General features: G+C 39.1%; 2 protein-coding genes and 1 long non-coding RNA gene across 4 annotated transcripts; 1 reads left to right on the forward strand and 2 right to left on the reverse strand.

Moving 5' to 3' along the window:
- Positions 1–495: 495 nt before the first annotated feature.
- On the reverse strand, positions 496–3,633 carry LOC113422655 (ubiquitin-conjugating enzyme E2-18 kDa-like). Its single transcript, XM_026683776.2, has 4 exons — positions 3,196–3,633; positions 2,131–2,226; positions 1,639–1,825; positions 496–1,523 (listed from the first exon to the last, which is right to left on the reverse strand). The coding sequence occupies exons 1-4, from the start codon at positions 3,223–3,225 to the stop codon at positions 1,369–1,371; spliced, it is 468 nt and encodes a 155-aa protein (XP_026539561.1). The 5' UTR covers positions 3,226–3,633; the 3' UTR covers positions 496–1,368.
- Positions 3,634–17,038: 13,405 nt separating this feature from the next.
- On the forward strand, positions 17,039–34,058 carry SERPING1 (serpin family G member 1). Of its 2 annotated transcripts, XM_026683744.2 has the most exons (9): positions 17,039–17,277; positions 20,084–20,194; positions 20,401–20,562; positions 21,321–21,690; positions 23,023–23,160; positions 25,284–25,487; positions 29,450–29,592; positions 31,881–32,100; positions 33,454–34,058. In XM_026683744.2, the coding sequence occupies exons 1-9, from the start codon at positions 17,218–17,220 to the stop codon at positions 33,702–33,704; spliced, it is 1,659 nt and encodes a 552-aa protein (XP_026539529.1). In that variant the 5' UTR covers positions 17,039–17,217; the 3' UTR covers positions 33,705–34,058. The 2 variants fall into 2 exon arrangements, with proteins under 2 accessions (XP_026539529.1, XP_026539530.1); XM_026683745.2 differs by lacking the exon at positions 20,084–20,194.
- LOC148133239 (uncharacterized) lies at positions 21,603–22,061 on the reverse strand. The gene is made up of 2 exons (XR_015746603.1): positions 21,972–22,061; positions 21,603–21,725 (listed from the first exon to the last, which is right to left on the reverse strand). It is a non-coding gene; the product is annotated as an uncharacterized LOC148133239 (long non-coding RNA).
- Positions 34,059–72,089: the final 38,031 nt, after the last annotated feature.

Raw genomic sequence — 72,089 nt, forward strand, 5'->3', positions numbered from 1 at the left:
CAGGAAATTTCTCCTTAGTTTTAGGTTGATTCTCTCTTTGATAAATTTCCATCCACTGCTTCTTGTCTTCCCTTCAGGTGCTTTGAGAACAGGTTGACCCCATCTTCTTTGTGACAGCCCTTCAAATGTTGGAAGATATTTCCAGTCCTTCCTTTCATTAAACTAGACACGCCACTATTAGCAAAATTCTGTTATACTTCACAGAACTGCTTCTTAGCTGGGCATATGATTCATTGTAGCAAGAAAAAAAATAAGATAGGCAAAAACAATGCCTGAAATAATGATCTCTTTCTAGGGGTACTTATGTGCTTTGTCTACACGTTTTGCCTACTGATACAAAACTGATGTCATACCAATAGTTACACAATGTTGTATTGTTGACAATAGGTGTTTGTGAAGCCACTTGTATAGTGAGCAGTTGTTAGAACTCTGCAAAGGTGTAAAATCAAATTCACATTGAGAAAATGAAAACAATAAAACATCAGGAATCTTTGATGTAGTAATGCATCATTATTTGTAATATATTATAGCCTGCATTTATTACAGAACAGAAAGTCAGTTCAACGTATAATTTCATGATGACAGGAGGAAAGTTAAAAAGCAACACAGCCTATGCAATTACTAAGGTTTAAGAAAAAAGGGAAACACTACAATACATTAAATAAAGTAAACTTGGAACTGAAAAGGAAAGATTTTGAAACAATCCTAAAATACTACAGGAATGACTATGAAAATGGAAACTTATATGAAGAAGAATAAATTAAAAAGAATTAAGAACATGTTTATTTTCTTCATCCAATGTAAGATATACTGTACTAGCAACAGAATGGCATGCAACAAAGCATCAAATGCAATATTCTTTTTTCCAGAAGTATTCCTATTGTTCCTGATAAATTATTCTTTGCTTAGAAAGTATTTGGAAAACAGAAAGCTTAGTACTTTTTCTCTGTGGAATTCTAACTCTATAATGTACTCCTGTAACTTTGCAAATGTCCTAATTTGTTCTGCTCTTTTGAGGTAAAATATCATTCTGTTTTAGAAAACTATGTCATCTCTTCAGTTCAATTTGAAATTTATTGAAATTCAATACTGACTTTAAAGCCAGAACTATCCTTTCAGGCAATAGATTTTAGCTTCAGGATGAGGAAAGTAATACAGGTTTTCATCCGTACCACGAAGAGGCATAGATTTTTAACTTAATTAATTAATCTTAACTTTGAACCTATGCTTATTCAAGCATATAAATGGTCCCCAAATGAGTAGTTCTGGCTTTAAACTCAGAAAAGTACAAATTTTCACCATGCACATTTTTTGTCTGGTCCCTCTTCTCTACCATCCCATTGGTAGACAAAGACTTGTGGGCACAGGTCACTTGCATGGCCGCTTCTCACTGAAATTGCAGGTGTGATCTTCTGCCCGTGACAGAAATTTCTCACGGTCTTCTACGAACTCCTTGACCACGCCTGGGCGCAGAGGGGGTTCTGTTTTAGGATTATTTACCAGCTCTATCAAAGCCAGAATTACTGCAGAAAAGATTAAAAATGACACTTCCCTAAATAGAGAAAAACATACACAAAATGACAATTGAATGAAAGCCATCCAGCAGCCCCAGCTCTATCCATCCTGCGCATATCATACCTTGCTCTATCGTCGTATCCAGTTTCCAGTTCTGTGCGCTGATGATTGGCAGGCAGCATTTACCCATCTCATCCACATTGGGGTGGTAGATCTTGGTTTTGAACCTTATTGTAGGAGGCTTGAATGGATACTCACATGGAAAACTTATCTCAATCCGGAAGGCCCCTTTATTGTATGGAGGATTATCCTGGATAGAAGGACAGGAACGAAGCATGATTCATAGGAGGCTAAGGAATGCAGTTTTCCTTGCAGACCAAATTAAAATTAAAGATGGCAGTCCCTTCCCAAATGGTGAATATGTAAGACCTTTTAATACTCCACATTGAAAATGTAATCCACTCCCACTTAAAGACTCTGATACTTTGTGGTGTTTACATGATCACCCAAATCACTGTTTGAAGTGACCACATGCTAGGTTATTCCAACGAATACATTACAATCTCCTGCAAGCTGTCACTCCCAGTTGTTCTTAGCCAGCACCCTTGAGCTCACCGGCACTAAAAGTCCTTTCCAAAGGAGAATATTGGTCACATCTGCTTGAATATCCTGAAAGCATTTCCACCCTAATTTCTTAATAGCAGCAAGTTCCTGAAAAGACAAGAATGAACGAATAAATACAACAAAAAAGCAAACAAACACCATAAAGTAGTTCCAAGATCAATGCTGACAGCAGCCGGACACATTTCAAGCAACGCTGGCATGTTTCTATGCCAGCCTCCCCCCAAACCTAAGTGCTCTCATCTTGGATTTAAGGAGGAATGACGTGAGTTGAAATCCAATGAATCTTCTTTTCGTTTTCAAGTCATTGTAAAACGCAATGGCTGATATCCAGCAGCGGACAGATCTGCTTTATGGCTTTTCTGAGTCGCAGATCGCTTCGCATTCTCTCAACAGCTTTTCAGTTTGATTCCATTTCCTCCTCCCTCCTTCCACGGAAAGCTTTCTAGCTAGCAGTAAACGAAACCGAAAGCACCTAAGAGCTCCTTTTCTCTGGCGGCTTTCGTCTCAAGCATTTTCCTTCAAAGTAGGGCCACCCGCTCAAAACTATCCCTCTCCGGCTCTAAAGGAGGCATTCCGGGCACCCAATTATGAAAAGATGCTAGGACAGGACAGACAGATGCTTCTCCAGCCCACGTGTCGGTGAGCATCCCGTTTAAGCTACCCTCTCCCTACCCAAAACTGAAGTTAAATATTTCAAAACTGATGCTAAAATCATTTCTGCCGAAGGCTCTCTAAAAATAAAAGGCGCGCAGTAAACCCAGTCAAAGGGGCGGCTTGCCGGAGACTGCTACTGCCTGCCCACCCATCCCGGTTAAGCCTTCAGAACTGTCTGGTTGCTTAGCAAGTATCTCTACTCCTTCCTGCTGGAGAGGCTTCCCCCAACACCTGGGGGTTCGAGACCCCGCCGTCGCCTCCTCAAAAGAGGCGCGTCTTATCAACTTCAATGGCTTGCGACCTTCTTCTGCAGCACAACCTTCCTTGCCCGCCTCTTTCGCCTTCCTCGAGATTCCTCCGAAGCCCTAAAAGGGTCTCCCAACCTCCGCGTCATCAGCTTACCTTCGCCACCCTCTTGATGGCTGACGCCATTTTCCTTCGATCCGATCCCGAACGCGCACCAGGCAGAGAAAAAGGAATAGCGCCGCGAAAGGATCCCTTCCTGCTGCTGCGCTGCGCTATCTTGGGCGGAAACCGCTGTTTCCCCTCAGCGATCTACTCTTCCACACCGAAGGAAATTGTCGGTCGCCCACGTTTTTCAAGAGGCAACTGGACGTTCTTGTTTTTCTTTAAAGACGTTTTGCTCCTCATACAAATTCTTCCATTCCCTGCCATTCAGAGCTGAAGAAGTTTCTTGGATGAGAAGCGAAACGTCTTCAAAGAAAAACAAGAAAGTCCAGTTGTCTCCTGAAAAACCACCTGCAGGTCTTTCTCTTTTCCTTGCAAGACCAGATTCAGTTAAAGCCTGGCTAGAATCCTATATTAAGTCTCGGCTGGGGGTGGGGGGGCAAGTGCAACACAATAAAACTTTAAACGAAGGCATAAAATGAAAGACCCGAGAAACATTCTACAGGTGAAACTTGAAAAATTAGAATACCGTGCAAAAGTTCATTTATTTCAGTAATGCAACTTAAAAGGTGAACCTAATATAATGATAGACTCATTACATGCAAAGCAAGATAGTTCAAGCCGTGATTTGTCATATATGAGATGATTATGGCTTACAGCTCATGAAATCCACAAATCCACAATCTCAGAAAATTAGAATATTGTTCTAAGGTTCAATATTCCAGGCTCAAAGTGTCCCACTCTATTAGCTAATTAAGCCATAACACCTGCAAAGGGTTCCTGAGCCTTTAAATAGTCTCTCAGTCTGGTTCAGTAGGAATCACAATCATGGGAAAGACTGCTGACCTGACGGTTGTGCAGAAAACCGTCATTGACACCCTCCACAAGGAGGGAAAGCCTCAAAAGGTTATTGAAAATGAAGTTGGATGTTCCCAAAGTGCTGTATCAAAGCACATTAATAGAGTTATGTGGAAGGGAAAAGTGTGGAAGAAAAAGATGCACAAGCAGCAGGGATGACCGCAACCTGGAGAGGATTGTCGGGAAAAGGCCATTCAAAAGTGCTGGGGACTTTCACAAGGAGTGGACTGAGGCTGGAGTCAGTGCATCAAGAGCCACCACACACAGACGGATCCTGGACATGGGCTTCAAATGTTGTATTCCTCTTGTCAAGCCGCTCCTGAACAACAAACAATGTCAGAAGCGTCTTACCTGGGCTAAAGAAAAACAGAACTGGTCTGTTACTCAGTGGTCCAAAGTCCTCTTTCCTGATGAGAGCAACTTTTGCATCTCATTTGGAAACCAAGGACCCAGAGTCTGGAGGAAGAATGGAGAGGCACACACTGCAAGATGCTTGAAGTCCAGTGTGAAGTTTCCACAGTCTGTGTTGATTTGAGGAGCCATGTCATCTGGTGTTGGTCCACTGTGCTTCATTAAGTCCAGGGTCAATGCAGCCGTCTACCAGGAGATTTTGGAGCACTTCATGTTTCCTTCCGCAGACGAGCTTTATGGGGATGCTGGCTTCATTTTCCAGCAGGACTTGGCACCTGCCCACACTGCCAAAAGCACCAAAACCAGGTTCAATGACCGTGGGATTACTGTGCTTGATTGGCCAGCAAACTTGCCTGACCTGAACCCCATAGAGAATCTATGGGGCTTTGCCAAGAGAAAGATGAGAGACATGAGACCGAACAATGCAGAAGAGCTGAAGGCTGCTATTGAAGCATCCTGGTCTTCCAGAACACCTCAGCAGTGCCACAGGCTGATAGCTTCCATGCCACGCCGCATTGAGGCAGTAATTGCTGCAAAAGGGGCCCAAACCAAGTACTGAGTACATATGCATGCTTATACTTTTCAGAGGTCTGATATTGTTCTATGTACAATCCTTGTTTTATTGATTGCATGTAATATTCTAATTTTCTGAGATTGTGGATTTGGGGTTTTCATGAGCTGTAAGCCATAATCATCACAATTATGACAAATCATGGCTTGAACTATCTTGCTTTGCATGTAATGAGTCTATCTCACATATTAGGTTCACCTTTTAAGTTGCATTACTGAAATAAATGAACTTTTGCACGATATTCTAATTTTTTGAGTTTCACCTGTAGTGTAAATAGGCAAGAATATGTCCCTGGCAGTTCCTAACTGTTTCTTCTGTACTGAGCTGTTATGAGGAGCGTGTGGAAAAGATATGGGCCCTTTTCTTTTCCCTTTTTTTTTTTACTCTTCAGGGAGCAAAACTAACCTCTTATGGTAAAAAGTGAGATATAGGTGACTCAAAAATATTTTCCGTTCTTGCATTTGAATTGCTTCTCTGGGTTTTGTTTTCATAAACGTCTTCGAAGAATGTCATTCGATCGCTTTTGTGTAGGAGCAGGAGCAGGGTCCCTATGTCAGCCTTCCATCAACTTGGTTGAGGACGATGGGAACTGTGGTTTAATATATGAAGGTGCCCAATGGTTACAGCTGGCATTTCTGAACTGCAAATCCAAAACTCCAGATAACCACTAGATGGTAGTAAGAAGTAAAAATAAAAAAAGCCTTAGTGTTTCGCTACCATCTAGTCAGTGACAGGATTCAAAATTTTTTACTACTGGTTCTATGGGCGTGGCGTGGCATGGTGTGGTCTGGTGGACGTGGCAGGGGAAGGTTCCTGCAAAATCCCCATTCCCTCCCCATCCCACTAACCTGCTTTCCAGCTCCCATTGTCCTGTGCAGAGCAACAAAAGAATATCCAGACGGGGAACTTCCGATTTGTCGGCTTCGGTAGTGGCAGGGATTCGCAATACTGCGCGATCCCTGCAGCGCTAGCCATCTTGGTGCCTCTGATCCGGATGGGTTTGGAGGCTGGGGCTGCCCCGTAGAGGCAGCCGAAGACAGGGGGGATCCGGAGAGGGGTTTGGGGGTGTTGCAGACCCCCTCCCCAGCCGGGAAAACCCCCTTTTCTCAAGACGGTGGAGCGGCGGTCTGTAATGGCCGCCACAAAGAAGACGACAGCTGGGTAAGACTGTTCAGGAGGAAGAGGGAGAAAGTTTGTGAAGAGAAAGTTTTTCTTGGCTGACCCAGGACTTTAAGACGCACCTAACATCCTGAAAGCTATGACTTTTTGAATGATATTTTGTTTCCAGAGGATAATTTTAAGCGGCAAATTTGAGGTGCTGAAAAGGAAAGTTTACTCTCCTTCCCTATGGAATCAACAAATGGATATTGAGAAACCTGTCTTTTGATAGAAGGTAAAAATTTGGCTTCTTGTGATAAGTGGGAAGGGAGAGGACAAAAATAAATAAATAAATATTGAGATCTTGTTGGAGGAGATGCCTTGGAGATTTTGAGACTAGAAATCAATTGCAACAAGGCTTTAAAATACAGATTGGGCTTTTCTTTTCTTTTTATTGATATTACCCCAGGAAGAGAAAGTGAGAACTTTGTGCTTTGTTTGGACTGATTGATGACTCTGGGACTTTGGGACTGTTCTAACTTTTGAAACATCTTGGTTGTTTTAAGAAGAAGAAGAAAAAAGAAAAGATTTACAATGGCTTTACCTGTTGATGAACTTAGAAAGGAATATGGAAAAATAAAGAAAGAAGGCAAGGATGCTGTGAAAAAAGTCTTTCGTTTTTTAGAAATGGCGCTTGCTATTTATCAGCAAACACAACAACAGATGGAGAAAGAAGAAGAAGAAGAAGAAGAAGAAGAAGAAGAAGAAGAAGAAGAAGAAGAAGAAGAAGAAGAAGCCATCTTTAATGAATCCAAAAATTTAATTAAGAAAGAAAGGAGAAAGGAAGGAAAATGAAGGACTTAAGACTTAAAAAAACACCCAAGAAAGAGAAAAATAAGATGCAAAATCAACACAATGTTGGAAAGCATAAGAAAAAGGAATACAACAGAGAGGGGAAGCTAAAGGCAGAGGTTAGGAGGGGGGTGTAAAAAGGTTAGGTGGGATAAGAAAAGGAAGGAAAAGGGGGGAAAGCCACAAAGGTTTGAACAAGATGGGAAAAAAGGAAATTTTTTTAGGGACAAAGGGTAATGTATAATTTCTATAAAAAGAAGATTCTGCAAGGTACATAAGATGGTATTGTAGTATTTGTAATAGAAATAGAAAACTAGAATGTTATAAGAATTAATAAAAGATTAAAATATTGAAATGTTTAGTAATGATAGACTTTAAAATTTAATAAAATATTAAAGGGAATGTTTAGAATATTGAGTTTAATTAAAGAGTTTAATTGACTATTGTGTTGATGTTATTATAAACTTATTACTGTAGCATTTGTTTTTGAAATAGATAATTGGAATGTTACAAGATTCAATATTTAGATTTATTATTTAATTATGTATTTAATTATTTTGGATTTATTATTATTTTTTCTTTTAAAAATTAGTAGGTAGAGTGTACTAAGCAGAATCATATTGGGTAGTAGGCGTTATTTTAAATGTTAATTTAGGGGACGATAGAAAGGCATCATACTCTGATTAGTGATTCCAGGAGAAATTCTTTTTTTTTTACTATAGGGAATGAGATAAATGGATAATTTGGGAATGGACAAAAGATACAAGCACAATGACTTAAATTAAAATGAATTAAATAAAATAGAATTAAGAAGAGTGAAAAGCGGGAGAAGCTATATAGAAGATATAGAATGGTAAATAAGATAGGTAATGGTATATAAGATGAGCATGAATTTAATTGAAGTCCATATAGAGAGAGTAATCTAAGGCCAAGTTACTTTCTTAAAAGAAGTTTTATGTTTTTGTGTTCTGTGTGTTTATGTCTGTGAGAATTAATAAAACCTTGGAGGAATGTTGGATGAGAACAACGGTAACCAAGTCAGAGAGAAATGAAGACGATAACTATAAATTGGATAAATATAGGAAAAATAATAATAATAATGAAATTGAATAAGAGTAAAGAGAAATAATGAGAAATTTGCTAAGAGATATTTATATGTTCATATGGAAATGGTAAAATAGAATTATGTTGTATAAAATAATGTTTTATTCGGACTTGTAAAGTTTATAATGGAAAGAGGTTTTATGTATTCAATGGTTAATGATGGTTTGTTTGTCTTTAAAATTAATAAAATTTGTTTCAAAAAAAAAAAGAATACCCAGACGATTGGCTGGGACTCGAGGCAGAGAATAGATGGGGGCAGGGCCAGTCAGAGGTGGCATTTGCTGGTTCTCCAAACTATTCCAAATTTCCGCTACCGGTTCTCCAGAACTGGTCAGAACCTGCTGAATACCACCTCTACATCTAGTGAATTTTAGGATTTCTACAAATCTGATAGGATAGCCAGAGCACGGGGAAAGCAAGTAGATGTGCCCTGGAGTCAACAATTTTGGGTCATTAAAAATATTATTTATGAATTTTACAAGTCAAATAAAACCTTATTTTATACAATATAATTCTATTTTAAACCATTTCCATATGAGCATACAAATACCTCTTATCCAGTTTCTCTTTACTTCTCTTTACTCTTATTCAATTTCACTATTATTATTTCATCTATTTCTTTCTGACTTGGTTACCATTATTCTCATTCTATATTTCTGCAAGGTTTTATTAATTCTCCCAGAAACATAAACACACAACACACAAACATATAAAAATCTTTTAGGAAAGTAACTTGGCCCCAGGTACCTCTCTACATGGACTTCAATTATATTCATGCTCATCTTACATGTCATTACCTATTTTATTTACCATTCTATGTCTTCTATATTAGCTTCTCCACACATTTCACTCTTCTTAATTCTATCTTATTTAATCCATCTTAATTTGAGTCATTATATTTGTATCTTTTGTCCATTCTTTATTATCCCTTTGTCTCATTCCTTATAATAAAAAAAGAATTTCTCCTGAAATCACTAATCAGAGTATGATGCCTTTCTATCTTCCCCTAAATTAATTAGATTAACATTTAAAAATAACACCTAATACCCAATCTGATTCTGCTTGGTACATTCTATCTACTATTTTTTTTTTTAATAAAAGAAAAATAATAAATCCAAAATGATTAAATACATAGTTAAATAATAGATCTAAATATTGAATCTTATAACATTCCCATTGCCTTTTCCAAAGACAAATGCTACAATAATAATTTTATAATAACATCAATACCATAGTCATATTAAACTCTTTAATTAAAACTCAATATTCTAAACATTCCCTTTAATATTTTATTAAATTTTAAAATCAATCATTACTAAACATTTCAACATTTTAATCTCTTATTAACTCTTAAACCATTCTAATTTTCTATTTCTAATACAAATGCTACAATACCATCTTATGTACCTTGCAAAATCTTTTTTAAAGAAATTATACTTTACCCTTTGTCCCTAAAAAGATTCCTCTTTTCCCATCTGATTTCAAAACTTTGTGGCTTTTCTCCACCTTTTCCCTTTCTTTCTTCCCCCACCAGACCTTTCTACCCCCTTCTCCTAGCCTCTGCCTTACTGGCTTCCCTTCTCTGTTGTGTTCCTTTTTTCTTTTGTTTACTATCATTATATTGAATTTGCACCTTATTTTTCTCTTTCTTGAGTGTTTTTTGAATCTTAAGTCCTTCATTTTCCTTCCTTTCTTTCTTCCTTCTTTCTTAGTTAAATTTTGAAATTCATTAAAGATGGCTTCTTCTTCTTCTTCTTCTTCTGCTGCTGCTGCTGCTGCCTCCATCTGTTGTAGTGTTTGTTGATAGGTAACAAGCGCCATTTCTAAAAAAAAGGAAGGCTTTTTTTCACACCATCTTTGCCATCTTTTTTGTTTGCTCATATTCTTTTCTCAGTTCCTCATCAGAAAAAGCCATTATAAATCTTTTCTTTTCTTTTTTTTCCCCCTCTTTCTTCTTGCAACAACCAAGATATTTCAAAAAAATAGAACAATCCCAAAGTCATCAATCAATCCAAGCCAAGACAAAGTTCTCACTCAATTTATAATGGAAAAAGGTTTAAGTATGTAATGGTTAATGATGATTTGTTTGTCTTTAAAATTAATAAAATTTGTTTTTTAAAAAAATATTATTTATGGATATATGGGTGAGCAGTTTCCATTAGCTTGAGAAGTTCATGAGGCATTGCATTGCATGCTTTATTTTATTTCCTATTAGACTCTGGATGGTTTATAGTACATACGTATGTATGTAATATTGCTAATATTAAAAAAGTAATAGCTCATAAGGTTACACTACAAATAACATTAAAAGCATGTCTCCATTCACACTATTTTCTGGGGGAGTGGAGGGAAAAGTACCATTAATTAGGAAAACTCCAAATTCAGCAAATATACAATTGTCAGCAACTATGAGCAGAAAGAATTTTCAACACCTGAGTCTTGTGAATTGGACTTTGAAGATGCAGGACAGAAAAAGTATTAACACTTTTGAAATTGGGTATCTGAGAAAGTTCTTTTGAGAATACCATGGACAGCCAAGAAAACAGACAAATCATCAGACAAAGCCAGAAATTCTCACTCAGGGGGCAATGATTAGACTCAAATCATCCCACTTCAGACACACTTGTAAGCTTATTTTCTGAAGAAGGTTTGGATGTTGGAAAAGGTGAAAAGAAAGAGAAGAGGATGAGCAGCAGCAAAGTAGGTAGTTACAATGGAGATGGGTGCACCGTGGGAGATTGAAAGGCCAGGTTGAGGACAGATAATCATGAAGAAAATCTATAGATGTGGTCAGAGAAGTTAAAAGCAGCTTAACGGCACACAATCAGGTAAAGAACTGCACGTATTCATAAAAGCCTATCCACCAAGTTCTCACTAGTTAAAATAAATGGTACGGTATGCCTAACACTCGGTATAATTCCTGGTCATAAAAACATAGCAGAATGGTTTAATTAGAGTAATGCAGTAAAGCCAAGACCTTCACTGAGGCGCTTCAAGGCCAAACATTTTAGGTGGCATCTAGCTTTTGTGTAAAGAAGACTTTTGTCTGCTCAAGCTGGTATTGTCCTAAGCTGAAAAGAAGGAGTTCCTATCTGATACTATCAAGCTGAGGGATGATTTTTTTGAGGAAAGGCCCACCTCCTTCAGTGCAGACAGGACCACTCTCCTCACACAGACATGAATTTATCCCTACCTGAACTGAACTACATGTCACCTCCCAGAAGAAAGTAGAACCAAACTACACGTTATCCTATTGCATATGTTAGATCTAGATGACTTCCTTATTAATATTTCATGCTGTTCACTGCTGGGATTAATTCTAGTCTTTCTGCTGTAAAATAAAAAAAATGGAATATGCACTACTTTATTGTTCTGTAACTTGTTTGATTTTGTCAAAATCATATTCAGGAAAACATTTTTAACTCTTTAAAATGAACTGTGTGGTAAATATATCTGACAGCTATCAAACTAAATAGAGAATTACAGTCTAGTTTTTTTCTACATAGGATCTTCTAAATCTATAATCCTAAATATTTAATCATAATTTCCTACAAATGGAGCTAGAATAAACAAAGTTAGAGTACAAATTGAACACCAATATTTCTGCATTTAATCCATTTGTAAAATAAAGTTGCTCCCAATCGTCTATCCAAATGAAGGCAATGTCATCTGCAAAACAACATCAAAATAAAATACATGATGGAAAACAATTGAATTCCTTTTAAGGGGTCCTTGGTGCTTTCTGAGCTTGACTGATTGGTGCTTTCTGAGCATGCGCAGTGGGGCTCTTCCAGGGGACCTCTCACACGCCAGCAGAAGTGGCTTTGCGTGCCACTTTCGGCACGCTTGCCATAGGTTCGCCATCATGGTTCTAGAACCATGCAGCCATCATTGTGTTAAAATACCAGTGTAATAAAATATCCCTTCAATATAACTGATATAAATAAATCACTAGTGTAGAAATAAAGTGACTCAAAATCTGGTTGCAAAGTCTAGTTAAAATATCTCTTTTGGAGCTTGCATAATGTTTGAGATGTCATAATAGTAATACACAGGGACAAAGGGTAGGTTGCATGTTTGACATATTTTTGCAAGAACAGAAGATGAGTCAGACCATGTTTGCAGAAGATTCTGAATGGAAACAATCTCTCTGGTTTGGCAGAGACAAACCCCAGTCACAAACTATGAGAAGCTTGATGCTGTTTTTCCAGTCATGGTGGTAAAATAATATAAAAGCTTTGTTAAATTTTGGGCCCTTGTGAAAAAGAAGCAGTATATTTTAGCACAGTCAAGATCAGAAGAAGAAAAACTGAAATTAAGCTGTAGATAACTCTTGATGAGGTTTATGAAAGCATGCATCCAGGGGTGGGATTCTACTAGTTTGCACCTATTCACTAGAACCGGTTGTTAACATTCTAAGCAGTTCGGAGAACCGGCTGTTAGAAGAAATTACTGGCCAAATCCTGTAAGGAAGGCAGGAAGGAAACATTCTGGTGTTACGGAAACTGCCTCTCCGTTAACCCTTATTACATTCTTGGCAGGACTAGACTTTCTGTCTCAGGAACTTCTCTGGAGGTTTTTTCCCCTCCTTTGCTGGTACTTTGCTTGTGTGGAGTGACCATTCAAAGTTACAATGGCACTGGAAAAAGTGACTTATGACCATTTTTCACACTTACGACTGTTGCAGCAGCATCACAGTCATGAGAGGCCAGGCGAGGAGATGCGTGCCTCGATGTGAGTGATATTGAGTTGGCCACGCCCAGTCACATGACCACCAAGCCATGTCCACCCAGTCACATGACCACCAAGCCACACCCACCAACTAAGCCACGCCCACAGAACCAGTTGTTAAAAATGTGAATCCCACCTCTGCATGCATCCCTGAATCTATGGACATACTGCACATGCTTTGTTGGTTTTGCTGAAATGAACTGGGTGCAGGGTCAGAAATGGAAAAAATTTAACACACTGAAGTGTAAAGTTGCTAAAGAATGTGCTTCTGCGGTTAAACTAAAATTTGTAGTTTTAGAAGCAAAAGCCTTTGTAGATCTCCATGCTATTTCAAAAACAACCCACGACAGAAGGCTACTTGCAAGGGATACCCTAACAATTCTGGAAATTGAAGTCCACATATCTTAAAGATGCCATGATTGAGAAACACTGTCCCATATAATGAGGGGATCATCCAAAAGGATTGTGTTTCTGCACTTAACCCAAAGTCATGTGCAGTGACAGATAGAAATGACAGAAAGAAGCAGTGATAGGGTTGAAAACTGCCATGGAAATACCTTTTAGTCACATTTCATTTCAAAAGAAGCAAGTTTTCAAAAATGAGGAAATTAGCAGAAAGGAAGTAAGAAACATTAAGTCAACATAATATGAACTAAGAAAGTGTAGTGCAAATCAGGAAAGTCTAGGGAATCAGCAACATGTTTAATAAGCAACATGGATAAAACTATTAGACACATGGAAGCACTCAAAGACTATATTAGAAAATGGAAGTTTGGTCAAATGCAGATACCAAAAAAACAGTATATAGGTATGAAAAAAGAAAGGCAAATAAGCAATAATGATTTTTAAAATGATTTTGATTTCACATATTCATGAATCATAATGACTTCATTGCTTCATTAAATAACTCAGATGGCATTCAAAGGTTTTTACTACCGGTTCTGTGGGCGTGGCTTGGTGGGCGTGGCAGGGGAAGGATACTGTAAAAACTCCAGTCAGAGGTGGTATTTGTTGGTTCTCCGAACTACTCAAAATTTCCGCTACCGGTTCTCCAGAACTGGTCAGAACCTGCTGAATACAACCTCTGACTCGGAGGCAGAAACATTTGGACTGGTGGTTATCAATGGCTTACTAAGGGGGAGATACTGTGGAACCTCAGGCTGCGAATGCTCTGTTTGTGACCAAATTGGGTGATGAACAAAAAAGCCACCCCATTTTTGAATTGGGTCACAATTCAAAAATCGGGTGGTGAACAAAATCAGTGCAGAAAGATTTTCTTTCCATACCGATTTCCCCTTCAGTGGCATATTTTTTTGATTATGCGCATACGCAATTGGCCATGCTTCCGGACACAACCAAATCGGGTTGCAACCGGAGTCTGGGAATGGATTACGGTCACAACATGAGGCTCTACTGTAACTGAATTTATTCATTATAGAAACTATAGGATAGATATTTGTGGGAGTCTGAGAACCTAAGGCTGGAATTATAAATCACCTTAAACTGAATCCTGTCTGGATTAGCAGAAATACTAAACCATAAACCATGTGTTAAACCAGAATGCCAGGTTCATACCATGTATTTGGCAAAAACAAAACAAACCATGCATCCATGCATAAATGAATTACTAAGACAAATATTAGTGACAAAGGTAAAAATAACTTTATTAATACATTTAAAAACAAGCAAATAATGACATCTATATCTGAGTTCACACTACATTCAAATGGGAAATTGCTAATTTTCTAATTATTATCTTTTACAGACCTTAGGATTTAACTTGTCGCTTGCTAGCTGTCTTTGTTTTTTAAAGTCTTTTTTCCCCAAAGTGATATAAGAAGAATGAGAAGTAGCATAAAAGTGGAAACTTCATTCATTTATGACTTTGCAGTTAATAATAAATTGTACAACCATACCTGGAATATTATGTGGAGATCTGTTTAAATCTACATAGTACTCAGCTGCTGAAATTCTAATTTAAGATTTTCCCATGAATGATCATGGTAGGAGCAGAATGTTGGGCCATTTTATCCTGTTCTAAATGACTTGTATCAAAACTGATTTCCAGAAAATGCTAATGAAACTCAACAGCCATTTGTCTAAAGTGGTATAGCAGCAGGTTGGACTAAAAGACCCCCAAGATGCCATCCAATTCTTTTATTCTAGTTTTATTTTTTTACTTTGGAAGCCATGTGATGGGGGGATAATTGTCTGGTCTAGTTTTATCCTCAGATATAACTGTGTAATAGTTCACTGGTAACTGTATCACTCTTATGCCCAACTGACCTGCACAACCTCTTCCCCCTATTCAGCTACTATGGTTTGTAAACCATGGTTTATGGATGACCATGGGATGATATAATATGCAAGAGTAGCAGCAGCAGTTACCTTCTAAAGCTAATTGGCTTAATGGATGAAGATTCCCAGAAGCTCATAACTTCACAAGGACATTCAAGAGTATTGCCCGTCTAGGTGTAGAGCTGCCCTGGCATGCGGAAAAATCAAGAATATTTGCAGTAAAAGCAAAAGTATTTCCTACAGCATTATGAAGACAGATACATTCACTTTTATAAGCTTTTATGGACCACACAGCCATTTTGTTTAATGCAGTTGAGAAAGTGATCCTTTCATAATTTTGAGTGGAAATTTTGAGTAGTTCAGAGAACCGGCAAATACCACCTCTGACTGGCTCCGCCTCCATCTATTCTCTGCCTCCCAAATCCCAGCTGATTGGTTGGGTCTGCTTTTGTTGCCTTGCACAGGAGAACAGAGCTGGAAAGCAGGTTAGTGGGGTGCGGAGGGAATGGAGATTTTGCAGTATCCTTCCCCTGCCACGTCCACCAAGCCACACCCACCAAGTCATGACACACCCACCAAGTCATGCCCATAGAACTGGTAGTAAAAAAAATTGAATCCCACCACTGGTCTAATCCATAATTGATTGGGTTTACATAACATGCTCAAGCCAAATCAAACCAATCACTTTATGACGTGTCCTTGAATGCACCAAGATAGCCTGCTAGTCGCTTCTAGAGGAAAAGTTCTCCTAAATTTTCATCTTCATCTCATCCCTCACCCACTCCTTAGCCATTCCAGTTTTAAAGTAGTTTATTCTGTCTTCTCTCGGCACAAGACTGCCAAAGAAATAATTTCTGACACATATCGGTGCTGGCAACTATCAGGAATATTTTAAGTGCAAGTAGAATAAAGAGACTTCAAACTTACATGAACACTCAGATCAAGGACAAGTGAACATGCTTGTGCAATGAAATAAGAAAAGGAGGAACTGGTGCTGGATTTGCTACATGAGGAGATATTTAATATATATAACTGAATAGGAATAAAAATCACATATGCATCGTAGCATTTTGCTACATGTTTGCAACTAAGGATCATAAAGTGCAAACTCGATATACACAGTTGAATTATTATGAGACATGGAGGGTTGTTTTTTTTTACCATGCTGTTATTTCTGTTCATAGAAATGGTTTCTGTATAAAAACCTGTAGCCTATAGGTTGCATTTTCAGATCAAGTTTACAGTTGCAAAATGTCATTTACTGAATTATCTTCCAAGTTCACAGAGCCCTCTCAAAGCAAACTGAACAATAATAATTTTTTAACACTATGCAAAGCATTTATTTGATTTAAGCCATCTTTTAAAAATAGGTTGTGAGAACACAATAAGCAGTTCGCAGTCACAGTTTGTTATTGTTTACCTGTGTTATCTTTCTTTTTTGTGCATAGTAGACTATTCTACAGGCTGACCCATGACTATTTTTTTATCCCCACCCTCTTGATTTACGGGAATTCTCATTGAGAGGGGAATCAATCATCTTTAATTTTTAACTGATTATATTTAAAGCCAACCAATGGACTGTTCATAGTTCTCCAATTTCACTCCCTTTTGTGCCATACTCTCAAGGTAAGGTAATATATGTCACAGCTGTTTGGTTCTATTATCTATAGAAGTTTGCACAAAGAAAGTTGTTTCTTGTTCTCTTGTTTTTCTTCCATTCAGAGAACTTCCTGTTTCCCCTCCTTGTTTGAAAAAAAAATCTCTTTATTTCATCATATTTTTCTAATTGTTTCTTTTCAGTAAGATCTGCTGGAGTAGTGGAATTCCCCCAAAGAGAGTGAAACTAAGTTGGGCTTAATCACATGATCAGAGATTGCGAAAAATGGGAGAGAGGAACTTGCCAACAGCCAGAGAAGAACAACAAGGAGTTGTTTGAGACAGGGAGAAAATAAGTGGCTGCTCTTCAGAATTCCTCCAGCAAGAAACTGTTTTAATACTTTTTAAGGAAGAAGATCTGAGAAGTAGGAGAGAGGCCTCCATCTTTGGTTGGGATTAAAAACAAGAGTCATTTACTTGGTAGGCTTTCTGCCATCATGAAGACCTGGCTGATCCTTCTGTGTTTGGCCATTATGACCATATCAAGTCTTCAGCAGGTGAGTGCCAGTTATTTACCTTATTAAGAGCAATGGAGAAGATTTTAACTTTTATTATATTTCTAAGAGTAGGCAGCATCCTAATATTGGCTGTTGGGATAAAATTAGATAGATCACAATCACAGGGGAAAGCCAAGATCATGGGGGCAAACATTGGGGAACAAAGTACTGCTGATGTGGTTGATCATGCAGCTAGAGGCTGGGATCTGCCCTGCTTTTTGGGCCCCTTTAAGCTGGTATATGAAACCCCCTTCAGGGCACCACCATCCATTCCCATTTTTGAGCAGGAAGAGAACAGACAATGAGAATCTGATTCTGTTATTAGCATCTGCCTGTGTGATGCCTTACCAATGCTTTTATGATACTTGTATGATACTTGTTGGGTTTTATATATGCTCTTCTTATGTACAGCTTTAGTGATGAAAGTTCTAGCCTTGTAGTGCTGAGAAGATAGTTTGAAACAGGGGAGAAAACTGCATTCTGGCAGCTTATGTGTTGCTGATTCTGTCACCAATAAATGCTTTGCAGGGGTGGGATGGAGGGTTATTCTTCTGACTGAGGATTTCTTATGACCATTTTCTGGTTATTAGTTCTTGGGGTGTGTGAAGGTTCTTTGCTTTCCAAGGACTGGATACGCCACATCATAGCAAATCTATACATGGTGCTTTACTGCACCACACACTTTCCCCAACAACAGGCTATTTATTGTTCTGGGTCAACTCTACCCTTCTAGGACTTGCGAGTTGCTGCTGCCACTCAGTCCTTTATGCTCAGTCTTTCAATACTCAATCCTATAATGTTCAGTTCAAACAAAAGTCTTAAAATGTATAACATAGCAAACAATCGTTCTCTTTTTCCGAAAGGTTGTGCAGTGATTGGGAGAGGTGCTGTTCCAGTGTGGTTGCTCCTTTTCTGGTTGCTACTCAGCTCCCAGCAAAGTTCCAAACTCCAGGCAGGAGTCTTATCAGGATATGCTGCCCCAACATAGCGACTCAACACAGTGACTCTGGCAATTGAACCCTCTTGCCTGCTTGTCATAGCTACCAGTTTCCAGATGTCACCTCTGCTTCCCTGTTTGTATGCCATTCGGTTAATACCCCCCCTCCCTGCCTTAGCATTTGCTTTTGTAAGGTAAGCTCAGGTGAAGCTGCCCTTAGATATCGACACACCCTTAAAACACCAAAGTGTGGCTCCATTGTCACAGGCAGCTGGACACACTGGCTTGAATGCTTGTGAGTAAAGTTGGGAATGAATGTATGGTTGCATAATAAGGGAAATGGTGGTGGGAAGCATTTTTGTCTGGCTGCAGCTCTTTTCCAGAGCACCCCAACTTCACTCCCTGATGGGGCAAGGGATTAGGCAGCTCATTTTGCCTATTCTGTTATTGGTCACTGTCAACATTGAATTTCCTTTGCAGCACTTGCTCCTGCAAAAATAGTTATTGACCTGAACGTCCCTGCCTTCCATCCCAGAGTCTTCCTCTGTGCCTAGACTCACAAACATAGGCAAAAATCGTGGGGTGTGGGAAAGAGCATCCCGATGGTTCTCATGAGCCCACCTCCATGCCTGTCACCTCTTCCAAACAGAGGTCTAATTACCTTTGAAAGTGCACTAAACTCATGTCCAAAACTAGCCTGGATGATAGATTAAAAATGAGAAGGAAAGGCACATTATGAAACTGGAGGACATCTCCATATTTATAAACTGTTAGGCAACTAGACAGCTGGCTAAACCCATTGCTCAAAGCACTCTCCTTTATTTGTCCAACCCATCCAACCATACATTAGAGAGAGCAATTGCTAGATGGTCTCCCACCAGCATATTGTATTTAATGATAGGGGAAATAACACCAGAAAAATACACCAATTGCTTTCCTTATATTTGTCTTCATTAAAACTGCTAAGGACAGCAACACATACTAGCCTTGCATTGCAGCTCAATAGGGCTCAAATGTCAGGGCAGTGTCATTTATATCAGCACACTCTCCTGCCAACTCATGGACTGGAGAAATGCACATTAACATGCCCAAGAGAAACAGTCCCTAGTTCACTCCCTAGAGAGGAGCCAAGAAGCCAACGTATTCCTAGTTCAGGTCCTTTGTGACCTGACACTGCCACCTCGTGGTTCAAATCACCTCGTGGCTGAGGAACTCTGGGAGTTGAAGTCCACAAGTCTTAAAGTTGCCAAGGTTGGAGACCCCTGTCTAGGACACTGGAATAGAATAGAATAGAATAGAATAGAATAGAATAGAATAGAATAGAATAGAATAGAATATAGAATAGAATATTAGAATAGAATATTCAACCATAACAACACAAGAGCACACAATAGATACAAACTCAAAGTAAACCGCACCAAACTTGATTGCAGGAAATACGACTTCAGCAATAGAGTGGTCAATGTCTGGAATACTCTACCCGACTCTGTAGTTTCTTCCCCAAACCCCAAAAACTTTAACCTTAGACTGTCTACTATTGACCTCACCCCTTTCCTAAGAGGTCTGTAGGGGGCGTGCATAAGCGCACCAACGTGCCTACCGTCCCTGTCCTATTGTTTCTCCTATTCTTTTATTTTTCTTATATGTACCCATTTCATGTATTCACAACTATGTATACATTTATACTTATTATCTTGTAAACAATTGGCAAATCAAATAAATAAATAAAATAAATAAATAAATAGAATAGAATAGAATAGAATATTTAGTGTTGATATAAGAAATGCATAGTTACAATTGAGGGTTTTAAAAGGAAAAATATGCATTTAAATAACAGGGATGTATTTCTCCATTACACCTTACTTCAAAGTTGCATCCAGAGGTGAAACAGTTGCTGAGAGGACTGAAGAACCGACAGTAGTCAAATGCCAGGATGAAACCAGATGGCAGAGGTTCTTGTCATGGGTTTTAATATGGAAGGTGTGATTCAAAATTCAGATCACAGCTAATTCTGTCAACTAACACAATTTTGTTAATTCTCCAAAAGCACGTCCTCTAACATTTCCTCCAAACTTTGAGCTAAAAAATAACATAACTAACTTCTCTTTTAAATCAGAAAGAAAATGTATTGTTCATGATGAAAGCAGACCACATTGGTTTATCTAATGAGAATTTATTTTTCTAAGACACCTTGCGTCAAAGAAGAGATAGATAATAGAAATGATATAACACCCACTCCCCTTCAAGATGCTGAGAGAAGTGAAGAAATTGAGCAAACTCAGTATTCAGATACCGGTACCAATTTTGAGTCTGACGGACAGCTTGGGACAGGGAACTTGGATCATCAGGTGTGTTGGCTAATAGAGACCAGAAAAAGGAATTTTTAACTCAGCTTTCTTTTGCATTGAAAGTAATAATGAATTTATTTTAAAAATGTATCTATTCTACTATCTTAAATTTATTAAGGCATTACCAGCCAACAGCATTTTCATTCTGTTTTAGAAACATTATTGATAAGTTTCAAACTATTAACCATATGGTCATGAAGAAATAAAAGAAAACATTTATTTATGTGCTCTGGTCAGCATGCAGGAGAAGATATGTATTTTCCATGTCTCAGAATCAAAAATTTAGAAAGAGTCATTTAAGGTAAAATATCTAATCTACTCACAGCAATAATCAGGGTCCAGAATTGTCGAATTCTGAAAATCCATTCTGTGACTTTTCCCAGGAGAAAGCAATGAAATCAGTGTAGCAGGCTATCTGTGTCAGCCTGTTGAAAAACCTAACTTGTACTGAACTTGAACTTATAATTTATTTTGTTTTGTTTTAAGAAACAAGGTATTGAAGTTTAATTTTTTAGAGTTTCTTTTATATGAAATATTTTCCAAAAATGATTATATGTGAAACCCATCTAAACTGCAAAATGTCAAAATATTTAATTGTGACTACTGTGCAATATAATGCCGAATATGCTTATTTTTAATTTAAAACCTAGATATTTGGAGTCAGAAAAAGTGCCAATCATTTTTGCTTTTACTGATAAATAAAGCACAAATTCATATGTGTATGTAATCCACCATTATTTAATATCAACATTTTATAGGAGACTTCAGATAATATTGCACAAGGACCAATCCACAAGGAAAATGGAAAAGTGATAATCGATTATCCGGATGTGGAATTTTCAAATGGCCAAAAAGAATCTGCTGAAGTTTCAACAGAAGGACCAACCACAGCAAATACTACCCCCATTCCCACAGTGTCTGATACCAGTTGTCCACCCAATTCATGCTCACAGCGCTGGAAACCATGGCCTACATGTGCTCAATCCACTCTAGAAGATGAACAGAAGCTGGCTGAGGCTCTATCCAGATTTTCGCTTGAGTTCTATAAAATAGCAGTCCAGAAAAATGATGGTAACATGGTTTTCTCACCCCTTAGCATCATAACAACGCTTTCTAATCTCCTATTAGGTAAGAATACACCACTGGGGCCTCTGCATCCCCCTCTTACCTGTAGGATCTGAAGGGCAGTGTGACACCTGCTATGCAGAAGTCCACAAATGTGTGAGCTCCTTGATTTATGTTTGCATGAAAGGTTCCCTTGTATGCTAAACTTCAGTATAAAAAGATATTCGTATCTTTTCATAATTTCTTAGATATTATGTTTCTCTAAAAAAAAAACATAAGTTATGAAACATCCCTCTTGTCATACGCATCCCTGTTTCAAATAGCATTGCTAATATAGGAGACACATTTCTATCTTCCAATCTCATTCTTGTTATAAAAACGTTATAGTACTAAACTATGGGCATCTTCATTTAAATTAAGTATAAAGTTCCTATCTTTCTAGAAATGAGTCAGATTCACTTGGGAATCATTGGCAACCTAAATAAAGCTTTGGACAATTTTTTCCACTATTGTTCAGGATATATTTGTCTCTATATTGTGTCAGGCTGCTAAGCACAATCTATTATTCTGATTACTATTGCTGAAAAGCCCAGGGACACAATTCATTTTTCACTAAAAGGTTTTGCTCCAACAACCAAATTCCAGCTTCCTTTGATCCAACCTGTTTCACCATTTTTATCTAATTTCTTTCCTTCTACATGAGTCCTTCAGAACAATGAGTCAGTGCTGCAAAATGAACCTCTTGTTCTCTGGTCTAAGCAGTTTTCTGCTCCTCAGAAAACAAACAGTCAGATCTCACTCAGATATCTTGGGCTACAGCACCAACAATTTTTTGCCCATTGGCCATACCAACTGAAGCTGATAATGTTAAGGTCCAAAATATTTTAGGCCACTAGAATGCCTTACTATATCTGAAAAGAAACAATTGCCGTACTTTCACTTAATCTACATCTCAAATGCTGGCAACAACAAGCTGGGAAACTGGTTGCATTGTCATACTAAATCATCCAATGGTTAATGATTAATGTCACATGAGTTTAACATTCTTTGTTGTTGGGAATTGTGTTAATATAGCTGGAAAATGTATCATCTACCTGATTAACACCAGTACTGGTGTGATCCATACAATGTTAACATTCAAATGTGGCTTTGAAACATGAAAGTCCATTAAAGTGAAGGGTAAGGTTAATGAAGAGATATATCTCTGTCTACATCTCAGAATCAAGCCCATGAGTTACACTTGACAGCTTGAAAAGTAATTATCATAGCAAAAGTACTGTTATAAAATCCAAGAATTTGGGAGTTGAAAGAATAAGTAGGTTGCAGGGGGGAAAAAAATCTATGTTTTTGCACAATGACACGTAACCCCTCCATACGCCTATCTTTGCCATTCAGGAGCCTGTGATGAAACCAAAGATCGCCTTGAGAATTTGCTGTTCTATCCTAAAGACTTTGCATGTGTGCATAGAGCCTTGAAAGTACTTGGCAAGTCTGAAGCCCTGACTTCAGCCAATGCGATTTTTTACCAACCGGGTGAGTAACAGTTGGTTTATTTTAACTAAAGGCCTAATTTTTAAAAGTCAGCACGTTCCCAAATAGAAAGGAAAAATCTTCTTGGAATGTGACTGAAGTCTGGCCTGTGCTGGAAATTGCACTCTCCATGTATCTCCATGAATCCATCAATAGATTAACGCATAAATCCCAAAATTATTTACTTCAGATTATAAACTTAAATTCTGCAGACATATAAAATATGTTCTGCCAGATGTTTAGTATCATCACTAGGTAAAATTCTAGACTAGTCTACCTTGGAATCTAAGGGAGATTCCAAGATAACATTTCAAAAGACCTTTTTTGAGCCTGCTTTCAGTTTGATGAGCAAATGCTACAGTAGCCTTCTCTAACCTGTTATCCTTTGGGGCCACAGTTCCTCCAGGTTTTGAAAAAACTAACTTATTATAATTGGATTTTTAGCTAATAAATGTTACTTGTAATAGTTTCTGTTCCCCCCCCACTATTTATATATTCCTAAGGCCGTGCAAAATATTTGTGTGTGTAAGTAAGTTATAAGCATTTTTGAATTTTGAACTTTTTAATATTATTATAACTATATTTTCTTTGCCCCTTTGACAGACTCAGTCCAAAAGTAATGTAAGCACATTTTAAAATCATGCAAATATAAAATACGGCAACAGAACATAAGTGAAGGCACAGTCATTTAAACTATTATGCCTCTCCTTTCTTCTTCTAGTGACATTTTTGGACTTATTATGATTGAACATTTTTGTTGCTGACTTTCCCTTTTTTGAACATCCATAAATATACCTTTTACCTGGATCCATAAGCAGGGTTCTATTTCATTGCTATTTATACGTTTGAGCTAAGGGATCATTTCCCATAGTGCTAATCTATAAATCACATGTTAATTCATAGAACATACAGTGATAGGGAAGGGACCTTGAAGGTCTTTTAGTTCAACCTCCTGGCCATGGCAGGAGGTCCTATACCATTCTGGACAAATGGCTGTCCAGTCTCTTATTGAAAACTTCCAGTGGTGGAGTACCTACAATTTCCAGAGACAAGCCAATTAATGTCACTGATTAACGGTTCTCCATTGTCAGGAAATTTCTCCTAGGTTGAACCTCTTTTTGATGATCTTACACCTGTTACTTCTTGTCCTGTCCTCAGGTGCTTTAGAATAAGTTGACTCCCTCTTCTCTGTGACAGCCCCTCAAATACTGGAAGAATGCTATCATATCACCTCCTAGCCCTTCTCTTTGTTAGACTCGACATACCTAGTTCCCTCGTTCATTCTTCATATGGTTTAGCCTCCAGACCCCTTATCATTTTTGTTGTTCTTCTCTGCACTCTTTCTAGAGTCTCAACCTTTTTTTTTTTTTTTTTGGTATTGTGGTAGCCAGAATTGGAAGCAGCTTTATCACTTCAACCGATCTTGAAACTAACCCTCTGTTGATGCAACTTAGGCTGCATTTAGCCTTTTTGGCAGCTGCAGCACACTGCTGGCTCATATTTAAGTGAAGGTCTACTACAGGGGTCCTCAAACTTGGCAACTTTAAGACTTGTGGGCTTCAACTCCCAGAATTCCTCAGCCAGCATAGCTTAGCCTTAAAGTTGCCAAGTTTGGAGATCTCTAGTCTACTAGGACACCTACATCAACTCTCACAGTTGCTTTTCTAAATGGATAGGTGTTCTGTTACCACTTTCTTGTCTGTTTTGAGTTTCATTTCTGTTCTGTCTTCTACGATGCTGCTTTTGGTAGTTTGGACTATTGTTTCCTTTTGCATGAAGACAGATGCAAAGAATGAATTAATGCTTTCCAGATGAGTATTTCCAAAGGAAATTCTATAGCTTATAAAGGAATTTATTACAATTCTCATATAAGAACTTCCTTAAAAAGCACTGTTCTGGTCCCTTAAAGAAAATGGATTAATGACAGTATAACATATTCTCTGTAAATGAGCCACAGTTGGCACCCATCCATCTTTATCTTTTAAATGAACAGCAAACTATAAAATCTTTAAGAGAGCAAGAATTATATTTATCTTTAGGAGAGCAAGAATTATATTTATCTGAATTGTAATTGGTACATGCCTACTATTTTAATTTTTTTTTAAATCTACATTTTTGACACACAGCACTTAAGATGAGCAGTGGATTTCAAAATCTAACGAGTACATTCTATCAAACCAAGCTGAAGTTCCTTAGTAACAACACCAACCAGGCAGTGACTGATGTCAACTCATGGGTGAGTGAACATACTGACAACAAGATCAAGAAACTCTTGGATGACTTAGATTCTGATGCCCAAATGGTGCTCCTCAACGCTGTCTACTTCCACTGTAAGTAAAATATTTCTAACTCTCTCTGATTTCCTGTAAAAGGAAAGTGCTACAGAAAGGGAGTCCATTAATCTAGAACTCTCTGCCATCATCATTTTCTCAAATAAATAAATAAATAAATAAATAATTGTATTCATTGTACTGTGCATAAAGTGTTGCTGGATTTGGGATTAAGGGTGGCAATCATTAAAGGATTAAAAATATAACAACCCTGTTATACTGTTATTATGTTATTAAAGCACATATAGAAATTAGAAGTTCAGATATTGGCATATATTGGTTAGCTTGTGCAAAGTGATTATAGTTGGACTCAGTGTGGGTGCCTCAGGGGCAATATGATTGATCACACTTCATCACACCAAAGGCCTCATATGGCAATTCCAGTATCCGAAGAGCCTTTTTCACCTGTATTGCGTAAGATTCATCTGGTACTTCCGGTAGCTGAACTGCTGAATAAAATCTAGAGCAATATGTAGTGAAGCAAATGTCAGCCTTGCTTCCTGTTTATAAGTGGAGAAGGATAATTGCTTCTCAGGGCAGCTTTCAAAGGTATGATTTGCATGAAGTTTTGTCAAATGAAAGAAAACTTCTGATGCTTTGTACAATCCATGGTTGAGTTACTTTTACAAAAATTCTAACAAGAGGTGAGAGACATGGAGGAGGGGCTGTGAAAATACTGCTTTCCACACCTTTTTTAATTACCTTCCTTAATTCTTTAAGGAATTTCCTACTAAATATTGCCAAGCCAAGCTGTATCCTTATAACCTAATTACTACCTGGTTTATAATTGCATAAAACATACTCTTTGGCAGTTCAGATGCCTTACACAAAGGAACACTAGCAATTTCTTGTGTGCCTCACAGACGTCACGTCAGATTCTCTTGCACCATTTTCTCTATACTGGAATGTCATTTGTCCACAATGCATAGTATTTCCTTTCAGGCCTTCTGGTACAAGAAGTAACTTTAGTCCTTTGTCCCTCAGAATATTCTTATCACTTTTTCTTTCTTCCGGCCCTTTTTGATAATCTGTCCCTCTATTGCTGCCACTGTCTTTGAATATTATTATCTTTCGTTCAGCATTCCTTAGACAACTTGTCCCAGTGGCCAATGTATAACTGAGGTGACACTGAGAGTTTCCCATGCACATTGAATTTCTAATTTACATCATGAAACCTGATTTGACGCAGAAAACTTAGTTAGCTAGACCATCAAGTTAGGCCTGAACATTCATGACAATATGGGAAAATATCTGACATGCTGACCTGTGTCCAGTAGTAAACCAAGGACAAACCAAGTAAGGTTTGTCTGGTAATCATTTGGGTCCCCAAATTGTTCCCAAACTCTTTCATAAGGCAATCATCCATCATTTTGAGATCATGCTTAAAATTGATTCATGCTGCGTCTCCTCAGAATGATGAGACTAGCAACTGGTTTTGAATGAATTTATATGGCTGCCCAACACATCCATGGATTGTTCTTACTCTAGTGGATTACAAAATTAAAATTCCTCAATACAGAAACCCATACACTCACTCCATCCCCTGTTGATGTGATTCCACACATCTTGGAACCTTGTTCAAATTGTTGATTATTCTGTAGAAGAGGAAATGGAAAGAGATGATTAATCTTCATCCCTCCAACTGTGAAACACCAAGGGATACCATGGGTCTGCATCATGTATGAACCCAGCCACAAGACATGTTACCAGAAAACGAAAGTGCATGTTCTCAGCCTATCAATTTCTACTTTAAAAAGAGGACTTCTTTACAGCATTATACAAATAATGGTGTCAGTTGTTTCCAAAAATGTTCTATCTTGGAACAGCCAAGCTTTGAGGGAGACTAGCATATTTATTTTATATATTTATTTTGACAGTCATATTCTCTTTCATGCAAACTAGTTTTCAATAGTACAAAATAACTATATATACATATACACATGACTAACTAATAAAACCTGTTAGGAAAATTTCAAAGCAAACAAAAGGAAATATTTGTTCATTATAGGACATACACTGTCTATAGAATCTGTTGCCAAACATGCAGCTATAACCACATCATATATCTTGCTCAGGGGCTTCCTAGAAGTAACTGAATGGTAGCTTGAATGATCTGTGCAGTAAATTGCATTAATTTTTAGTGAGACTCAGCAGTGCTCTTCCTATTTTCTTATATAGATTATACACACACAGACAAACACACACACACACACACACTTACTTCATCAGGCTTCTGTATTGGGTTTGTCTGTGAATCAGACTTTCACAGCTGTTTCAGTTTTAAATTTGGGGCTAGCCTACTGCTGTGCCAGAATGTTTTTTTCTTCATCCTGATTGGTTGGGAGTCTTGGTCTGTGTTTATTGGTCTTGGAGTTTGCTGTGTTCTGCTTGATTGGTGTTTCTAACATCTTCTGTCTGTTTTGTAGCTTTTTTTGTCTTGATTGGCTGGCAACATTGTGTTCCTGTATTGGAGGCTTTTAGTGCGGCTTGGCTCCAAGTAAATGGACGGCTATCATTTATCAGGAAGCTAGGTTTCATCTGGGTGCCTGATTGGGGTGTGTTTGAGCTGGAGGTATCAGGGGGGATCTGTTTGTGCCCAGGTGTTTGCCTGGCTTGTGGTGTGGAAATTTTTTGTTTGTGAGTGCAGGCTTCCAAATAATTGACAGTCTGGTGGAATCATCTCTTCTATTCATGCTTTCAGGTCTTTTTTCAATCTCTATGGCTTCTCTGATAATTCTGTGGCTGGGGTTTTCTATAGTGGCTAGGGTTTTGGTGCCATTGAAGTCGATGCTATGACCTGTGGCTTTCATGTGTTGGACTAGTGAGAAAATGTGTTCCAGCTTTTTTACTGCATTTTTGTGTTCATCCAGGCGGGTACTTATTCTTCTATTGGTCTGTCCAATGTATGTGGCAGGGCATGGTGCACAGGGGACTTCATTTATGCCTTGGTTTTCTAGGTCAATTTTATCTTTGGGGTTTCTTAGGATGGCTGCTATTTTTCTGTCTGTTTTGAAGGCAGTCTTGATGTGATGCCTGTGTAGTATCTTGCTGATTTTGTTTGTAGTACCTCTTATGTAGGGCAGGACAGCTGTTCCATAGGTCTGTTCATCTTCTGGGTCTCTATTATGTCTCAGAGTGTTTTTGTAGATCAAGCCAGTGATTTTGCTTTTGTGGAAGCCATTACCTGTCAGTACTTTCGTCAGGGTGCATAGTTCAGTCTTTATGTGTGTCTTGTCTGCCAGGCGTTTGGTTCTGGCAATTAGTGTTTTGGCCACAGAGTTTATCTGTACTGGGTGGTGGTGGGATTGGGCATTGAGGTAGCGGTTGGTGTGTGTTTTCTCCTGGTATATGGTGTGCCCTAGTGTGCCATCTGTTTTTTTGTAGATTAGTACATCTAGGAATGGTAGTTGTTTGTTTCCGTTTCCATGGTAAACTTGATTTTGGGGTGTGTGCTGTTTAGGTGTGTTAGGAAATTGTTTAGGTTTTCTTTTCCATGGGGCCAAATCACAAATGTGTCATCGATGTATCTTAACCATAGTTTGGGTTTGTGGGTGGCATTAGCTAGGGCTCTGGATTCAAATTCTTCCATGAACAGGTTTGCAATGACGGGTGACAGTGGTGATCCCATAGGGGCTCCTTCAATTTGCTTGTATCTTTGTCCTTTGTATATGAAATATGTGTTGGTTAAGCAGTGTTCTGCTAATTCCATGAGGTGTTTAGCTGGTTGGTATTTATTTTTGATGATTTCAAGAGGAGACTAAAAGAGTTATATATATATATATGTTTTCTTAAGTTTTCGTGGGTACTTACATGTATGGTATTCAGCTTTGTTCGGGTATTTTCCCACGTCATTATAGTTTTGCTTTTAAAGTAGTAGCAACGTTTAAAAGCACAACTATAATGATGTGGGAAAATACCCGAACAAAGAGATTCCTTCTTATCCAAGTTGTTTAACTTTTCAGCCAAATGGAAAACTATATTTAGAAAAAAGAATACAATCCAAGAAGAATTCCACCGTCCTGGTCTCCCTTCCATCAAGGTACCCATGATGACCAGTAAGAAATATCCAGTGGCTTCCTACTTTGACTACAATTTGCAGGCTAAGGTAATGTGCACATGGCAGGGACAGCCTCTTTCAAGTCCCTTTTATCTGACCCATGCTTTCTATGAAGTATTCACATTCCGTGAATTTCTTGACAGATAAGTTCTAACAAGGACCTTGGAAGTAAGACTTTTCTTTCACAACATCTGCCCTCTGGAACACCTGGCTGGTCCCAACCTGCTGACATTTTGTAAAGGGAGCTGGGAAGTTAATTGGTTCTGGGAAATGGATGATGTCATCTGCTGATGTTTTATGTGGTTCTCAATTGCCATTACATGTATTGTTTAGTTACATTTGAGTTTTTAATCCTTTTTAGCTGCCTAGAAATATAAAACAAAAAAATAAAAAGTAGGCATGGGGAAAACAATGGAGGCAATACATTTAAATGCATACCCTGACTGCCCAGGGTTTTGATCCTCACTGGCTCAAGGTTGACTCAACCTTCCATCCTTCCAGGTTTGTAAAATGAGGACCCAGATTGTTGGAGGCAATATGCTGATGCTGAAAATTGCTTTGAGAGGGCTGTTAAAGCACTGTGAAGCGGTATATAAGTCTAGGTGCTATTGCTATTGCTAAACACTCTACCTATACCATGAGAGTTATTGTTCTCTAGGGATATATGGTTCCTAAAGCATTTATGGGTTTCACTTTCATGTCCAGCATTTTTGCTCTTTTGAGTTAAAAACCATTATTGGACTGGAAAATGGTTATATTGTCTATTGTTAATGTACAAGCAGGTGATCTTTCTTTTTTAGTATTTTAAAGACCCGAATAACAAATGCTGCAGCAAAGGATTGCAGAGAGCATTCTTCTTGTACCTCTAGTAAAACAACAACATAAAGATAAACGGTAGAATTAATTCAGAACTTTCAAACAAGTCTATTGACCATGCCATTCAGATGGATGGATGGCTGAATGGACAGACAAACAGATAACTAGATAATCACATCTTCTCACTCCTCTGCATTAGCCAGACTTGGTTCATTTTGCTGGGAATGAGATGTGCAATCTAAAGCCAGGTATTCCTCGAACCTTTATTTGTCATCTTTGGAATCACTCTGATCATGGTTGCTGAAAAATTGGCAATAAGTATAAACTATAGAAACTTAACATACCTTAAAACACAAATAAACTCATAAACTTTCAAGAACCACTGAGAAAAGCATGGCCCAATCTACTTTGCATCATTACCTCCCACTTCAGCCTTCCAAAAATATTAAGTGCAACCCCAACCATGAAAAAGTGAGCACCCTATGAACTGCCTTGGAGCAATAATCACAACTCCAGTTTCAGACAAATTCTGGGTCAAATACTAGTACCTTCCTAATATCAACTTACTTAGTGATTATGGCTAATGTCCAAATACTTTTAGAAATTGTAATTCTATATCAAAGCAGACAATTTTTAGGTTCCCAGGAATGATATTTTTAAAATGTTACTGTACTGACATTTTTTTTAGCAATCAGATGGACAATGAGACATACGTCACACAAGTAGGTGAGATCTATATTTCCACGGAGAGGGTTTGTCCCATTAAATCTAAAAGAAAGACTGCATACTCTTTAATATTCTGTCAAGTAGCATTAAAAGCAGTGCATTTCTCAGCAGTTTGTGTCTAACCTTTGACTGGGTGAGTTCTACAGTTCTGAGATCCACAAAATAGGCATTTGGACTGGGTTGTCTATATTGCTCTTTTGTATGAAGAACATAAAAATAACCTGAGTTTCACAACAAAAGTTTCGTTTGATGGTTTCTTCAGGAATGAATGTAAAATTGGTTTGACACTAAATTGGGTATGTATTCTAATCCCTAAACAATTTTCTCAATTTAAGGCTTTTCAGATATGATCGACCTTAATCCCCTAATTTCTAGTCCTGTTATTTGCACATTTCAGCACATCAGGAGAGCACCAGATAGGGGATGGCTGTCTCCAAAGTCATAAGAGATCCACCTTCTACTGTTTTCCCACCAGGTTAACAAAGTTGTGCCTGCCTACTTACTCAATGCAAGACTCCTGCTGCTGAACTGGGCAAATATATTATTTAAACTCTTACTCACTGACGTTCTCTGTAAAGAATGATTTTGTGGAATTTCTTAATGTTTATTCCAGTCTTTGACTCCACAAAACCTCTTGTCATTCTCCAAAGTGCACAGTTAGAGAACCATGGCCATGGAGAATAGCAATTACTATGTAAGACTTATTGCAGGGAAATGAAAGGGAAATGAATGCTTTTCTAATGAATGAGAATATGGGAGACAGATTAGAGGCTGATGGATATTTGCTTTATCAGGTTGGCCGGTTTCAGTTGCAGCACAATTTGAGTTTGGTGATCCTCATCCCTCGCTCCCAGTTCACAAACCTCGCTGAGATAGAGGAACGTCTCACTGCAACAACCGTCATGTCAGCTCTGAACAGGGTGGAGGAATTGCCTTTGAAGCCAACAATAGTAACTCTGCCAAAATTTAAGCTGGAATCATCTCAGGATCTTACCAAAATCATTGGAGAAATGGGTAAGAAAAATTTAAGAAATTAAATCAGTGAGAACATTAGAGATGAGGACGATATATTTGCTACTTCCAAGTCAACCAGGTCAGTCAATGGAGAGGAAAAAATACATCCTCGGTGCCAATCCTAGGCATATTTAATTCACTTCAGTTATGTAGCTTTATTCTGAGAAGAAATAGCTGTCCCATCTCTTTTGCTCCTAGAGGGGTCTTTTGGCATCATCCAAAACAGATATTCTCAAGAAGGATACCTGGCACTGGCATTGCTCAAAACCTACTGGAAATAAATCATTTTGTTTTCTCTTTCCCGTATTTTCTTCTTCCTTGAAAAAGTGAAGCCAATTAGGGCTCACATCTCATCTCTGTTTCTGGGATTATGAGTAGTCCTCAATTTACGAACACAATTAGGACCAGATTTTCTGTTGCTAAACAAAGCAGGTGTTAAGTGAGTTGCACCTGATTTTATGACGGTTTTTGCCATGATTATTAAGTGAATCCATGTATCGTTGCTAATTCCATCACAAATCCAGCTTTCCCATTGACTTTTCTTGTTGGAAGCCAGCTGGGACGTTTGCCAATAGTGATCACATAACCCTGGGATACTACAACCATTCTAAATACATTCTGGTTACCAAACACCTGAATTTTGATTACATGACCACGGAGATGCTTACAACGGTTATGAATGCAAAACACGAGTCATAAGTTACTTTTTTCAGTGCTGTTGCAGTAAATGAATGGTTGTAAGTCAAGGACTATCTGTATCTTTGGAAGATAATGAGGAAATAGAGAAAACATTCCCTCTGGCTCTATTTTCAGTACAGTTCTCTTGAATAATAGAAAACAATTAGCGTTGGGGAAAGGAAAACGTTTCTGATAATTTTTAGGGTTGTTTTAATGTTAGCCATTTTGGCCTCCCTTGTGAGAGGGTACTTAGAATTGGAAAGATGGCTGTAAAAGAAAGAAAAGAAGAAGATAACAGGAAACGATTTAAAAATATATCATGTGCATAAACATTAGGTAATAGAAGTGGACTGAATACAATATTGAGTCTTTAATGTTTAATTAAATAGAAATTATTCTAACTGGAAGACATGGGATTGATTTGCCAATATGTGTCACAGAAAGACCTTTACAATGAGGGAGGGCATTGCCAGTTTTTAGAATAGTGTTTTACAAATAAATGTCATAATTCTTCTTTAAATAATTCTGGGAAAGCAGCACACCTCAGCTATGTATAAGCATGTAATATGGAAATTACCTGAACATGGTGTTTGGCAAATTTAGACCTGTTTTAGTTCTGTTTTTCTTTCAAACGTTGAGCCATTTCTTATGCATTCTTTCAACGTTTCCTTTCAGATTTTGGGCTTTTCTATGATGCTGATTTGTGTGGAATCGCTCAGAATGAATCAATAGCCCTGTCCAGTGCCAAGCACAAGGCCGTCCTACAAGTCTCGGAGGAGGGAGTAGAGGGAGCTGCTGCAACAGCAGTCAGCCTAGCACGTACAGCCACAATGTTTGAAGTGCAACAGCCGTTCATCTTTTTGTTTTTGAGGGATCATAGAGTCCCAGTCTTTCTGGGACGTGTCACCAACCCACTGACATCATAACTTTTCCATGTCCTCTCAACTTCCATTAGTGGGACAAAGCCAGCTTGCAGATTACCCTAGCTCAACCTGAAAAATATAGTCAGGAGGTTTGTGGAACTGTGATTCCATAGAGCACATTTATTTAGCCTCTTCCATTAAAAAGTTCTTTTATATTTTCATTTTATCTTTTTTAAAAAAGATCTGTTCCCTGCTTCTGTGTCTGTTTTATATATCCTTCTGCATCTATGAGCCCAAGAGAAATCCACCTCATTTATGCCAGGCATGAAGTAAATGAGAGGGGCTCCACCATGCCTGTATGTTTGGCCTCTTCTATCTCTTTTGGTCTTCTAAGAAATAAAGTATAATTGTATTGTCTCCTTGGACAGTTATTGCTGTATCTGAAACTAGGATTTGCTGGAGAGAATTTGGGGTAAAAGAGCCATTATCATATAGCCAGGTCTACCCATGATGACCTCAGAACCTTAAAACCAACTCTCAGTGCGCATGATTATATATGACACTAGCTAATTTAGAGGTCTGAATCAATCTTTTCTTTGCTCAACAATATCTGAATCTGAAATTGGAGTAAAGTTGAAGTTTCATCTAAAACACTGTGGTTGGGAGTTTGTGGATGATTTGTGCTCTCACTGGAGGGAACCTCTGCTTTGTGTTGCCTGCTAAGTCCTAACTCTTCCCTCCCCAGCTGCCACCCATTACATTTCTGGAGTCTGAAGTTTGCATTTAAACCATTCTCTTTCCCCCATGCAACCTTCTGGGTACTCTTCAGGGCAGCTCCAAGTAGAGCACACTGCAGTAATCCAAATGGAAAATTACCAAAGCATGAGTGACTGTGAGCAAGGCCTCCCAGTCCAGGAAAGGGTGCAATTAATCCACCAGGTGAATCTATGCAAATGTACACCTAGCCATGGCTGCCCCCTGCTCTCTGAGCAGGAGACATGAGTCTAGGAGGACTACAAATTGCATAGTAACATGATTTGGGGGATTGCTACTCTGTCCAGAGTCAAAGAAGAAATATCTGAATCTGGGCATGGGTGGCCACCTATTTTGCTAGGGTTGAGTATCAAAGCCAATTCCTCCCCACCAAGACCCTTGGCCAACACTGCCATACAATCAACAGTACATCTGGGGATGGAGGTATTTAATTGAATATAACCACTAGATTGATGATACTGACAGATGACCTTCCCAACGGTTTCATTATGTTTAAAAGGAGCAGCAAAAGGCTCAAGCCCCGATGCAACCCACATTACAGTGGCCTAGGCCTTGACTTCCCTCCTTGCACCAACACCAAGGAAGTAGCTAGAAGGAAAGAGTAGAACCACCATCCCACTCTGAATCCCCAAAGATCATCCAGAACAATGCTGTGACTTGGGGCAGTTGCTCTCACTCAGCCCAGCCCACTTCACAGGGTTGTTGTTGTGGGGAAGATAGAACGAGGAAGGAGGACTGGGTATGTTCACCACCTTGAATTGTTTATAAAAATAAGGGTAGGATATAAATAAATGAATGAATTAAAAGAATTATCAAAAACCACTGCTTCAGGAGAGCCAGAATGGTTGAACCACTCCCATCTCCAGCCCTCCAAAGATCATCCACAAGTGCAACTAATATCATTTCAGTACTGTGCCCCAACCTGAACCCAGGTTGAAAAAGACCCAGATAGTCTATTTTATACAGGGCCCTTTGTACCTGTGTGCCAACCACCCCTCGATGATCTTCCCTAAAAAGGGAAGATTGGAGACTGGACAAAGCTTGTCTAATATCGTGAGGTCAAGGGATGGCCTCTTGAGAAAGGGGTGCACCAACTGCCTCCTACAGATCAGGCAGCACCACCCTGTTTGACAAAGAAATACTTTATAATATCAGCTCTTCCCATAATAACTGCCCTTAACCTCCAACATGAAATGGGGTGGGAAGCAGAGGGCAGGAAAGTACTGCCATCTTTAAAATTGTCCTTATAGACCAGAGGTGTGACTATGGCCCCTTTATGACCTGTGGACTTCAATTCTCAAAATTCCTGCTCAGAAATTCTGAAAGTTGATCCATAGGTTATAAAGGGGCCATAGTTGCCCACTCATGTCATAGGCACAAAGTAGGGGAGAGCAGAGTTGCTGCCTGAGTAACTCAGAAGACAAAGCGTTGACTGAACAATGACTTTGCACATCCTGGTTGGTTTGCTGGAGAATGGAAACAATGTTGTGTAAATGTGTTCCTAAACTAGTTCTCACACAAAAGTGAGAGGAATGATTACGCTGGGTTAAATTGTTTAGACTGCAAATGGGCCTTAGCCCATTCAATAATAATAATAATAATAATAATAATAATAATAATAATAATAATAATAATAATAATAATAATAATAATTTCTCCCATTTCAGTGAGCCACTGTGGCCTTGTAAACAATGGACTGTAGATGCAGTATTATTAACAACAACCAGAGAGCAATGCTGTCCGAGACCTAGCCATAATCCTAGTTTCTTATATTTTCAATCGCTTTTTTTTAAGCATCATTTTTTTTCTAAATAAATAAATAAACTGTATAGCCACTTGCAATATTCCAACCCAAAAGCATTTGTTTTATTTGGAACTCTTGTCTAAATTGGCTGATTTAAGGATTATCACTTATGCCAATGTAGCTTTCTTAAGATTTAGCAAGCATCATTTCCATAATACTACTGAGAAAGAGCATTAGCTACACTAAGTACTACTTGTCTGCCTAATATTTGTGGATGAATATGAGTCTAACACTGCAGGATAAAGGTATCTGAATAAAATGAACTCCTATTTTTCTTTTGGAAAGAGCTGCAGTTTTCTGTGAACCATTCACACTATTATCTTGAGAGTCTTTCAAGACTTCCAAATAAATAATTATTTCACTATCAAACTTTATGATGAGGTAATAGGTGGGATCACTCATGGAATTATGGAATTACATGGAAGCAACTGATTAGACAACACAGCAATGTACAGACGTTATTCTAGTCAATAAGAATGTTCAGATCACTCAGGAAATTTCTATTCCTTTGAGAAATACAGTGCAATCAACTATTTAGAAAAGAATCCAAGTTTATTTTAAATGTTAAAGTTTTGTACTCTATCCTTACAGATGTCAGAGAACATAATGACTATCCAAACAAAAAATATTATTAATTATTATTATTTGTATTTATATATAAATAATCAAATAACAAAAATCAATCCCGCTGCTTTCATCTCTAAGTTGCACATTGTGTCAACTTTCCTGAAGCATTTACTTCATTCCAGATGAGAAAGCACCATTAAACTCAATGAGATTGACTTCCTAAAAAGGTATGTACAGTATTGCACTATTACAGATCATTTCTGCTTCTACAAAACACCGCTTCAAACACATATAGAAACTGCCTTTCCACTATAACAAAGTATAAAATAAATGATGTCAATCGTTCCTAAGAAAACATTGACCTCTGCTGCATGACCTAAGGCAATAATCATTCAGTTCCATCGTGCTGTCATCTCAGCTACAAGAAAGGTTGAGCTGCTCCAAATATGCAAGCAATTCCTGGGCCAGGTGGGGCCCTTTGATGAGGTCCTGCCATCGGAGATCAGTGGAGGACCAAGAGATTCTGCAGTATGTGGTACACAAGGCTGAGGTGTGTGGCTGAGGAAAGAGTGGGGGGGGGGGAAATATTACATGACTATCTACTTTTTTGCTAAGGAGCTTAAGGTAGCATACATCTTAACCCCCAATAACAATTCTATGAGGTAAATTGGACTGAGAAAGAGAGCACTGGACTCAGTGTCATCTAATGAACTTCATATGAACTTCTGAATTTAGCTTTCTCCTCCTGAGTCCCAATTTAATATTCTAAACTGCACAAGAGAGTCAACTGTCCCAATTTACTTATGCAAATTCAGCAACATTGAGTGAGACGTAGGGTGATACATGCAAATGAAGAGGGAGAAAATCCTATTCAATGTGATTTTTTAAAAGTCTGAATGTTAGACAATCCCATTGTTGGAGCTTGCTCAGGTTTCCCTAAATTTTACTCTAGGACAGGGGTGTCAAACTCGCGGCCTGCAGGCCGGATGCATCATACGCTGGCCAGTGGTGGGATTCAAATATTTTTGCCACCGGTTTGGTGGGCAAGCTTGTTGGGTGCACTTTGCACATTTGCACACACTTTGCGTGCACGTGCTCACCAAACACACATTTTGTGCAGGCGCAGAGGCGTTCTAACTTGCCTCCTGCAAGCCTGCACGATCCCGGTCGCTTCAGCAGCTGCCGCACGGCACTATTCTGTGCCGTGCAAAGCAGCTACGCTTCAAATACAGCAGATAAAAGTGAGTATGGGAGCCTGGGCGGGCGGGTAGGCGCAACAGCAGAGTGGCGGAGAGAAGTGGTTGGGTGTCTGCTGCTCATCGCTGCTACCGGCTTGCCAGAACCAGGCCAAACCGGTAGAATACCACCACTGCCACTGGCCACGCCCATGCCCGGTTCAGCAAAGAGGAGGAAAAGTCACAATACATCACGTGACGCCGTGTTGACACAAGTTTGACACCCCTGCTCTAGTACCACTCTTCTTTTTAATAGGCAGAGCCTGAAAGTCATTTTGGAAAACCAGTAATTGCCCGAATAGGTCCAAAGGAACCATTCTTACCTTCATTTTTTTAATAGTATTTTCCAGTTGATTGAGGTACTTCCGACAATATTCAATGCTGGGTTGCAGTGCCCTGGACTCTCCAACGATACCTGCAAAATGCTGAAAGCATCTGCTGTATTGGCACAACCGTGTCTCCTGTAATACAAATGGAGGAAGGGGAGAGGGACACTAAGCAAGGACATCACTGGCCAGACTCAGGTCATTTCTTCATTGGTGATTTATATTCCTTCCTAGCGTTAGCCTCATCTAAACATTGTGTCTGTGTAGCAGTCATGAGGACAGGGCTTATATTTTTCAGTGGTGGCTTATGACATTAGAAGACTCTAAAAACCACTAGTGAAAAATATTTTAGTAACATCTTCAAGCAGAAGAAAAAATATTTGTCCTTGGTGGGAACAAAATTCAGGGCTTTCATGAACACATATATTCCTTCTCTGGATCTGCAAGAATAGAAACCTTTCGCTTGTGACAGATAAGATAACAGATAATCAGAGTTGGAAGGGACCTTATAAGTCATCTAGTCCAACCCCCTGCCCAAGCGGGAGACCCTACACCATTTCTGACAGATGACAGTCCAATCTCTTCTTGAAAGTCTCAAATGATGGCGCTCCCACAACTTCTGAGGACAAGCTGTTCCATTGGTTGATTGTTCTCACTGTCAGAAAGTTTCTCCTTATTTCCAGCTTAAATCTCTCCTTGTTCAGTTTCCATCCATTATTCCTTGTCTGACCTACAGGTGCTTTAGAAAATAGCTTGACCCCTCAAATATTGTCATGTCTCGCCTGGTCCTTCTCTTTACTAGACTAGCCAAGCCCAGTTCCGGTAACTGTTCTTCTATGTTTTAGTCTCCAGTCCCCTAATCATCCTGGTTGCTCTTCTCTGTACTTTTTCTAGAGTTTCAACATCTTTTTTATAGTGTGGTGACCAAAACTATAAGGTTTATAAGGGGTACTTCTCCTCTGACAATGCAACTCTTGCCAAGGATGACACTACTTTATTCTATGGATAAGAGGGACGGCCTCCACACCCCACAGACAGGGGCTGTAGGCTCACCATTCAGTTAGAATGGATCTCCGGCTGGTTATTTTTTTAAAAAACAGCCTCCGACTTTATAAATGCCAAGAACCTCAACAATATTTGGCTCCAAGCACCTTTTTTTCCCTGTGTACATTGCAAATATCTTATTCTTTCTTTTGCCCAGACTTTAGAACATTTAAGTTTTTCAAACTTCTCCACACTGCTGAACTGTATGGAAGCATTCATTCATTTATTGCTTTTGAGAGTTGACCAGAGTCAGTTGCTGAAGTTGGAGAGGCAATTCTGAACTGAGTCTGTAGCAGCCTTCAGGCTAATGGAGCAGCTTCTTCCCAAGTATTCAAATGCCTTCTTACCATATCCATAGATTGGTCTCTGAAACCACCAGTACATACAGGTCCTCTTAACTCTCTAACTCCAAAGCCCTCGTCCTGCAAATTAGAAAAACAATAACAAAAGCTGGATTAAAGAACTGGCCCTAAGTCATTTCAGTTGTAAAACAGTACTGAATACTTTTCATTCCTTTGGTTCATGATAAAGATCTCATATTCCTAAAGGCTGACCTTGTATCATCCACACAGAAGGAAGAGATGTCTCTTGGCTTGAAGCAGGATTTGTAGAAGTACACATGATCTTTTAGAAGGGGAAGAATTGCCCAACAATAACAATAGCACTTGGATTTATATACCGGTTCACAGTGCTTTACAGCCCTCTCTTAAGTGGTTTACAGAGTCAGCATATTGCCCCCAAGTATCTGGGTCCTCATTTTACTGTCCTCAGGAGGATGGATGCTGAGTCAACTTTGAGCCAATGAGAATCAAACTGCCGAACTGCTGGCAGTCAGCAGTCAGCAGAATTAGCCTGCAATACTGCATTCTAACCACTGCGCCACCACTTTAAGGGTGTTTCCTCATGATCATGTTAAGTTGCATTCGTCCCCTTCTTGAGTCAGCAGGAAAATTAGGTTAGCAAACATCTACTGCTCTACTCACACACCCAAGCTTCACAGTGTCTCAGCCACAAAGCTGGACAGTGATGCTTCACTCAGAAATTCAATGCAGGATACTTTCACAGCAACAATTGGTAGATTCCCTAGCTTCCTTTCCCCTTTGACTCAATGTTTCCTACTAATGTGAAAAGCAACACCCATTGGTCCTTATACATGCCAGGACAGAGCTCTTGTTGCGTCCCACCAGACATTTACCTAGATTTCTTGATTAACAAAAAAACAATTGATCTGCTAGGAGATCAACGTTCCTATGTCAAAACAAACCAACCAGTTTTCCCAATTAGGATGTACTGGGCATGAGATGGACATCTCTTTCCATCTACATCCTGCTCCTGTCTCACCAACCAGTCAGCAGATCACTAATACTATTATTAATATAAGAGCCTCGGTGGCGCAGTTGTTAGAGTGCAGTACTGAAGCCTACTTCTGCTGACTGCCGTCTGCCTGCAATTCGGCAGATCGAATCCCACCAGGCTCAAAGTTGACTAGCCTTCCATCCTTCTGAGGTGGGTAAAATGAGGACCCAAAATTGTTGGGGGCAAATATGCTGACTCTGTAAACCGCTCAGGGAGGGCTATAAAGCACTATAAAGTGGCATATAAGTCTAAGTGCTATTGCTATTATAATTCCTATTACAGTGATTATTTTGCCATAGGTCTATGGGACTATCATTTTCTTGAACTATTTATAGCTCTAGAGTACAGGTAGTCCTTGACTTACAACCATTTGTTTAATGACCATTTGAAGATACAACGGCACTGAAAAAAGTGACTTATGACTGTTTTTAAAACTTACAATCACTGCAACATCCCCATGATCACATGATCAAAATTCAAACTCTTGGCAACTGCCTTGTATTTATGATGGTTGCAGTGTCCTGGGGTCCTGCGATCACCCTCTGCGAACTTCTAACAAGCAAAGTCAATGGGGAAGCCAGATTCACGGAACAACCGTGTTACCAGCTTAATAACTACGGTGATTCAATTAACACGTGTGGCAAGAAAGGTTGTAAAATGCGGCAAAACTCATTTGACAACTGTTTTGCTTAGCAATGGGAATTTGGGGCTGAATGGTAGTCGTAAGTCGAAGACTGCCTTTATAGCAAAACAAAAAGCAAACCCCGCCCCCCATAACTGCCAGTCCAGAAAGCGCTCCCACAGCAATGGACAGAGTTCCCTGTTGATTACGCCACTAGCCACTTCCTTTGTGTGCTCCCCCAGTTGGAAAATGGATAGTTCTGTGACAAAAAGAAAATCAGAATGGAGCTTGTAGGCAGGGGTATATTGATCTCCTGGAAGACAGGCATTTGATCAGAAAGCACCTTCTGGGAAATCAATATATCTGTGTCAAAAGCAAACAATTCAACCCCGCCCCCCCAAAAAGGTATGTAAATCTGATGATAGCTAATCTTTCTCACAGCCAACCCAAAATGGGCTATGGCTCTTCTGCTACAGGCCTGCAAAGGGCAGTTCTGCAAGCTCTAAACTTTTCTCTTTTTCCTACTTAGCCTCCTTTTTAAGACTCCAGCTTTTTTGCTAGCTCTTGAAAAAGAAATTAAATGACACTGGAGGGAAAGGCATATCTAATATGGGCAATATATGTTGGGCTGATTCTATCCCCCACCTGACTATGCTTCTGTCAGTAAGGACAGTGAAGCTTTTCAGATTTAATACATCTTGAAACTGCTGCTGCTCGCTGTCAGCTTAAGCAAAAATACTACTACAGTACACCAAGTAACTTCATGCACATGAGGACAAGGTAACAGATAACAGATAATAAGAGTTGGAAGGGACCTTGTAGGTCATCTAGTCCAATCCCCCGCCCAAGCAGGAGACCCTACAACATTTCTGACAGATGGAAGTCCAATCTCTTCTTGAAAGTCTCAAATGATGGCGCTCCCACAATTTCCGAGAGCAAGCTGTTCCATTAGTTGATTGTTCTCACTGTCAGAAAGTTTCTCCTTATTTCCAGGTTAAATCTCTCCTTGTTCAGTTTCCATCCATTATTCCTTGTTTTTGCTAGCTCTTGAAAAAGGAAATAAATAACACTGGAGGGAGAGGCATATCTATTGTGGGCAATATATGTTGGGCTGATTCTACCCCCAACCTTATTATGCTTCTGTCAATAAGGACAGTGAAGGTGATGGTATATCTGTACTCTAAATGGTAAAAATGTTGCCAGTTCTTACAATAGTTAAGTACATGAACCTTAGTTGAGCAGAAGACACAATTCATGGGAGAAGAAAGAGCCTACAATCAGTTCTTGTACGTACCACTAAGGTCTTGTAAAAGTCCTTCAGGCTCTTCTTCAAGCGATTGATGATTGAGATAGCATTGGGCAATTCTTCCAAACAAGTGGGTCCAGGTCCAATGGGGCAGCCATGAGATAAACTCCAGCCAACAGCCATCAATGACATCAGCAATACCAATTTTTGCTGTCCTACAGGATGTGAGCATTGAACCATTAAGAGTTGCCATTCAAGCTAAAACTGTAGGTGCTTTTCTGCATGAGTACTGGTCATTAGATGGACCCAGCCAGATTTAATTTCAAATACCCAAAGGGTTGCATTTCCACAAAAGAGCCCAACATCAAAATTAGTCTTCTTCAACTGGCATTATAGATTTTCAAAGTTTCCATCCATCCCAATGCATATGGAGGCTGTCAGATAGGAGCAGCATGATGATAATACAGTGGAATGTAGAATTGCTAGTTGAGGGACCAGGAGCCTGCCACAATTTGAAATTACTGTGATTGCCACCATTCTGTTACAGAGTTGAAATGATTTTTGTCTGGCTTAGCATAATGTATTTGAAACCATGGTAAACTATGGTAGTACTCTCTTTGCAATATTGAGGCTTTCTGATGGTAGTAGATTCATGTACCTATTTTGAGATACCTCTTTCTCTTTCCATCTCCTAGTTCCTGAACCTCAGCCACTCAAGCCCATCTTTCTGAAGGAAAGAAAGTTTGATAACTTTGTGCTTTCCCTTATGAACTGCGTGGAATTTTTATTTATTTTATTTATTATTGATGTAAAAGTGTGTGGGAAGAGATACAATTTATTACATGTGTTTTTGGGGCAAATTAAGAATTGGGAGAAATGTTTCTCCAGGACCTGCAGCAACTCAATTTAAAAGAGTGGTTTGGGTTTTTTTAACTTTTTATTCTCAGGATCAGGAAGTTAATGGAAGTGAAGATGGCATGATATGGCTTGTGATCAAACTTCTTATGAGGGATTGAGTAGTAAAAATTGTGAGAGTGTGAAAGTGTCTGAGAAATTACTGCACTTGAAGAACCTTCAACAAACTATATTCAACAAACTATATTTTCTTGCTTTGTGAGAAATATGTAGTGAGTTAAGTTTTTTTTTTAATGAAATTAGGATGGAATTGTGAAATTTGCATTTGGTTTTGATAGGACATTCATTTTATAGGTAAAAACAAATAAACATAATTCAGTGCCAAATATAAGTAAACTAACCTAAGTTTGGGGGGGTGGGAATTAAAAGTCCTGCTTGAAAATGTAGACAAAGTACTAGTCTCCTAGAATAACAAGTTTGCCTAGTATGATTGAAAGCTACCTTGGATGTCTTGAGATGTTGTAGAACTAAAATATAAATGATAAGCAAATAAATCCTCTGCAAAATGAGCTACAGCCATATCTGCCATCCCAGCAGGCTTTCTCAGAATACATTGAGGTCAGAAAGACACTTAACATATTGAACAATTGTGTGGAAGCCCTTAATAAATGGCTACCAATGTGTCTTGCCTGAAGTGCTCCAATCAAAATTTCTAAGATCTCTAATTGCAGCAGTCAGTGGGGTTGCCAGTGCCCTCCTCGGTCTAGAAAAGGGGATGCCAAAAATCACCGGACACTGAAGTTGATGTTAAACTATTGGCTGAAAGTCCAGTTCTTACAAATAGTAATCAATGGTTGTCTCTTGAGCTGAAACAGCATCATAGAACAAATCTAATGACTTATGGGTTATTGTCAGAGCCTCCATGAACTTTGGGCTATGACCATACCAAACACAACTTCTCCAAATATTTAATGTCATTGAATTTCAGGCAGAAGTAAATACCTTGACACCGAGAAATAGAACTTGGATGACAAAGAGCTTTTGGAAGCAGTCAATTCTCTCTCTTCACTTGACATTCCCCTAACTAAGAAAAGGCCTCTTTTGGACAAGGCATAATATTTTGTCTTCAGCATTATTACAGGGAGGATACTCTTAAATTTCTGTTTAAGAAACATGCCCTCCAAAATGTTTCGTTTTATTGTGCCTTCTATAGAGATATTCATAATGCCTATATCCCCCTTTTTTTACCTCTTTTACCTCTTGTTCCTTCTATTGAGATATTCGTAATGTCTATATCCCATCTCTTTTACCTCTTTTATGTCAGATCACCAACCTTACCTAGGTGATCTGACATTCCTTACATCCTCATCTTTTTTTCAGATTGTAAATTGTAACTCAGATCAAAGTAAATTACTGAACAGCAACCCTGGAAATTTGAGATCAATTGGGGTAAGTCTCCCATAGTTGTAACATATTTTTTATATCAACTATACCAGTGGTTATCAACTTTTCCTTACCACGAACACCTTTAAATACATTTTGTGGTCACAAACTAAGGCCACAGACCCCCCCCCTCCAAGACTTAATTCAAGATTTAAATCATAACATTTCTTCAGGCTTTTGTGGATTCCCTGTGACAATATCATGGGGCCCCAGAGGTCTGTGTACTACAGGTTGAAAACATTGAATTATACAATTGCCTATATTAATCTACTTTTATTTCATTGTTTTTAGTTATACCTTCTATTTCTGGTCTTTGGCTGTAATAAAGAAAAAGAAAATTGACAAAATGGCTTTTCTAAAGTTACATACTTTTTACATTCTATAAACTTGCAGCATTTTTTGCAAGATGGGATCTATTGCACATTCTTTTCTGAGCAACTTACCATTCTTACAAGCAATGCAGCTGGTTTTTTTAAATTTTATTTTATAAAGGATAGATGTTTTTTAAGGTTCTTTTGGAAGAACTGGTGCTTTGCTTTATAGCATGCTATATTGTCTCTTTTTATTTATTTTTACCAAAGGAAAAGTTAGCTCAGAAAATTTCTACCATTTGTCTGTTGTCCTACTTGCATATTTAAATATCTGGGTAAGAGGGTTTCCATTTTTATTTAGTAACTTGCCTATTAAATAACCTTTGCAGAGGTAGGCTGTACTTTTAAAAAGTCAAATAATTAAAAACAAACATTTAAAACTTGTTCTTAAAAAGTTATTTTGAGTGAAGCCAGGATCAGGACATATTTTTGTTTATGCTTTCCATTAACCCTTTCTCTTCCTCTGGTCACTCCTCATCCTCGTTGACATTAGAGATAGCTATCTTGTAGTAGAAGGACACACACACCTGCCGTAGGAATTTGCGCCAGGCAGCAAGGTTGTGAGATCATACACATACCCTAGTCAGAGTGATATGCTACTTCCTTTCCTGAGAAAAAAGGGGAAACTTTATTTATACCCTGGAGCAGAATGAGTCTAAAGGGACTTGTCCAAGACACTCAACCAAAAGGAAAATAGAATATTAACTATTGAAATTAGGACTACAAGAAGCAAAGTAACTTAGTTTATGCCTGTCAGGGTCAAGACAAACCTGCCTGAAAAGGGATGCTACTGATACTCCATGCAACCAACATGATGAATTGTTGGGAAATTCATCCATAAAGCTCCCACATACCCACACTTGATACTAACATGTGCCCTTTCCTTCTGTAACAATCTACACTGAGAAAGCTCTGGGCTTCTCAGAATTTCACCTTGGCAGATATACAGTAATAGCAATCTACAGGGAATAGACATGAAAACATTTCTCCAAACAATCAGGTTCCAATGCCCCATTTCTCTCATTTCTGCCTCATGCCAAAAATTCTTGCTAGTGCAAGGTGAACAGCATTTTGTTCTTGGCACAGATCCTACAGTTTTACATCCTTGTGTTGGGGAGCACCACCTATTTAAATTCTACCATTGCCCTGCCAGGAAAGAAAAATCAAGTGGCAATCCTGGACTCACCCATTCTAAGCATGCACAGCCTTGTTGACATCTTAGCAGCGCCAGGCATTATCTTACTTTACTTATCACAGTGGGCAAAACATGATAAACATATCTGCCCTCTGTTCATAGGTGGACTAAGCATACCATAGAAGTTCAACAAACAAACAAAAATCCTGAATCAGCAAGGGAAGCTATTAAGAATCTTGGTCAGATGAAAAAACAAAACAACAAAACAACTTTCTCAGTTTTCATTCAAGCACCCAAACAAGATTCCTGATTTTCAGCACAACTCAGCACTAGAGGTTGTTGGCAACTCTGCTTCCACTGATGAGAGCTCAGCAGTGAATTGCACTGAGCAACATTTGTCTTCAGAACTTGCATTGCTTCCCAAAGTCTCTATAGATATCATCCCAAAGTCTCTATGCATATCATCCCAAAGCCCTTACAGATATCAGCCTTAGTCTTTCATCTCCCCTTCCCTAAAGGCCAGCTGGTTGAACAATCCCTTTCCTCAGCTATCTAAACCTAAGACATTGCTCACCCAGACAACCCAACTTTCCACTTCAGAGCAAGAGAATACAACACCCTCCAGCAGCTTCTACTCACGCTGCTTCATCCTGCTCCAAGTTAGGTGCTTTCCCACTTCTTAATTGTCCCTCTACCTTTTTGCCTTCCAGGGTCTTTATATCTTACCTGTTTGCTTGTGAGCACACCCCTATTCTGACATCATTCTGGGTTTCCAAGAAAAGCAACTGGAATGGACAAGAAGTAAACATGTGCCCTCCTCGATCTAGAAAAGATAAAAGATTTTAACATTTGGACACTTCCGGGTGAGGCAGGACAAGGTAGAACAAGACATGACAACCTATCAATGGTCTGTAGGAGAGAGTGACCAAATAAAATGTTGTCCAAGGATTGGAAGACAGTGGTCAATTTGATTTGTTGTTTTTTTTCCAGTGGTGGTGGGGAGGTTCCGAAGATAAGGAACTTCTGGCTTCAGATAGGCAAAGATTCGAAGTTGTTGCTGAGATAATGACTTCAGTTCTGAATTAAAACTGGAAAGAAGGTCCAGAAGAGCTATTTAGCAATAGTGTAGAATACACATTGTTTTATAGTTCAAAACAGTTTGATTAAAAAAAAACCCTCTCTAAGTTCATGTATAAATGTAATGATTTTGAACTGATTGTACTGAAATAGATGCAATGTTAGAGATGCTTGGGCTAACTTTGCGCAGACACCTCTTCCATCATTCTTCTTCCTCTTCTTCTTCTTCTTCTTCTTCTTCTTCTTCTTCTTCTTCTTCTTCTTCTTCTTCTTCTTCTTCTTCTTCTTCCTTCTTCCTTCTTCCTTCTTCCTTCTTCCTTCTTCCTTCTTCCTTCTTCCTTCTTTCTTCTTTCTTCTTTCTTCTTTCTTCTTTTTCTTTTGTACCATTTGGTCAGTGTTGACTCTGGTAACTACCTGGACTGGTCCCTGCAATTTTCTTGGTAAGGTTTAACACAATTGGTTTGCTATCGCCTCCTTTCTAGCACTGAGAGAAGTGACTGGCCCAAGATAAGACTAGCACTCATGGTCTCCCAGTTTCTAACCTAGTGCCTCAACTACTACACCTAACTGGCTCTCTGTACATAGTCAGTTGATTTACGGGAGGAATATCATAAAGCCATGAGAAAGATTATGCCTTTTGATATATACCTTCAGTGCAATTGCATTTGGAATATACTCATACATTTCTAATTGTTCTTTATTAAGTAAGATACCACAAGATTTTATTTACTTATTTATTTATTTATTTATTTATCACATAGCATCTACAGAGGTCATACAATCATTGACATACAGGTAGTCCTCGACTTACAACAGTTCATTTAATGACCATTCAAAGTTACAACGGCACTGAAAAAAGTGACATGTGATCATTTTTCAGAGTCATGACCATCGCAGCATCCCCATGGTCACGTGATCAAAATTCAGATGCTTGGCAACTGGTTCATACCGTTGCTGTGTCCTGGGGTCATGGGATCCCCTTTTGCAACCTTCTGACAAGCAAAGTCAATGGGGAAGCCAGATTCACTTAACAACCATGTTACTAATTTAACAACTGCAGTGATTTGCTTAACAACTGTGGCAAGAAAAGTCATAAAGTGGGGCAAAACACACTTAAAGAATTTCTCACTTAGCAACATAAATTTTGGGCTCAGTTGTGGTCGCACATTGAGGCCTACCTGAACTGCAAGATTAAAAAAGGGGGGGTTGTAAAAATGGTGGGGGGATGCATTCCCTCCGAGGAGAAGCTGAGGTGTTTGAGGTTCTTTGGTTTAAGAAAAAAGATGACTAAAAGGGGTGGATTCTTGACACATTTTTATAAAATTAGCATGAAGGAAATGGACAAACTATTACTGCCTCTCCATTTCTTGTATGTATAGGACTCAGAATGACTCAATGAAGTGGATTCAGGACAAAAGGAAGCATTCATTTATTTATCAAATTTCTACTGTGCTGCAATCAAATGACTCCCACAGCTTAGGTAGAAAATCAAACAAGTTAAAACATCTACAAGCTGATGAAAATCCCCAAGAGGGGCCATCAAAAACGACACAAACCAGAGATCACAAAAAAAAGGACAAAAAGTAGCAAAAAGAATAAATGTACAAGCTTAAGAGGAGGCCCTTCTTCAAAGTAGTTCTGTCTTTTAAAAATCTAGCGGGGAGTAGTGAATGTCCATTGGGAAACCATTCCAAAGAAAAATCAGACTATGGATCAGTGGTGGGATTCAATTTTTTTTACTACCGGTTCTGTGGGCGTGGCTTGGTGGGCATGGCAGGGGAAGGATACTGTAAGACCTCCATTCAGAGGTGGTATTTGCCGGTTCTCCAAACTACTCAAAATTTCCGCTACCGGTTCTCCAGAACTGTTCAGAACCTGCTGAATACCCACCTCTGCCATGGATGTCCCAAAGGAGCTTTTTTTCAAAAGGCAACTGACTTTCTCTGTTTTTCCTTGGAAACAAAGAAAGCCCGGTTGCCTTTTGAAAAAGCACTTTTAGGACAACCATGACGCGGATGACTGAGAATCCCCATAGATCTCTAACTATGAATGATTAATTGAGTCCAAGGAGGGAGGAATGGCTTCATAAAGGAATGATTAGTTTACCAGACCAGTGAGAACTGCTGGCCAAGGGACTCTACGCCAGAGGTCTGGCTTTGCCACCTGAATTTTAATTCACTTCATCAGAAGAAAAGGGAAATCAGTATGACAAGCCCCTCGTAGACTTAACTAACTTACAAAGTACACCCCAGAATAGGCCTAATGTGCTATCTGTTCGAGGGATACACTGTTGTTCTTGCCCTTTTGTTCATCCACATTTTTGTCCCCTAACTATTTGTAAATAGCATGCTCTCATGACTTTGCTTTTTTTCCCTTCCTAGAGGCAGCTTTAAGTTGCATTGAACTATTCCAGTTTGTTTCACCAAGTCTCAGGGCAGTGATCAGGCAATTGGTTCTTTTGGATCCAGAGACATTGAACACTCCAGTAAATAAATGGATTTTAAAGGGACTTTAAAAGGGATAATACAGGGACTTTATTATTAGCTCAAGCAAATAGATTTAAAAGCATTACATAAAAAGCATACATACCAAACAAGATAATACCCAAGATAATGCCCAAATACCCAAATTTTGAGATACCCCAAGGATGGCCAATTCCCACAATATTCAGTGGTAGGTTCTATGTGGAAGCTTTCAACAAATAGCAACAACCCCAAGGTTTAGGGTTTTTTATTATCAAAAACTGGCACCATGACTTCATGGCCCTGCTATGATCTAAGCCTATCACACTGAGAAAAGCTTTGGACCTTTGTGAAGACACACACACACACACACACTTTCTCTTTTATTCAATAAACAGGAGTAAAGAAAATAAGCAGGGTAGCTCAGAATGAGTTATAAACTTCTAAACTTTTCTTACTATGGTTAAATCAAAACATGTCACTAAACTCCTTGCAATAACAATGGTTATCTGCATTGCCACTACAAAGTTTAAAAGGAATGCTTTCCCTTTTGTCTCAACTCAAATCTTGCTGAACGAACAATCTCATTGATGATGCTGGGGACCATGAAGTCATGGCTAGGATCTTGTTCGCTTCAGGTTCCTATGAGTATGACTCCTCCAGTCCATGGGTGTTATTTCCCAAGGATATTGTGCTTTTGGTACAGGACAGTCCAATTCTTCCAAACTAGCTCTCTCCCCGTCCTTGCTAAGTCACCAGTACCAAAGATCAGGGGAGGGATTCAAATTTTTTAACAACCGGTTCTGTGGGTGTGGCCAGGTGACTTCCACCCACCTTGTGGACCAGGTTTTAGCAGATGGTTTAATAGAGCCTACTATTTGTCAAAACTCACCTCTTCCCCAAGTCATTTTCCTTAACCTGTCCCAATCTATAGGGAAAATACCAGTCACTGGCTTTTTCACTGAAAAGTGTCACTGACTAGGACTCGTCTGTCAAGGCAGACCAATTTGTACTGACATACTTTTCTGCTGACTCAAGGGCAAAAAGAATGTACAATAACACTGCTGTGAAGTCCAGTCCTTGTTGCACTGGAGACCAGAAAGTACTTCTGTATTATCCAGACACTCAAATGTATAAACGAACACAGGTTTACAAATGTTATTATTTACTTCCTGAGTTAAAAAGTTCCACTCATTTACATCTACTCAGTGTCAATGGTAAAGGTATACATTCATGCTATAGGGGAAACAACAATGGTAAGCCACTCCGGCATTATAGCAAACAGTCACATGAAGCAATAATACAAAATGGTTGTTTATAAAATGTCATGTGATGTGTCCCTCAGGTCAGAAAACACTCAATCTGCTACTGAGAAATAGCCAAGGTTCTTTTGTAGTATTTATGGCATATTCATGTTTATGTGACAGCATGATGTTCACAATTCCAAGGCTTGATGGTCGATTCTTGCCATTGATACATCAAGTCACCGCCAGGAAAGAAAATACAAAGTTGCAAAGACAGAACTACAGTGGCAATGTGCAGCATAAGAAATGTGGAGATAGAAAAATTCAACATGATGAAATATCAATGGTGAAATATCAATGTGACTACATATTGACATTTTGGGCAACGGAATATCAGAATGGATTGAAATTAGATACCCAGACAGAAAAAATGTAATATTTTTCTATTCAACACATGAAGAAAGAGAAGGGATAGCATTCTTTCATAGATATGAAGGATGTAAGAATTCAATGCAGTCAGTGACTGAATAATATTAATTAAACTTCATGGACACTCTTTAACATGACAGTTATCCACATTTATGCTCCAATCACTGGTGCAGAAATAAGGAGGTTAATGAGTTTTATGGTCAAGTTCAATCTGAATCAACAAACAAGGAAACAAAATGTAATACTTGCAGTTGAAAATTGGAATGCCAAGGTTAGATATAGTAAAAAGGAAAATATAGTTGGACTGTATGTCCTAGGAAAGAGACATGAAGCAAGTAAAATTACCAATTTCTGCCAATTCAATAATTTCTTCTTTGCCAACACATTCTTAAGATAGCAAAAAAAAAAAAATCTATAAACATGGACATCCACAGGCAGACCACACAGAAATCAAATTGGATATATTATTGGCCAAAGGAAGTAGATAATGATATAACCTAAAAAAAAATATATATGCCCAGGGCTGGCTGTGGAACAGATTACAAATTGCTTACATACAAGTCCCAAGTCAATTTAGTCAAGTTAGTCAAACTAAAGTGCAAATATGATTTTGAGCACATACCCACCATTTTCAAGAAGAACATTAGCTATGTTCTTCTTGAAAATGGTGCTATGGAAAGAAATCAAAGAAATTGTTAGAGCTATGGAAAGAAATCAAAGAAATTGTTAAGAATAAATGTGGAAAAGAAACTGCTAAAGATGAAGAAATAGAAAAACTCAAACTACATGTTTGAGGAGGAAAGCCAAGAAAAATATATATCAGAAAGGAGCTTATAGAATTTCAGAGAGCTGGTAGAAGAGACAAGAAGCAGCATTACAGTGACACCTGTAAAGACATTGAGAATGGAAACAGACAAGGAAAAACTAAACTTCCAAAACTCAGAAGAAAGGTCCAGCCTCACATTAGTATGCTAGAGCAGGGGTCCTCAATTACCGGTCCGCGGACCGATACCGGTCCGCGGAACAAGTCCTACCGGGTTGGCTTGCTGGACGCCGCCATTTGATGAAAAAGTGCTTCCGGTGAGCTTTTCCGGGTAGAAAGCTCACCAGAAGCACTTTTCATCAAAAAAGATGAGCGGGCGCTGCTGCTGTGAGAGCTTTTCCGGTAGAAAGCCATTTCTACCCGGAAAAGCTCATCGAGCGCTGGCGCCGCTATATTTTTTGATGAAAAGTGCTTCCGTGAGGTCACTGGAAGCACTTTTTCATCAAAAAGATGGCGCGCCCAGCTGATGCTGGTACCGGGCCGCGGTGCCCAGCTGATGCCGCACCGGCCGCGCATAAAAAGGTTGGGGATCACTGTGCTAGAGGATGCCAATGAACAGATAATGACTGATTCGAGAAAATAAGACTAAGATGGAAGGAATATATTGAAATTCCATATAATAGAAATGTCACATCCAAAATATTTTGGAATATATTCCTTAAGTACGATAAACTCTAATACTAGAAGATGAACTTAGAACAGTGCTCTGGTCATTACCAAGTCAGAAAGCTACAAGAATTGATGGAATATCTATAGCTCACATGTCAATACCAAAGAATAAAAATTTAACAGAATGGGCAGATTATCATGTATTATCCTTAATTTCACATGATGATAAAATGATGTTTAGGATTATCCATGCAGATTAGAGCCCTACATACCAAAAGTTCAAAATCGTTTTAGAAAAAGATTGAGAGACATCATCAGAGACACAGGCTACCATAGATAATAGGAAAAAATATTTTAAAAATTCAGTATGGGTTTTACTATTTATAAAAGGGGCTTTGACTTATTGCAAACCATGTAATGTCCTTAGGAAAAAGGGAACCCGGGACATTTCACTGTTCCTATGTGAAACCTAAAGATATGCTAGATATCTCTGGATAGAACATGATAAGGCCAATAGCTCTAGGCTGGCAAAGGAATGAAAACGGCTGTATATTCCATCCTTTATTCAATTTACATACCAAATATAAATGAAAAGAGGCTGGATTGTTGGAATTTTAAAGTTGGAGGAAGAAACATCAATAATCAGTGCTATGCTGATGGTACTGCTCTAATAGCTGAAAATGCAAATGATCTGCAAGATGTAGTTATGAAAGTCAGGGAACACAGTTAAAAAATGGGATTAAGATGAAAAATACAGAAGACCAAACTACTGCTAGCATGTAACCAGCTTTAGAAGTGATAACGACTATATCAGTTGAAGTGGTGGATAGTTTCTCCTTTTTTGTCTTTCAACAGCAAAGGAATCAGTAACCCAGAAATACACCATAGGCAGGCCAGCAATGAAGGCCTTGGAAAAAATATCCAGATGCTATGATGTCTATTGTTGCAAAGATCAGAGATGCACGTTGTTTTCCTATTATACTGTCAGGAAGCAAAAACTGGACTCTCTCAAGAAACATGACAGAAGATCTATTGACTTCTGGTGTCGGAGTACTGAGAATACTATGGATAAGTATGAAAATAAACAAACTGATCATAGAACAAACAATTTCATAATTTATGCTTGAGGCAGATACAAAATATATTTTGGACACATTATGTAAAGACCTTTCTCCTTTTAAAAATCCATAATCCCAGAAAAGAAAGAAAAAAGAGAGATAGAGAACAATATATTGGATTCAATTACAACAGCAATGGATCTAGTACATCACTGGAAGACTGAAAGGCCAGGTTGAGGATGGATCATTCTGAAGAAGTTTTATCTATATGGTAACTAAGAATTGATGGCACATAATCAGTCAATTAATCAATAAATGCACACTAACAACCTGCATGCAGGGTCTAAGAAATATAGTTGCAAAGAAAAGAGCACCTTGGCAAAAATGTACTTACACAGAAGGGGTGTAGAGAATAAGGAAGATGAATTATGCAACAAATGTGACAGAGACAAAGAGGACTGAAACAGCCTTTCAATCCTAGGAAGCAAGAGAAGTAGCTTAGAGGGAAATGGGACAACTCATCATAGTCAACTTGCTGCAGCCAAGTCATCATGGCCAACACACCACAGGACAACTAGCTATAGGACAATTTAACAATTCTATTTAATTATTTAAAATAAATAAAAATTATTTTAATTTTTGCCATTCACATTTCATTCTGTCCCTCTTTTTGCACACTTTCTTAGATGATTCTATTCTACTATTTATTTGATATTAGTGTAACTCTTGTCCTGCAGTGAGCTGTCCTGCAGTGAGTTGGCCGTGGCAAGTTGGCCATGGGGAGTTGGCTGTGGCATGTTGGCCATGGCAAATTGTCATAGACCTGCTCAGAGTACCTGATTCACTGTAATATAAAAAGAGAGGTTGTAAAACAGAATCAGACTTGCATTATTCTGTTATTATAGTCTTTCTCAATAAAGTATGGTTCTGGTCTTTGCTGATTTGACAAAATGTGCATTGTGATGTCACAATGCAACATATGTGACTCATATTCTTGGGTCACAAGGACAAAGGCGAGAGTTTCTGTTGTGACGTTGTGATATGTGCTTCATATGTGAAGAATGCTTATGATTGCTTGATCCTGATCTGTAATCTTTAGATCCGTGGAGGACTATACAAAATTCTTCAGATACAAAACTTTCAGATTTGGTCACCTTGATGGTAGGTTTATGTGAACACACGGGCTCCAGTGTGACCCTAATAATTTTCCTGGGCTTTATAGTGGACTTTGATTGATGATGATGTAGATGATGATGATGATGATGACATTCCACCTTTGTTTATGCTATAGTGGTGGAATGTTCATCACTGAATAGACTCTCTGCTCAGTAATTGTCTACTGCATCTCAGATGGAGGAGACTTCACAGAAATATCTCTAATGGAGACACTAATAGTAGGCAGAACCAAGAACACCATTACGTTTTATTTAATGGAATTTAGGACAACCATTATGTTTTATTTAATAGAACTTAGATTTACTAAGAAAGCCAGTTTGATACTGTAGTTAAGGCATTGGGTTAGAAACTGAGATACCATGAGTTTGAGTCCTACCTCACCACACTTGAAGCCAGCTTGAGCCAGTCTCTCTTTTTCAGCCTTTGATAACAGTAAACCAGTTCTGAAAATCTTGCCAAGGAAACTGTAAGGACCCGTTAAGGTATCAACAGGATTCAAAATTAATTCAAAAACTTCGTAAAAATGTGTGGATAGAGTAAATAGGATTACTCAATATGGATTTCACAGTACGCAAACCTGGAAGTGTTTTTCAACTTTTAATGAAGACTTTGTAGTAATTAATTTGAAAAATTGAACTGAAATATTTGCCAGCAACACTGAGCTCTATTCCTCTTTTTCAGCAGAACTGTAAATAAAACACTGGAATCTACTTGGAATCAGTAATGCTATAGTGCTGGTTAATAGTGATCCCCTATTTATTATAACAGTTAAGAGTGATCCCCTAAAGTACTCTGATGCAGTTTATTTTGATAGTTACTGCAGATTGCAGTCATCTTCCATCTGATTTAGATGATTAGGTTTGCCCTAGATGTAGATATATATATATTCCATCTTTTGAGGATCCAATTCAGATCTGATCTTTGAATCCTTGCAGAATATAATTTAAGTTATATTCTGATCACATCTAAGCTTCATTAGTTTGGTATGTTGGGGTTTTTCTGTTTGTTTTAAGACTTTCAAAAATTCTATTAGCTTAAAATGGCACAGTTATACTTTTGACTGAAAAGGACAATATAAGTCATAGCCCATCATTTTTAAAATACAATTATGGCCTTCCCATACATTTCTAAGTGTAGTGCAAGGCACTTAATTTCCAAGTGTCACTTAAGGGTTAGACCTAAGGACCATATGAATTTCACTATATGTCAGTTTATGAAAAAAATACTTCTGGGTTCTTTCATCTAACAAGGTCAGCCAGTAACTTTCAGGACATTTCACTGTGGCTCTATCTGTGACTTTTGGCACTAGGGAAAAACATATGTTTTAATAGTTGCTTTTTAAAAATATTCTCCACTATTTTGTGCCTGGTTTTAAATTATCACTTATTGTTACACTTATTTTCTATTAATCCTGTAAAAAAATCAAATAATTTAGGACAACTGATACACCACATAAATAAATGAATTGGAATTCACAGACACACAAAATGTTCAAGATCACAAAAGTTATTTTCGAGAAGGATTAAATATATTCCCAGAGAAACCATCTGCCATTAGCCATAATTATTAAATCACAACTTTTAGAGACAGTGTATCTCTGATGCCTGTGGCTATATGACAATCAGTAGAAAAAGAAAAATGTCATATTTTCTGGTTGCCGTGTGAAACAGGGGAAAACATCTCTTAAATATACACAACACAGCTGTAACCACCAAATCTATCTATCTATCTATCTATCTATCTATCTATCTATCTATCTATCTATCTATCTATCTATCTATCTATCTGTCTCTATCTGTCTATCTAATGGTGGGATTCAATTTTTTTTAGTACCGGTTCTGTGGGTATGGCTTGGTAGGCAGGGTGAGCAGCTTGGTGGGCATGGCTTGGTGGGTGTGGCAGGGGAAGGTTACTGCAAAATTCCCGTTCCCTCCCACCCCACTAACCTGCTTTCCAGCTCCGTTCTCCTGTGCAGAGCAACAAAAGAAGACCCAGTCGATCAGTTGGGACTCAGGAGGCAGAGAATAGATCAGGGCAGGGCCAGTCAAGAGATGATATTTGCTGGTTCTCCAAACTACTCAGAATTTCTGCTACCGGTTCTCCAGAAGTGGTCAGAACTTGCTGAATACCATCTATCTATCTATCTATCTATCTATCTATCTATCTATCTATCTATCTATCTATCTATCTATCTATCATCTCTCTCTCTCTCTCTCTCTCTCTCTCTCTCTCTCTCTCTATCTCTATCTATCTATCTATCTATCTATCTATCTATCTATCTATCTATCTATCTATCTATCATCTAGTCTGTTCTTTTCAAGAATGCAGAGGCTCTTTTGACCACCTTGAAAATTTTCAAAAGAATGATCCTATCCACTTTTCTATAGATTTTGAAGTTTAAAAATCAGCATGAAAATTACCACAAAGGTGAACAAATTAAACAGAACCTACCTCCACTACATTATATACCTCCCCCAGTCCTAGATATTTCTCAATTAATTTTAATGTAATATTGTTTTAAATTTTCATTATATTGTTTTATCAGATTGTAAGCCACCCAGGGTCATGTGACAGGAAGATGGGAAGCAAATCAAATCAAATCAAATCAAATCAAATCAAATCAAATCAAATCAATCGATAGATAGATAGATAGATAGATAGATAGATAGATAAATATTTTTAAAAATGAAGCACACAAGCAATAGCCACCATGCCCTATTCTTACAAAGGGGATAAATTAATCAATTTGTTGAATTCATTATGAAGATTTGAATCGATGCCATCATGTATGCAAAACCTTCCAAGGAAAAGGAGAAAAGCAGCAGCAATAACTGATGTATGAGACCATACATGGCCATTGCTACAGAGATCGCCCATGCAAGGGAGGGGGCTCTAAGCGGAAAGGATTGCTTAGTGTTTCAAAATGCAAATAAGAGAACCTTCCAAAGTATGCAATAGCTGTGGGCATGAGCTCATGATGCTTAGAAACATGTGGGGCTGTTGCACAAGATGTTATGGACAACATGAACACAGGATGAAATTTGAGAGCTACCCAGAGGCAAAGGAAATGATAGATGAATGAATTAAAGAATTTTTAGATTGAGAAACATTATGTCATGGATCTTTTATTGAGTGAGCTAATGTAGGAAAGCTTAAGAGTTCTAGGAAGGTACTGAGGTCAGGGGAAAAACATACAGAAAAGGTGTGGCTGATTAGCTGCCCCTGCTCCCCATTTACTGAAAGCAACTTTTGGGGGCAAAGGAAAATGAAAATTTCCAGGCAGAATAATTTGCCATAGAATAAATTATGAGCTCATTGTTGGCAACAGTGGCTTCTGTGATAACATCTTGTGGTTACTAGTGAATTCTTCCAAAGCTTTCCCAATAACCCATTTGCATGTACAGCTAAAGCTTAGCCTCCAGAGCCGCAACCTGTCAAATTGCTTTTCAGTGATGTTTGAAGAAAACTAGGTTGCAGCAGTCTACATCCCCTATCAAATCCATAGTATTGTACACACTTCCCTAAGATTTTATTTTATTTTATTATTTTATTTTATTTGGTTTGTCAATTGCTTACAAGATAATAGGTATAAGTAAAAACATAGTTATGGATATATATAAGAAAAAAAACCAGTAGGACAGGGACGGTAGGCACATTGGTGCGCTTATGCACGCCCCCTACAGACCTCTTAGGAAAGGGGTGAGGTCAATAGTAGAAAGTCTAAGGTTAAAGTTTTTGGGGTTTGGGGAAGAAACCACAGAGTCAGGTAGAGTATTCCAGACATTGACCACTCTGTTGCTGAAGTCGTATTTCCTGCAATCAAGTTTGGTGCAATCAACCTTGAGTTTGTATCTATTGTTTGCTCTTGTATTGTTATGGTTGAAGCTGAAATATTCATTGACAGGTAGGATATTGCAATATGTGATTTTATATACTATACTTAGATCAGACCGAAGGCAGCATAGTTCTAGGTTTTCTAGGTCTAGAATTTCAAGTATGGTGGCATAAGGTATTCTTCCATCTGATTTAGATGATTAGGTTTGCCCTGTTCCAGATGGATATTGTTGGATCGGGTACGAAAGAGACACGAGACCAGTGTACTTCAAGCTCTTTATTTCATGTATAGATCTGTACAAGATCTTGGAGCCACGGCAGCCCTTCATATAGGGATTGCTCGCGGCTCGCCAGCCAATGACAGGTCTTTGAATCTCCCGCGATTGGCTCGGCCAATTGCGGTTGATTCTTAGCGGACCAATCACTGCCGTTCAGTGGACCAATCACAATGCCGTTTGCATGGACCAATCAGAAGTCAGTATTTGGAGTATGTTAATACAGAACACCCCTCCCCTCTTGGTTCAGTCCTACGGGACGTAGTCGCGCAGGTAGGCGGGGCTCCGTACTTGCCTACTTGACCTGCGCAGCTCAGTTGTTGTTTGGTCATCGGCCGGTTCGGGTGGATTCCTTGTCGCTCTCGTCCTTCTCGATGGAACCACCTGGAAAGGTGAGTTGGGCCTATCGCTGCAACTCCTACCCGGTCTACCCCGGTCGGTCGAGTTGTCAGCTCCGCTGTTCCCACCTGGTCTTTCCGGGCTGGTTGAGCTGGCTTGGCTGCTCCTTCCAGGTGAAGCTCCCTGTTGTTCATCCGCCGAGAGTTCCCTTCTGTCGACATCGTCTACCGGTGAGTATTGTTGGTTTATTTTGGATTGGGGGTGTTTGGGTTGTGTTTTGGGATTTTCTTCCTCACTTTGCTTATTGTTTGGGGTTTCCCCCCCCAGTTTCTTTATTAATGTTTGTTTGTGGTGTTTGTGTGCTGTCCGTGTTGTCGGTGGTTGTTCTCGACCTTAGTTGGTCAATGTGTCGTTTCCAGCTTCTTCCGTCATCTGTTTGTAGTTGGTACGACCGGGGTCCCGTTACCTGGGTTATTTTTGCTGGTACCCAGAGCAGATCCCCTGTGAAGTTTTTTGCATAGACTGCGTCTCCTGGGGCAAATATTCGGTATTTGCTCGACGAATCTGGGGGTTTTCGGGGTTGTATGTGGGGTGCACTCTGTCTAGTTGGGATTGTAGTTTTCTGCCCATCAGTAGCTCTGCTGGGCTTTTATTCATCATTGTGTTGGGTGTTATGTGTTGTATCAGTAGCATTTTATTTATTTTGTCATGTATGTCCCCGGTTTCAATTTTTTCTATTGTATTTTTTGTGTAACGAACCATGCGTTCCACCCACCCGTTCTCCGCCGGATGAGCAGGTGCTGTCAACGCATGCCGTATGCCCCGTTCAGCCAGGAATTTCTCGAATGCCAGTGCGGTAAATTGTGGCCCGTTGTCTGACACTAGCACATCTGGTAGTCCATGGGTGGTAAACAGTTTGGTTAGTTCTTTGATAACGGCCTCCGTGGTGGTGGATTTCATGACGCTAACCTCCAGCCAGTTGGAGTAAGTGTCGACCGTTATTAGGAATGTGTGTCCTTTTGTGGGTCCGGTGAAGTCTATATGGACCCTGGACCATGGCCCTCTGGGGGTCTCCCATTCCAGAATCGGCGCGGGAGAAGGGTTTGGTCTGGCTTCCTGGCATTTTCTGCATGAGGCCACCCAAGTTTCAATCTGCTTGTCCATCCCTGGCCACCAGGCATAACTCCTGGCCAGGGCTTTCATCTTGACTATGCCCGGGTGCCCCTCATGCAACATAGCCAACACTCTCTTTTGTAGTGTTTCAGGGATCACCACCCTGTCCCCCCAAAGTATGCAGCCCTTCTGTGTGAACAGTTCGGTTTGCCAGTTTCTGAAAGTTTTAAACTGCTCACCGCCGTCAGTTTCCGGCCACCCTTTCTCCACCCAATTCAAGACTCGCGCCAGCCGCTTGTCTTTATTAGTCTCTTTGGCAATGTCTGACGTGGTCAGGGGTGGATTGGGTAATGTCTCTATACATAGCGTCGATGTTGTGGGTGCTGGGTTGTCTTCCATGTCGGGCAGGGGGGAACGGCTCAGTGCGTCTGCATGTGTGATGCTTTTCCCTGGTCGGTGTGCCAGCTGGTAGCTGTAGGCGGCAAGGAACTCGGACCACCTTGTCATCCTTGGTGACAATATGTTCGGGGTGGTCTTGTTCCCTGCCAGTATCCCTAATTGCAGTTTATTGTCAGTGATAATTGAAAAGGTCCTACCGTATAGGTATTCATGGAACCGCTTCACGCCGGTGATTACTACTAGCGCCTCCTTGTCCAGCTGGCTGTAATTCCTCTCGGGCTTGGACAATGTCCCTGAGAAGAAGGCGATAGGCGCTTCTCTCCCATCTGGCAGAGTGTGGCTGAGGATGGCTCCCACACCAAAGGGTGAAGCGTCGCAGGTCACAGTCAACGGCAGGGTTTCGCTGTACTGCATGAGGACTGCATCTGATGTTAGCAGGTCTTTTATTTTCTGGAAGGCGTTTTCTTCCCGCTTTCCCCAGGACCAAGCTGTTTTGTCCAGCAGCCTATGTAGGGGTTCCGCTGTGGTTGCCTTCTGGGGCAGGAAAACATTGTAAAAATTAATGAGTCCAAGAAAAGCCTGCAGCTCCATTTTATTCTGAGGTCTAGGGGCTTCTTTGATGGCTTTAACCTTTTTTTCTGTGGGGTGGATTCCGTTTTTGTCAAGTAGGTACCCCAGGAATTCTACTTTCTCTGTGTATAGTTGGCACTTTTCTTTTTTAACCTTTAGCCCGGTGTCTTTAAACTTTTGTAGGACCTCCCTTAGGCGGCTCTCTAGTTGGCTTTTATTTTTGGCTGATACTAACACATCATCGAAATAGGGCACCACCCCTTTTATTCCTTGCAATAGTCTCTCCATCAGACTCTGGAATACCCCTGGTGCCACGCTGACTCCGAATTGGAGCCACTTGCATAGGAATGCCCCCCGGTGGGTCACGATGGTTTTTGCCTCAGCAGTCTCGGCGTCGACTGGCAGCTGCTGGTATGCCTGCGCCAGATCGAGTTTTGCGAAGACTTTTCCTCCCCCCAGTGAGTGTAGGAGGTGCTGTACCACCGGGACGGGGTAAGCACTCTGCTGCAGCGCATGGTTGAGGGTGGCCTTGTAGTCACCACAGATCCTCACGGACCCGTCCGGTTTAATCAGGGTGACTATTGGGGTTTCCCACCGGGCATGGTCTATCAGCTCCAGGACCCCTTGTGCGATGAGCTTGTCCAATTGCTCATCGATTTTGGGTTTGAACGCGAAGGGCACTCGCCGCAGTTTAAGGCGGATTGGGGCAATATTTGGGTTCAGGTTGAAAGAGATTGGGGACCCCCGGTACTTGCCTAGGCCGCCGTCAAACACCTCCTGAAAGTCCCTCATGAGTGTCTCCTCCCAGTCTGCTTCGGCGATGTGGTTGATGCCAGTCACCTCGATCCCCAATGGCGCGAACCACTCCAGTCCCAGCAGGCTTGGGCAGTCTTTATCCACAACGGTGAGCAGAAGCACCTCTGTATGCCCCTTGAAAGCCACCTTAAAGTGTCCAATCCCGACCACGGGAATCCGATTTCCCTGGTAATCCTTCAGGGTCAGTCTTTGGCTTTCTAATTCGTGTCTGTGGATGGTGGGCACCAAACGCTTGATTGTACGCCACGAGACCATGGAGAGGTAGGATCCGGAATCTACCTCCATCTCGCATGGCTGACCCTCGATGCTTACCTCCACATGCATCTTTCGGGCATCGATTGTGTTCGAGTGCCCGATGATGACCGTCTGATGGGTCTCTTCTTTATGCCGCGTTTCGCTGAACTGCTTGTTCCTTCCTTCTCGGCTCCACCGACTCTCTGCATGTTGGTCTCTGGCCCTGTGGGGGGTGCCGTCTCGTCGCCGGGGGCTGTGATTTCTCTTGTTCCGGCATACTTTGGTGATGTGTCCCCGTTTGTCACAGTGCCGGCAAATGGCATCGAGGAACTGGCACTCTGAACGGGGATGGTTGCCTCTGCACCCAGCACACTGGAACCCCGACTTACGACCTCTCCGTTCTCGCCGGTCCCGTTCTGCTTGCAGCCTGTGGATCTCCTCCTCCTCATCCTCGGTCTTGGAGAAGGAGTCGATGCCCCCGTGGTGTGTAGTTGTGGCTTTGTGGCTGGCCTCTGGTTGTTTTTCCGGGGTTGGTGTCGTCTCGGCGGTTGTTGGTCGGTCTATGTCGTTCATCTGTCGCATCTTTGCCGCTGACTGTTTCGCTGCCTTGGCTGCGGTTGCTTCAGCGATGGCCTCGGTGACGGAGATGTCCTTTCGTGCCATCAGTCGGCTCGGGAGTATGGGGTCCCATAGCCCAAGGACCATGCGGTCTCGCAGGGCTTCGTCCATGTCTGAGAACCCGCACATGCCCCCGAGGTCTTTTAGGGTGGCCACGAAATCGCCAATGCTTTCGCCCTCCTTCTGATCCCTTCTGTAGAACTCGTGCCGCCGGATGAGGTTGGGTACGGCGGGGGCATAGTGATTCCACAGCAGTTGGTCGAGGTCGGTCCAGTCCATCTCCTTCACATCTCGGGGCTTGGCTAGTGCTTTGGCCATCTTGAACACTGCGGGCTCGCAGTGTGTCAGGAACATGGCCCTCTTTTTCTGATCGTTGGCATCTTTCAAGTTGCTGCTCTCGGGGAACATGAGGAATCGATCGATGTACGATTCCCAGTGATCGGCTGCTTGATCGAAGGGTGCAGGTGGTGAGTTGCTGCCGGCCATCTCATTGGGAGTTCAGCGTTGATTTGCCACGTGCTTGGTTGGTCTCTTTGTCTCATGATCCCACCTTCGTCGCCAGTGTTGGATCGGGTATGAAAGAGACGCAAGACCAGTGTACTTCAAGCTCTTTATTTCATGTATAGATCTGTACAAGATCTTGGAGCCACGGCAGCCCTTCATATAGGGATTGCTCGTGGCTCGCCGGCCAATGACAGGTCTTTGAATCTCCCGCGATCGGCTCGGCCAATCGCAGTTGATTCTTAGCGGACCAATCACTGCCGTTCAGTGGACCAGTCACAATGCCGTTTGCATGGACCAATCAGAAGTCAGTATTTGGAGTATGTTAATACAGAACAGATATATATATTCAGATTGTTTTATATTACTATATTACATGTTAAAGTGTGAATGCACATACAACGTATTCAGCAAGTCAAGGAGATTGAATGTTTTGTAGAGGTTATACACAAAGAATATCTATTATAACATGTACAATCTGGGCAGTCCTTTTTTCAGAAATCAGACACTCATCCACCCACTTCCTTGCAGAGTAGAATTTACTCCCAGGTTACATGCCTAGGAGGTTACATGCCTAGGACTGCAGCCACAGAAGCCAAGTTCTAAACAGTCAAATTGCCAAGAGAAAGAGAAATGCTTGTTTTTAGACCTCCTACAGGTCTAAATTCTAAATATTTCAAAATAAGAAACTGTGACTCCCAAGGACTCCTTTTTAAGATGTATAGAAAAGAAGGCAGTAAAAAACAAGTATAATCAAAGTTGAGCATTTATATGAAGAAAAAATACTATTGTTGTGTTAAAACCTGTTAAAAGATACATCAATCTCCCAACAAAAGAAACGTCAGTGGATGTAAGGAAAGAGAAAGTGAAAATTGCTTGGAATGGAAAAGAATTACATTACAGAAGTGTATTAAATTATGCTAGTAGGATATATAAAAAGGAGAGATTGATAGAATATATAAGTGAAAGTAGCTGGGGTTGACTTAAGAAAGAAGTGCAAGAGAAGGGTTTGTGCAAAGTGAAGGTAAGACAAATATATAAGGTGAATTGAGATAAAAAAGAAAAAGAGCAGAATGAAAACAAAGAGTCTGTGAGAATAATAGTTAACATTAAAAAATGAAGAAAGTGCAAAACAACTTTTAGGAAAATAAATAATTGTTGTTAAACTAGGAAAAGTAAAGAAGTATAACTCAGGAGCCTCCACAACAGGAGCTGTAAGGAAAAATAGAAGTGATAAAATGATTTGGGATAACACTAAAGCGCATGATTGCTGGAACAAGCATTACAGAGATGTGGAAATGACAGCAAACTGTGTAGAATTGAAATGTTAGCATCAAAAATGCATTGATGAAAATAAATGCTATAAGAATGTTGAAAAATAGTAATGCTGCAGCTGTAGATGATGGGACAGGCAAAAGGTTAAACTATGGGTGTAATTTGACTATGGAGTGGCTTTGCAATTTGTTGAATGTATATGTGAAGAGGGCATCTGTGCCTGACCGTTGGAAGAATGACTTCATTGTTCCCCTAGGTAAGGGAAAAGATGGAACCATGGTTGCAAAGATTAATATCTTATGTACACCTAGGAAATTATTTATTATAATTCAGATTGAAACAGTATAGGAGTAAGGAAATGGATGTAAGGAAAGAGAAAGTGAAAATTGCTTGGAATGGAAAAGAATTACGTTACAGAAGTGTGTTAAATTATGCTAGTAGGATGTATAAAAAGGAGAGATTGATAGAATATATAAGTGAAAGTAGCTGGGGTTGACTTGAGACCGTGTTCAAAATTTGGCAAATAAAATGCATCTTTATGCCAGGAAGAGTGTGCAAACAAAGAGCAGATTTTTGCTATTCAGGATGTCACTGAAAAATAAATTATGATGGAAGTAAAGTATGTGTGAGAATAAAGTGAATACTTGGTGTATGATTCAATACTGAATATAGGACAAGAAAAAGAATGTGTCATGTCTCTTTGATTATCTAATATATGTATGGATAAATGAATAGGCAATGCTGTGGTAATGTTAGAGACATTTTGATTAAGATATGGATGTTTACTTTTGTATGCCAATTATGCCATAGTTTGGCTGAGAACCCAAAATATTTCTAGTGAATGTTAGGTAGTTGAATGATGCAATGACAAAGAGGAAGATGAAAATTTACATACATACACACACACACACACACACAACACATAACAAGATAGTTGCATTTGACAAGAAAAATCAGATGAGCAATTAAACATCAAGGGCAAAAAATCTTAATAAATGTGTGGTAAAACAAGAAATAGGGCAAAGAATGAATGGATGGTAAATGCATGCATGCATGCATGAAAATGGATTAAATACATAAGTGAGCAAGCATTATAAAACAGTTCATTGTGATAGAGAATAAATAAAGGGGGGGGGAATGTAGGAAAAAATTAAATGTCAAGTGAATAAGGAAGGGACAGCAAGTCCAAAAAGTTGGAATTGGCAAGGAGTTTAAAGAACAAAAGGCAATATATAAACTAATATATGATAGAATGATTTGCAAGAATGTATTGCATGGTATTGGTATAAAGTACCTTTATTTATTTTTTTATTCTCTGGTTTTCCCTCATGCCCTAACTTCTTTGGTTTACAAGTTTTTAGCCCTTTTCTATGCTTTTTATAACATTGCTTAACCTGAAAGGAATACTGTGATATGTGTTGAAGTACATACATATGACAAATACACTATTTCATTCACTGCTCAAGCACTTAATTCCACATCAGGTTTACCAACATTTAGAGGAAAATTAAATTCATGAAATGAAAATCATCCATTGCTAGATGAGAGGCAAGGGAAGAGCATTGTCTTTAAACTCATCTTGAAATCAAAAGAGTAATCTGGGCATGTTACGGATTCTGTCGTCTAGACAGCTACATTTGGCAGGCCCTCATCAGTGGGCCTTTTCTGCTGTGGCCCCTGCACTGTGGAATGTCCTCTCTCTCCCCCATCCCCTGAGTTGAGCATGGCCTCAGTGCTTCTAAGTTTCTGAAGGTTCTTCAAAACCTGGTTATGCCAGCAGGTCTGAGTGGATGGATGAACCAGTAAGGGGGCTCCTTTACATTAAAATGCCTTCCTCTATTGTCCTTGCTTTAGCTTTTAAATATTTCTAATATCTGCCAATGATAATGATTTTAGATATTCATTGTTTTCGTTTTGCTGTTTGCTATTCAGAGTTACCCGCTGTGAGATGGGTAGTTATATAAATTAGAAAGATAAATAAATAAGTAACTTTGAGGTCAATTCTGGGCATCTAAAAATGTTCCAAAACATGTTCATTATTCTTTTTGATTGATGCTTTCATGATCATTGTTAATGTCATGAGCTCTGTGCGCCCACATTTCTTAAGTTTTACCTGTAGGTCTTTTCCCAGACTAGCGTCTCCTTCAAAGTACGTTGCTGCAGATCTCACCCTTTTCTGCTATTTCCCATGCTTTCTTCCTATTAGGAAAGGCAGCAGGAACATTGCTTGAGGCGCCTTCTTACTGTAAACTATCAGAATGGTACGTGGGAAATTATTTTTTCTTTTGTAGGCAAATGCCTGTGGGAGGTATTTCCAGGGAAATAATGGAAGCTAGTGCTTTCTTTTCCCAGCATTTGTAACAGGGAAATCATTTCCCTCAAAATATAGTTCTTGTATTGCTAAGTTATACTGAATATAGTTTAGACCCCAATTGTTTGTGGTCCATTTGTACAATCATAATCTTACTTCTTCCAATGAAACAAAAATAATAATCTAGATGCAAAATTCTTTATTGCTTTCTTAAAGTATTCTTCAAATGTTTATATCACAGAGGAGCAAAATATGAACCATTAGCAATGAGGTCAAGAGATGCATTCAGAATGTGATGATAACAGCAGTTAAGCTACACTGTTTCTGAGAACATGGAGACTGTTGGCTGACTCTCTGGAAAGAATAATAATCTTTTGAAGGTATAGCCACATTTGTCAATTCAAAAATAATCACAGCCTAAAGGATTTTTCTGTATATGGAGCTTTGCCAGATGATCAAAGTAAGCCTCACCTATATTGAAAAAAATAAAATAAAGTGTTGATCCCTGAGGAAAGAAAAGATTAAATCCTTAGTTGGAAAATACTTTTATTAGGTCCAAACATATTAACACAGAAGAGTGTGCAAGATTTGAAATTTCTGGAATCATTGTTAGGCAAAGAAACATGTTTCCTTTCTTGCACTCAGTACATGCAGGAGCAAATTGGTTGCATCTGTTTATTTAACAACCTCCCTGCTTCATACTTGCTTTATTTTATTTATGGGTTAGCTTTAGATCCTACTTTTTCTGCAGGAGCTCAAGGCAGCATACACACTTCCTCCTACTATTCTTCCTTCCAACACAAGAGAGAAGTAGTGTGGGCTGTGTCAGGTACAAAGAATCAGGATTGTTTGTAAAGTTACAGCATAGAAGTTTTATTCAAACCTACACAAAAGAATCTGGTCAACTAACAGGCAGCACTAAATTGGCACTCAATAGGAGTCAATGAAATTCAAGAAGGGCTTGATTTAAATCTCTTGTGGCAGCACAAATATTCTAAACTGATGATGTGTTTAACTCTGCCTCCCAACTCTGCTCTTTTCTTGCAGGTTGATAGAGTGACTGGTCCCAAATCCTCCAATGAGATTTTTTGCTGAGGATAAACATGAACTTTGGTCTCCCCTGGTCCTAATCCATTATGACACTGAGGTGTGAGAGAACAATATTAACACTAAAAGGATAGCAAGGGATCAGAATTCTCCTCTTCCTGTCTCATTACTCACTCCAGCTGTTTTACTGCAAGTCTGCTTTAATTTCTGATTAAAACTAAAAATAAAATATTTTATAAATATGAATATTTTAGAGAGTTGATTATTATTATTTTAAGATACTGGTATTATATGCCTAAATTGAGAAAGAGTTTGTTGAATTGTTATTATCTCTGGATTTTTATTTGTGTGTGTGTGGTATATATATATATATGTATGTATGTATGTATGTATGTATGTATGTATGTATGTATGTATGTATGTATGGTATTCAGCTTAGTTCAGGTATTTTCCCACGTCGTTATAGTTGTGCTTTTAAGGTTGTAGCAACGTTTCGGCAGAATCTCATCTGCCTTCATCAGGCTTCTGTATTGTGTTCGTCTGTGAGTCAGACTTTCACAGCCGTTTCTGTTTTAAATTTGGAGCTAGCCTACTGCTCTGCCAGAATGGTTTTTTCTTCATCCTGATTGGTTGGGAGTCTTGGTCTGTGTATATTGGTCTTGGAATTTGCTGTGTTCTGCTTGATTGGTGTTTCTAATATCTTCTGTCTGTTTTGTACCTTTTTTTGTCTTGTTTGGCTGGCAACATTGTGTTTCCTATATTGGAGGCTTTAGTGCAGCTTGGCTCCGAGTAAACGGATGGGTATCATTTATTAGGAAGCTAGGTTTTATCTGGGTGCCTGGTTGTGGTGTGTTTGAGCTGGAGGTATCAGGGGGGGATCTGCTTGTGCCCAGGTGTTTGCCTGGCTTGTGGTGTGGAGATATTTTTTGTTTGTGAGTGCAGGCTTCCAAATAATTGACAGTCTGGTAGAATCATCTCTTCTATTCATGCTTTCAGGTCTTTTTTCAATCTCTATGGCTTCTCTGATAATTCTGGCTGGGGGTTTTCTCTAGTGGCTAGGGTTTTGGTGCCATTGAAGTTGATGCTATGACCTGTTGCTTTCATGTGTTGGACTAGTGAGGAGGTGTGTTCCAGCTTTTTTACTGCATTTTTGTGTTCATCCAGGTGGGTACTTATTCTTCTATTGGTCTGTCCAATGTATGTGGCAGGGCATGATGCACAGGGGACTTCATATATGCCTTGGTTTTCCAGGTCAATTTTATCTTTGGGGTTTCTTAGGATGGCTGCTATTTTTCTGTCTGTTTTGAAGGCAGTCTTGATGTGATGCCTGTGTAGTATCTTACTGATTTTGTCTGTAGTACCTCTTATGTAGGGCAGGACAGCTGTTCCATAGGTCTGTTTATCTTCTAGGTCTCCATTATGTCTCAGTGTGTTTTTGTGCACTTAAAAATGAAGATAAGAAAGATAGAGTACCCACGTCTCCATTTGCAATTTGAGAGTACAATATCTACAGATATACACAAAATATACATCCAACACTGACTGTAATGCTTAGCCAAGTATAATACACAAGAGATTGATTATACTGTACTATGTTATTATACATATGAATGGGGTATTGAGTTTTCACATCTTAATGAGGTAGTGACTTCATGTTTATTTGCGGTTCGGATGGCCCAGGGAAAGAAACTATTTGTTAGTCTAATGGTGTGGGATTTTATTGACCTAAAACGCCATCCAGACAGCAGCAGGTCAAAAAGATAATTGCCAGGGTATGAGGGGTCTTCTAGAATGGCCTTTAAAAAAAATATTGTTTTTTAAGACAAACATAGACAAACAAAACATAAAAACATCGAGCCATCTTCCATATATATACATACAGTGTGTCGGTTGGTTTACAAATTTTTTTGTGCTTCCCTTTCATAGTCTTCAATTACAATTACATTGTATATGTTTCTCATATTGTCAATCAAATATTAAATACATTAATATCATTGTTAATCAATCATTTGACGATACTATTATTCATTCATGTTTTACAAGATAATCCATATTTTACTTAATTTGTTTTATGACAGTTCATATTATCATCTTAGATCTATCCTACAATCATTTTGTAGATATAAGAAAAAATACATCTTTATATACTTATTATTTTCTAAAGATCTACATATTTCATTACCATGTTTTATTGTCTAACCATTGATAGAATAGATCCCAAATTTTATAAAATTGTTTATCATCTTGTTCTCTGATTTCAAATGTCAATCTACTCATTTCAGCACATTCCAATATTTTCTTAATAATTTCCTCCTGTGATGGTATTTTCCCATTTTTCCAGTTTTTAGCAAATACAATCCTAGCCACTGTTAATACATTTAAAATCAGATATTTCAATTCTTTACTATATATTTCAGGTAAAATTCCCAATAAAAATATCTCAGGTTTCAAGTCTATATGCTTTTTTGTCATTTTTTCCAACCACGTGTAGATTTTAGTCCAATATTTTTTTGGCATCTGCACAAGTCCACCACATATGGTAATATGAGCCAGGTATCTGATGACATTTCCAACATTTTTCAGATTTGTTCTTGAACATTCTTGCTATTCTTGTTGGGGGGAAATGCCACCTGTAAAACATCTTATACAAATTTTCTTTATATGCTGTTGACATTGTCATTTTATAATTTTGAGACCACAATTTTTGCCATTTCTCTAGATCAATCCCATATCCAAAATTCTTCCCCCAATTAATCATAGTTTCTTTAACTTGTTCTTCTTCTAGTTTAATTTCTAATAAATATCCATATAATTTTTTAATCACCTTTTCATCAGTACCTGACAAAATCTTATCTAAATCAGTCAATTTACCATAGAAACCTTCTGTTTTAGAATCTTTGTCATACCTTGAATGTATTTGCACATATGAAAACCAATTCATCTTTATACCTTGTTCCTCTAATTATTGCATAGATTTAAGTTCACCCTTTTCATTCAATATTCCACCATATCTGTTTGTTCCTTTTTGTATATTATAGGATATGAAAATGCTTCAATAGTTGATAGCCAGACTGGAATTTTCAAATAACATTGCCTTTTAGTCTTCTCCCAGTTTAACCACAGAGACTCCCATATATAATGTCTTCTAAAATACCCCTGTGTTCCTTTGTACCATAAAAAAGCATGCCACCCCAACAACAGATCATGTCCTTCTAATGTCAACAATCGTAATGTTATCCATTCCTTAATCCACATCAAATTTGTAGCTTGGTAATACAACTCCCAATTAGGCAAACCAAATCCTCCTCTTATTCTGGCATCTTGCAAAAGTTTTAACTTTATTCTCACTTTCTTACCTTGCCATATATATTTCAACACAATTTTATTTAAATCTTCAAAATAATCTTTTCCAAGCCTAACTGGAACTGTTTGGAACAAATATAAAATTCTGGGTAATATA

This window comes from Notechis scutatus, chromosome 1, assembly GCF_049901735.1.
Source record: "Notechis scutatus isolate UNSWTSFEM ecotype Mainland chromosome 1, rNotScu1.2, whole genome shotgun sequence".
Lineage (NCBI taxonomy): Eukaryota > Metazoa > Chordata > Lepidosauria > Squamata > Elapidae > Notechis > Notechis scutatus.

Bases quoted from the DNA above. Each gene is read 5' to 3' on its own strand.
- LOC113422655 (XM_026683776.2), bottom strand. From the start codon at position 3,225: ATGGCGTCAGCCATCAAGAGGGTGGCGAAG. The intron at 2,227-3,195 runs GTAAGCTGATGA...TTGTCTTTTCAG, and splicing joins CCATCAAGAGGGTGGCGAAG to GAACTTGCTGCTATTAAGAA. The intron at 1,826-2,130 runs GTGAGCTCAAGG...CCTTCTATCCAG, and splicing joins GGAAAGGACTTTTAGTGCCG to GATAATCCTCCATACAATAA.
- SERPING1 (XM_026683744.2), top strand. From the start codon at position 17,218: ATGAAGACCTGGCTGATCCTTCTGTGTTTGGCCATTATGACCATATCA. The intron at 20,195-20,400 runs GTGTGATTCAAA...TATTTTTCTAAG, and splicing joins CATGGGTTTTAATATGGAAG to ACACCTTGCGTCAAAGAAGA. The intron at 20,563-21,320 runs GTGTGTTGGCTA...AACATTTTATAG, and splicing joins CAGGGAACTTGGATCATCAG to GAGACTTCAGATAATATTGC.